The sequence below is a fragment of the Microcaecilia unicolor genome, chromosome 5 (genome assembly GCF_901765095.1).
Source record: "Microcaecilia unicolor chromosome 5, aMicUni1.1, whole genome shotgun sequence".
NCBI classification, from domain to species: Eukaryota; Metazoa; Chordata; class Amphibia; order Gymnophiona; family Siphonopidae; genus Microcaecilia; species Microcaecilia unicolor.
The window spans coordinates 140039578-140111666 of NC_044035.1; positions in this window are offsets into that span (position 1 = coordinate 140039578).

A 72089-nucleotide genomic window follows, 5' to 3' on the forward strand; every position below is an offset into this window, starting at 1 on the left:
TTTCACTTCACTCATTATTTTATATACCTCTATCATATCTCCCCTGAGCCATCTTTACTCCAAGCTGAAGAGCTCTACCTGTATTCCATCCCTTTTACCTAACCTGTTCTCTCCCTTACAATCAGTGCCTGGCTTGGCCGTGTTATAGCCATGTGATGGTGTCACCAACATATTCCAGTAGCACACCTTTGTTGGTAGCAATGCTAAACCAGGTTTATTACCATTTGGATAAGGGGTCCTGGTTTTGCTTTTGACACCTGATTTATCACCCACTTTTGATCCAGTGGAATTGTCTTTACTGCTGTAGAGGTATAAGAATCTGGGGATTATGAGTAGTTTACCTATTTTATTGAGAGTCCATTAGTTAGATCATTATTCCTGGAAATGGGATGTCCCCTAGGGCTTCCTATATTCACCATTGCTTTTTAACATGTATCCTCAATGTTCGGGAAACCTCGTTTGGAAACATAATATTGAGTTATATGCTTCTGCATATGCTATTCGTTAATGTTGCCATATGTTAGTGATAGAAATCAAGCTGGGAAAAGGTTCAATTACTGTTTGGAAGTGGTGATGGGGTAATTGACAAATATTAGTTTAGTGGTTAGTACCTCTAAAAACCACCTGTTTAGAATTTGGGTGATATTGGGAAGGCTGGTTTGTTAATCTTAATGAGGCTGAATCAGAATGTTCTCTGAGAACAGTCAATTAAACCTTTGGGGGTCATTTTGGATCAAGAAGTTTTAGTAAAGAAAGGGGAATTCTGCCATTAAAAATGTGTTTTTATAAATTAAAGATCATTTGCCAAGTGAAACTATTTTTGGATGGAAAAGCCTTACAAACTGGTATATAATATTTGATATTAAAGTATTTGAATTATTACAATGCTTTATATATAGGTTTATTAATTAGCTATATCACTGTTCTCTACCACTGAACATTCACGGATAACAGTGACCACTGCCAATTTCTGTACAGCTGCTGCCACTTTAAGGATATTTGGCTTTGAATATCAAGCCTGTGGTTATTTCAGAAATATTTCTTGTGAATTGTCTTAATTAATGCTTTTATGCTTCTGTTTATATGCAACTTTTACTTTATTTATATATTTTATTTAAAAAGATTTTGTGCTTTTCTTCATACAAAGTATTGCTTGATTTGTATTTTATTCTGCTTTAGGGGCTCTTTTACTGAATAATTATTTTTTGCAGTTATTGCAAATTAACTACAAAAGATAAATAGTGGTACTGCACAGTTTACATTTATGGTTTACTTATTTGATATACGACAAATTACTGGTTTACAATAGACCAATAAAAAATGTACTAGGTGACAAATGGACAGAGTTAGGGAGCATGGAAAAGGGGCAGCAAGTAGAGCGTCAAGCATTAGGCATTAATTTGTAGCATAAAAATTAAAATATTATATACAATAGACTAGGAAGAAAGTGGGCAAGATGGAATAGAATAGTAGACATATCGCATCAACTGACAAGGAGGCAAGTAGAAGAGTAGCATGTAATACAGTGCTGATCCAACCTGCTATGGTGGTGCCCTTACCTCATTCTCTTCCCTGGTCTGATCCTTCTCCCACAGACATGCTCGCCCAGTATGATCCCCTCCCTTCCAAAAAGGCATAAAACCCCTGGTCTGATCCCCTGCCCATGGCATGTTGCTCCCATTATCCATTGTTTCCTGCATCTGCCCTCTGTCAGCCTCTTCTATACGCCACCCTCCTCACAGCTTCTGTGCCCTGCTTTGCCCACCCGATGATACAGAAAGAGTCGGGGGTAGAGGGCAGAAGGACAGATCCTGTTGGTTTTGGTGTTGTCACAGCTCCAACTCAAAGTTTTCAGCTGGCGGGGTCTGGGGATCCCTTCCAGCTATACTATGTCTGGCATGGCACAATCCAGGTGGGGGGGGGGGGGGGGGGGGGGACTTGAGCCAGAACTGTCCTACGGCTATACCCTTGGTAAAAAAAAAAAATCATTACACCTTTATTCTAAATGACTCACATCTATTAAATCTGCAAATTGGCTTTCCACTAAATATTGAGACAAGAGGTGGGAAGACTACACAAATATTTTCTTTTGTTTCTTATTCTTGTGCATTCATGTTGAAATTGTTGAGTATATTGAGTAGATTAGTGAAACAAACTCCTACTTTAATGCATTTTGAACTGTGTTTTTTAGATAGAATGTGAAAAATGTACTATGGTGTGAAGATCTTAAGCAACCATAACTACAGCACTTGAATTATACCTCACCTTACGACTGAGTTTGGAAAGGCAAGTATTTAAATCTAGAAAAATAAGCAGAAAATACTTTACTCAGAATATTATTATTATTATTATTTTATTTAAATTTTTACTTATTTCTGGAAGTCTAGACAATGTCATGTCACCAGTATACCTGTTTCCTGATGGAATGGTTAGTGGTGGAGCGTTTCTTTTTTTTTTTTTTTATTTAAATTTTCAACCTATAAAGTAATTGTGTTGATGATAAAGGAAAATATCAGTCACAATATACCTTTGACATGCTGTTCTCATCTCCACCTTTAGCAAATGTAATTACATTTCCAGGCTGTTAATTTATTTGATGATCTCCTCCATCTACTCTTTTAGTGATACTGAGCAGCAATCAAGTTTGTAACCGCTCTCCTTTCTTAAATTCTTGAAACTTTAGATTGGAATGGGTATAATATGGATATTAACTATATAAGAAACTAATTCATTGTTATCTTTCTTTTTTTAATGTAATATCTATTGTTTTTTTTTCAATTATAGAAAACTATCAAACAAAATGTAGGAGCAAACAGAAGAAATGACTTGTAGCCGAACAATAAAAAAAACAAAACAAACAAACAAAAAAGCACCTAATCCTCGATATGAAATATAAACAGCTATTGTCAATTGATTGGGAATGAAGCTATGCACTATTATATCCAAAAAATAAAGAGAAACAGTAAGGATATAATTTTATAAAGTGGAGCTAACATTTATATGCTGAATATATATGTAAATAATTAGAATAATGGCATATACATATGTCATGTGTGGCCAAAATTCCACCTAAGTATTATTTGTAAATATGTACACATCTTACATAGCACATATTTTACAGGTAACATAACATAGTAATATAGTAGACGACAACAGGTAAAGACCTGTAAGGTCCATCCGGTCTGTCCAACAAGATAAACTCATTACATATGGTACGTGATACTTCATATGTATACCTGATCTTGATTTGTCCTTGGCATTTTCAGAGCATAGACCATAGAAGTCTGCCCAGCACTGTCCTTGTTCTAAAATTTCTGAAGTTAACGTTGAAGCTCCTAAAATGCTCAACTCCAAATCTATCTAGCCACAATTAGGGCACAGACCATAGTAGACTGTCCAACACTGACCTTGTCCTCTAACTTCTGAAGCTGAATTTGTCCAGCCATGATCAGAGCACAGACCATAGACGTTTGCCAGGTACTGGCTTTGCTTCCCAGTTACCAATTTGCTTCCTAGTCTCTGCTAAGCTTCTTTGGATTCATTCCTTCTAAACAGGATTCCTTTGTATTTATTCCATGTGTTTTTGAATTCCATTACCGTTTTTAGCTCCACCACCTCCCATGGGAGGGCTATCCAAATATCTACCACCCTCTCTGTGAAAAAATACTTCCTGACATTATTCCTGGGTCTGCCCCTTTCAATCTCAATTCATGTTCTCTAAGCATACACGTGGAGGGGCATAATCGAATGAAAACATCTATCTCCATGGGCGTTTATCTCCGAGAACGGGTCCGTGAAGGGGCGGACCGAACCGTATTTTCGCAAAAAAATAGACGTCCATGTTTTATTCGACAATTTGTGAGCTGGGCATTTTTGTTTTTCAGCGATAATGGAAAATGAAAGCGCCCAGCTCAAAAACAAATAAATCCAAGGCATTTGTTAGTGGGAGGGGCCAGGATTCGTAGTGCACTGGTCCCCCCTCACATGCCAGGACACCAACCGGGCACCCTAGGGGGCACTTTTACAAAAAAAAAAAAAAAAGGTAAAAGAGCTCCCAGGTGCATAGCACCCTTCCGTTGTGTGTTGAGCCCCCCAAATCCCCCTCAAAACCCACTGCCCACAAGTCTACACCATTACTATAGCCCTAAGGGGTGAAGGGGGGCACCTACATGTGGGTACAGTGGGTTTTGGGGGGTTTTGGAGGGTTTAACATTTACCACCACAATTGTAACAGGTAGGGGGGGATGGGCCTGGGTCCACCTGCCTGAAGTCCACTGCACCCCCTAACAACTGCTCCAGGGACCTGCATACTGCTGCCAGGCAGGTGGGTATGACATTTGAGGGTGAAAATAAAAAGTTGTGAAACATCATTTTTTTGTGGTGGTGGTGGTGGTGGGGGGGGGGGGGTTAGTGACCACTGGGGGAGTCAGGGGAGGTCATCCCCGATTCCCTCTGGGGGTAATCTGGTCATTTAGGGCACTTTTTGGGGCCTTATTCGTGAAAAAACACGGTCCAGGAAAAGTGCCCTAAATTCTAGCTACAAACGCATACTTTTTTTCCATTATCGGCGAAAGGCGCCCATCTCTGTTCGGGTGATAACCATGCCCCAGTCCCGCCTTCACCACGCCTCCGACACGCCTCTGTCAACTTTGTACGCTTCCGCGATGGAATGCAGTTGAAAACGTCCAAGTTCGGCTTTCGATTATACCGCGTTATTCGTTTTTGTGAGATAAACGTCCATCTCCCGATTTAGGTCAGAACTTGGGCGTTTTTCTCGTTCGATTATAAGCAGGATAGGCAGCATCTGAGCAGTGGTCACTCTTACATGTGTAATTTATAAACTACTGTAAATTACACATGTATCTCTGGGAATTAGGTGCATATCTAATCTGTCATGCTAGTGTTCTATAAAGGAAAGTAGGTTCCTACTTTTCTTTATAGAATATATTCTAATCAGGCACCCTCTGTATTTAGGGGGCATTGTTATAGAATTGCCCTTTATGTGCAAAAAGAGGCTACAATTAATAATTAGCATTTATACATGCTAAATCATGTAATTAATCACTGCTCCCTCTGCAGGGATATAGTTCTAAACTTGATAAAATGCTTTCTAGGAAATTTAAAAAAGAAATCTATTCCAAGACCCAATGCTCTAGGTTGAAGTTGAAGAAAATTAATGCTAATTTTCTAAGTTCTAATGGACACAACAAGAAAGATGTATATTTTTATGATCATGAAACAATTAAGATCTAACAGAGAAGAAAAGTTTCAAGCCCCTATCCCACCCATAATCAGTAAACTATTGTTAGTTTCCTTCAAGGAGGTTGCAGGACATGTAATTAAATCCAAAGATTCATAGCCAGGAATTTCTCCATTCCCTCTCAATCTTCTCATAGACCATTAAATAGCTCATACAATTGTGGCCCTGCAACCACAGTAGGCAGATGACTTTTAAAGGCCTCAGAGAGGTAGATAATGTCATTTCCAGTTTACAGAAAAGACATCCTCGGGGAGGGGGGTTTGTCAATGTAAAAAATCCCCAAAAATTGTAGGAGGAAAAACCATTGGCCCAGAGATATGTCCCTCTTTATCCCAAGCTGAGAGAACAATACTCAAAAAAGTGTGTTGAAATCTGTCAGCCACTGACTTTCTTCTTTATATTTTCACTGACTTTCATGTTCATACAGTGTGCAATATCCACAAAACCAATAACTGACTACTACATAGAAAATTCAAACCTTTAGAGTTTTCTTTAATCCCCAGCCCGCTGAGTTACTAATCTTATTCTGTAATTCAGTCACTTATCTTATTCAGTAATTTGTCTCTCTGTGCTCATTTCTCCACACAGTTGGTCCTCCAAAGCCAATCCTATCTGCTGCATTCTGTGCTCATTCCTCCATGCAGCTGGCTCTCCAAAGCTGATCCTATCAGCTGTTCTTGCCGATTCCTCCAAAGCCGTTCAAATCGGTTGTTCTTACCGGCTTATTCACATTCATGTATTTTCTCCCAGTAGTCAAAATGTATTTCTTTTTGAATTCTCGTCCTTCTCTTTGCTTTAAATTCTCCTCCAACGTCTCGTTAATGTTTAATTTCGCCAACTATTCTTGCTGCCTCAGGAAGGAAAATTCACATTCTTAATATCCACGGACGATTGACGGAAGAACCCTGGGTCCTTATATTGATAAAAATAAATAAGGACCAATGATATGACTAGCTCCAGTGAAGTATTGGCGCTCATTTAAACATTGAGCAAAGTGTGGTCTTTTGAAGATCAGTCAAGCTTGGAAGCATTGAGGTCCAATTGGATAAGATTAATCTAAACACAAGCTGGGAGGAAAATACTCATATACCAACTGGTAGATGTAACAAGGAATTAAATTTAAAACCAGAGGTTCCAGAAAACTAGACTGTGTTTGTGTAACAATAGTATACTACATACAATGTTAACACATAGAACATTTTAATAGTGTAGGGTATAAGCAAAGATGGAACATATAGACAGATAAGAGAGTAAGAGGAGTTAGAAAATAAGGAGACTAATTTAAAGAAAGTTGCACATGATGTCAGAGAGATGATTAAATGCTATCTCAGCTAGGCTAGAAGTGGATAAACATGTCTTGCTGCAGTATGCAAATGCAGAAAGAACAAACTTTTACAAATATATATACAGTGGTGGAAATAAGTATTTGATCCCTTGCTGATTTTGTAAGTTTGCCCACTGACAAAGACATGAGCAGCCCATAATTGAAGGGTAGGTTATTGGTAACAGTGAGAGATAGCACATCACAAATTAAATCCGGAAAATCACATTGTGGAAAGTATATGAATTTATTTGCATTCTGCAGAGGGAAATAAGTATTTAATCCCTCTGGCAAACAAGACCTAATACTTGGTGGCAAAACCCTTGTTGGCAAGCACAGCGGTCAGACGTCTTCTGTAGTTGATGATGAGGTTTGCACACATGTCAGGAGGAATTTTGGTCCACTCCTCTTTGCAGATCATCTCTAAATCATTAAGAGTTCTGGGCTGTCGCTTGGCAACTCGCAGCTTCAGCTCCCTCCATAAGTTTTCAATGGGATTAAGGTCTGGTGACTGGCTAGGCCACTCCATGACCCTAATGTGCTTCTTCCTGAGCCACTCCTTTGTTGCCTTGGCTGTATGTTTTGGGTCATTGTCGTGCTGGAAGACCCAGCCACGACCCATTTTTAAGGCCCTGGCGGAGGGAAGGAGGTTGTCACTCAGAATTGTACGGTACATGGCCCCATCCATTCTCCCATTGATGCGGTGAAGTAGTCCTGTGCCCTTAGCAGAGAAACACCCCCAAAACATAACATTTACACCTCCATGCTTGACAGTGGGGACGGTGTTCTTTGGGTCATAGGCAGCATTTCTCTTCCTCCAAACACGGCGAGTTGAGTTCATGCCAAAGAGCTCAATTTTTGTCTCATCTGACCACAGCACCTTCTCCCAATCACTCTCGGCATCATCCAGGTGTTCACTGGCAAACTTCAGACGGGCCGTCACATGTGCCTTCCGGAGCAGGGGGACCTTGCGGGCACTGCAGGATTGCAATCCGTTATGTCGTAATGTGTTACCAATGGTTTTCGTGGTGACAGTGGTCCCAGCTGCCTTGAGATCATTGACAAGTTCCCCCCTTGTAGTTGTAGGCTGATTTCTAACCTTCCTCATGATCAAGGATACCCCACGAGGTGAGATTTTGCGTGGAGCCCCAGATCTTTGTCGATTGACAGTCATTTTGTACTTCTTCCATTTTCTTACTATGGCACCAACAGTTGTCTCCTTCTCACCCAGCGTCTTACTGATGGTTTTGTAGCCCATTCCAGCCTTGTGCAGGTGTATGATCTTGTTCCTGACATCCTTAGACAGCTCCTTGCTCTTAGCCATTTTGTAGAGGTTAGAGTCTGACTGATTCACTGAGTCTGTGGACAGGTGTCTTTCATACAGGTGACCATTGCCGACAGCTGTCTGTCATGCAGGTAACGAGTTGATTTGGAGCATCTACCTGGTCTGTAGGGGCCAGATCTCTTACTGGTTGGTGGGGGATCAAATACTTATTTCCCTCTGCAGAATGCAAATAAATTCATATACTTTCCACAATGTGATTTTCCGGATTTAATTTGTGATGTGCTATCTCTCACTGTTACCAATAACCTACCCTTCAATTATGGGCTGCTCATGTCTTTGTCAGTGGGCAAACTTACAAAATCAGCAAGGGATCAAATACTTATTTCTACCACTGTATAAAACTCTTGGTATTCAGCTGACCGTGGACAGTGATTTTTTGTCCACTGCCAGCACAAAACCCAGAAATATCTGCTTTTTTTAAAGCTGGCCAGTGCATGACTGGTAGAATAAATATTCAGACTTAACTGGCAATTGGTTGGTGGATAAAGATAAGATATTATTTATGCAGTCTTATTCATCCATTAAACCTGGCCGGTTACCTCTGAATATCGGGATGTAACCTGATTCCGCCCCCGGAACAACCCCAACAATTCAGTGTTAACCAGTCATTTTCACTGGCACAAGATGGTTAAGTGCCATTGAAAATGACTGGATAGCTGCGAACAAATAAGTCAACCAATTGGCAACCATTCCCAGCCAGTTCACTTGCCTTGTCCGGATAGAGATTATTATTGCTTGGAGCAATATTCAGCCTATGGCAATCAGTAGTTTTAAAGTCCCTAAGAGCTGCAGGTTGAATTAGAATCAGATGATTAATGCCTGAGACATGATTGTCCAGGTATATCCAATGAATATCCAGGTCATCTGTAGAGCAGAAAATTATGCAGCTACTGGCCAATATTCAGTACCAGTACCTGCATACGTAACTGGGCAAAGGTAGGACTGCTTTTCGTGCAGTGCTATCAGCCTGGGTAAGTGTGTGGGCACCAGCCGTGTCTGTCAGCTCCACCCTGACTCCAACCCTAAACTGCCCCGGCATGAACTGCACAGTGCTGTCCCAGTCAGAGGAGATATTCAGTGGCACTGCCTGCTGAATATCCCCTCTTGGCCCTCTGGAGCAGGAGCAGGGGCAGACTGCCAGTGACCTGGGCCCCCAGACAGTAAAGGTAATTGGGCTGCCCACCACACTGCTATCACTGCTCTCCCCCCTCTGCCACCCCTTCCCACATATACAAAGCAGATTGTTAAAAAACAAAATACATTTTATTGATATAAACCAATGAAAATATGTAAACAATAGCCCGACACAGGCCATATTTCGCCCAACTGGGCTGCTTCAGGGGCTACAAAACAAATAAAATACAAAATTGCATAAATAATAATAGATACAATTATGAAAAAATATGATAAAAACAATTGTTAAATAAAAACATACAAACATCAAAATCCCACAGATTTAAAAACAGAAATAACAATATTAGAAACAGGAATAAACAATAGTTGTTAAGACTGGCTAATACGTTCACAACATATATACATAGATGAATGCACAGATAATGCATCACCGTGTTGCAAATAATTAAAAATAATTAAAACTAATAAAAAACATCTTAATACGTCAATCCTCAATAATACCTAACAGACATAAAAATATAATAAATAATCATAAACTACATGTATAGTGATCAGGTATGAATGATATGTTCACAACATACGTGTATGAATAATTACATAAAAAGAGGAATGTTGTGCAAACATAACTTCAATGGTAACTTAAGCAAGATTAATAGAGACAGTATACCTATATCCTTAATGAAAAAATGGGTCGTATAATGTGTTAAGTAAAATAAAAATACAAAGACACCCACCTACACAATAATCCTTTACTTGTTGAAGTATGATGATGATAAAAATAAGACCCACTGTGACAGACTGAAAAAACAAATCAAGAAACAAAAATCAACTATGGAAAAAACATTGAGAAAAAATATATGTAAAAAAGTAGAAAAAAATATATATATATAAACAAAAATATAGAAAAAATAAAGAACAAAATCAAAAGGTGACAAAATAGAACTCTCATATACAGCCGATCAACTTGATTCTACCTTAAAAAAACAGCTCATCCAGAGATGCCAAAATCAATAGTAATCGACCTGCGTGAAATAAAAGTTGTAGTTTAACAGCCTCCTTACCACTTCAGCTGCCCTCCTCCCACACACTACAGTCCCCCAAACTTCAGTGGGCCCTTCCCAGTCGTACTTTTAAGAGCCCTGGTGGTAAAGTAGCCCTTTCACTTTACCCAATCTTTCCTACTCAATACCACTATTCTGCTCAGCACCGTCGTGTTTTCAAAGGTGCAGACTTCCTGTGATAGTCTCACAGGTCTCAATAGTCTTACAAGACTGCCAGAGGGAGTCATTTAAAAAATAAAGAGGCACTGGGCAGAATAGTGACAGCGGGCAGGAAAGAATGTTGTTCTTCCCTGTCCCTGCAGAAGCCACTAGACCGCCAGGGCTCTTCAGGTGAGACTGGGGAGGGCCCATTGACGTTGGGGGTGCTTTTAGTGTGTGGCAGCGGTGGGTGGGTGGGGAGAGCCTCTGGGCTCTCGAGCACTGCCTGGTTGTGTGAATGGTCAGTCCACACCTGGGCAGGAACCTCTCCTGCCCGCTTAAAATCCTGTGAATATCTTCTCCATATTTTACAATTATTCTAGCATACTATAAATCTAATTTTTTTTTTCAAAACAAAATTCAGTTATTTAAAAAATTACTATATTTTCTATGTATTCTTTTTTACAGAAACTTTCTAAAAATGGAACCTATATTTGCTGTCTATATGTGCTTGAAAATCTACAGCATCTCCATCAAAATGTAAATGGTTGACAACCTCTACAAAGTTTGCATGTTCAGTTTCATTCTGCAGGGATGTGTATAAGATAGTTCTGATCACCATGGTTTAACAGAAGTTTAATAATGTATATTTAATATGTGCCACTAATTCAATAAATACACATTTTCTTTAAAAATAACTGAAATGAATTTTGTATCTGCAGATTATTTAAATAAACCAATGAGAAAATTGATTTGATTTGAATTGATTTATTAACATTTAATTAATAGCCTTTCCTTGAAAAGATAACAAAGTGATGTACAATATACAATACAATAAGTTAAAAGAAAGGAACACCAGATTTGTGGAGAGAAAGAAAAGATATACATTATTATTTTTTTAAGGTATTGCAGGCTAATGGATCCCAGGAGAGCATTACAAGTGATTCTATATGTGGGTGTGTCTTATTAACCACCCCAGTGGTGTGTAACATTGTAACTCAGTAGATGACAGCAGATAAAGACCTGTATGGTCCATCCACTCTGCCCAACAAGGCACCATATGTAATGAGTTTATGATGTGATACTTCATATGTATAACAAAACACACAAGGGTAGAAGTGAACCAAGTCCAAATGACCAGCCCGAGTGGAGTGGTAAGAGCACCAAACCAAAGTTTATAAGGACCCTACACAGTCCATGTTTTGGCTAAATGCCTTCCTCAGGGGTCAAAACATTAAGAATGCTACAACGAACAGGAGCAAATGAGCCTCTAGGAAAGAGGTACAAATGTACTGCAACAGTATAGTACAGGCTCATTTGCTCCTAGTTGTTGTAGCACTCTTAATGTTTTGACCCCTGAGGAAGGCGTTTAACCGAAACACAGACTGTGTAGGGTCCTAATAAACTTTGTTTTGGTGCTCTTACTACTCCGCTTGGGCTGGTCATTTGGACTTGGTTCACTTCCACCCTTGTGTGTTTTGTTTGTCTCTTTGTGGAAGACGTATGTATACCTCATCTTGATTTGTCCATGCCATTTTCAGGGCATAGACTGTAGAACTCTGCTCGGAATTATTTTTGTTCTAAATTTCTTAAGCTGTCGAAGCCCCTGAAAAGCTCCACTCCAGACCATCCAAATCTATTCAGCAGCAATCAGGGCAGAGACCTTAGAAGTTTTGCCCAGCACTGGCTTTGCTTCCCAAGGGGGAGATAAAGAGGTCCTACTGCAACAGTGGGAGTTGAACCCACAACTATCAGTTCAAAGATATGTACTCTAACCACTAGGCCAGGGCTCTAAGTAAGGGACTATTTCCAACAGCATCTGGGTGCCCAGATTCAATTATAGAAGGCTTGCATAACCTGGTATCAATGTATTTGAAATTTAAGAACCCATAGTTTCACCAGCCATAGACCTGGAATAACTGTGGCACATAATTTTGTGTTTTGTAAGTTGTAATCATTAGTGCCCAGCACCACCCATAGCTCTCCCTTGTGAACACCCTTTTTGCATTTACACGCTATGCCACTTCTGCGTGCCTTTACAGAATAGTGCTTAGTTAGGGGTCCTTTTACTAAGCTGCAGTAAAAAGTGGCTTGCAGTAGGGAAGGTGTGGAGTTTGGGCGCACGCAGAAATATTTTTCAGCGCGCGTACCAAAAATGTCTTTCTAAAAATTTTACTGAAAATGGACATGCGGCAAAATCAAAATTGCTGCGCGTCCATTTTGGGTGTCTGACCTTACCGTCAACCATAGACCTTGCGGTAAGAAATCTGTGTGATAACGACCTACATGCGTCAGATGCCACTTGGGCAAATGTCCGCTATGCGCATCCAAAAATAAAAACTATTTTCCATACGTGCATAGCGACATGCGCCAAAAATGAAATTACCAAAAGAGGCACGAGGTAATCATTTTGGCGCTCGTTGGGCATGCGTAGAGCCTTACATGGCTTAGTAAAAGGGGCCCTTAGTTTGCTGCCACTCACATGCGTAGCGATACACTTATTCACGAAAGTGCTCATATTCTATACAAGAGGCATTTATAGAATTGCCCTTTACATGTTATTTTGAATCTTGATTTCCAATTAATTGAATATTTGGCCTGCAAAAAACTCAATCTAAATGTAAAAATTAAAAAAAAACTGAAAAGGTCACTTAAATCTCTTGTGTTTTATTTATGCAAACTAGGCTGTCTAGTTTAATTTGAAAGATCATGTGCAAATAATAACAAACTTACTGGTACATATGCTCTTTAGCACACAAGGACCTCTAGCTCATGTCAGTTTAACTTGACATTTTGTAATTATCTATCAAGCTTAAACAAACAATGTAAGCAAATATGAATGGTTTACCTACTAAACTGATTATGGCAAAAAAAAATACATGATAAAATATGAACACCAGAACAACCAGCCTGGTATCTTGCAAATGCACCTGAGTTATTAATAATACTCAAAAGCACTTAATCCAAAAATTCTATATATGGTGTTAAATATTTATTTATTATTTTAGTAATAGCTGAAGGTGAGTAACAGTCAGGTACACAAGGTATTTTCCCTGCCCTTGGAAGACACACAATCTAAGGGGCCTTTTACTAAAGCTCAGTTAACGCTAATGAAATTAATGCGTGTTAAATGCTAAGAAGCCCATTTTATTACCAATGGGCTTCTTAGCATTTAGCACATACTAATTAAATTAGCATGCTAAGCTTTAGTTAAAGGGCACCTAAGTTTGTTTCCGAGGCAATAGAGGTTTAAGTGACTTGCCCTAGAGCAGAAGGAGCTACAATGGAATCTGAACTAGGCTTCTCTTATTGATAGCCTGGTGCTCTAAACATTAGGATGCTCCACTATCCAGTGATAGACCCTTCTACTGATACATTCTGGCTGTTACACATGTTTCACTTGTCAGCAAATATATAACTCACTTTGAATGTCAGTTCCAATATCTTGAATTGTGTTTCCTTAATGTTCATATTCTGTAAAATAAATATTCTATTTTAATTTTACATTGTGTACAATATTTTATGTTCTTTGGTAGCCTTCAAGTATTCCCTTGTTGGATGCCCTATTTTGGATATATTGTGATTTGGTTCTTGAGAAGCACCCATAATAATCTTGACCAGACTGAGAGTGGTGGAGACTTTGAGATAATTGTGAAGAGTTTCAAAAGAGGACAGTTGTCATCATCAGCCATGAAACAAAATCTAAGATCTTCAACTCTATTTCAAGATCTGGGAAGAGGCATTGCAGTACAAAGCAGAAGTGCAATAAAACTACACAAAAATCTGCTAAACACAATGATTATGTTACTCATTCTGAAGGTGTTCCATTCTGCACCACTACCAAACGTCATTATGTCAATGCCTTATGCTCATATCACTACTAGGCTGCATCACTGTCACTGCCAAGTCCTTCCAGTTCATATCAGCTGTTTTCTTGCAAAAATCAAAGATCTGTCAGAGCCATGATTCTGAACAATTTTCTGCCATTCAAAACGTGAATATTTTGCCACTAAGCATAAGCAACAAAATAGGTTGAGCCACTGGAACCGTGGTCTGACTAATATTTTGCCCAAACAGCATCAACAAGTAGGGAGTTTGGGAATAGGCCTGGAGATTGGTTATTTGTCCCTACAGTTGGTTATTTGGCCATCAATTATAGTTGCATTACTATTGATGTTACCTTAAAATGTGTTGAATGAGTATTAAAAGACTGCTTTACTATGACATTTTTCTATTTTATAGGTAAAGACCTTGAGGGATCATGTTCTTAGTAGAAAATATCAACTGATGGCCTATATGTTAAAAGATTGGAAGAGTAGCCTAATTGTCAGAGCAGTAGGCTAAAATTGAAAGAACTACTACTATTACTGCTACTCCATTTTGGCGTGCGTTGGGCTCGCGTAGACACGTGGCTTAGTAAAAGGGCCCCTTAGTGGGAGACCTGTGAGAAGCCTGGTTCAAATTCCTCTGCAGCTCCTTGAAATGCTGGGCATGTCTATTACTCTCCACTCGATTAGGTACAAATTTAGATTGTAAGCTCTGTTGGAACAGGAAAATACCTACTGAACTTGAATGTAACTCATCTTAAGCTTTTATGGAAAAAAGGCTTACGCTAAAGCAAATTTCTCGTCTCCTTCTTTTCCCTTAAGTGCACATCCTGCTCATACTAAAGGCTAATTTAGGTGAGTTATCTGCAGCGGGGCCTATAGGAATAAAATGGATTCCGTGGAAAATAACTCATGCTAATCTGTAGCAAAAGAATTTCTTACGTAGAGTAACTTCAGCCACCAGAAAATGTATTAAAATTGTTCACTGTATATTATGAAATGTGTTATTGCACCTATGAAATTATCATCAGAATTGCTGCTTTTGATACTGTCATTCATATTTTAGTAGACACTTTCCCCCATATTCTATCTATGGCGCCTTAACTTGTGTGCTCTAATTTGACCGCATGGCCAAATTGCACATACAACTTAATTGATTAACAAGCCAATCAGTGCTGATAATTGGTATTTAACAACCAATTAGCAGCACTAATTGGCTTCAATTAGAATGTGCGCACATATGTGCATGGTGTGCATAAATTCTAAATAGCCAAAGACAGCACTAAAAGCCTTCAAAATTGGGACAAAGTTACTTTCATTGCATAACTTGGATAACAATCTTCCAAAGATGACCCATGGGCCGTGTTTCGGTGCACTGCGCCTGCGTCAGGGGTCGTAGGAGTTGTAATGTCTAGAAATGTAGTAGCAAGACTTGTTCTTTTTTCACAAGTATTAGAGAGAAAAAGTTGTCCCTTAATGCTTTACTCGGTGAGTCACTTTGCTTTATTTGGCTATTTGGACTTTGTTCTGTACTCTGAACCCTCTCTGTGCTGTGCATAAATTCTAATGCATTAAGTTGAAAGGAGGGCATGGCCATGGGTGTAAAATAGGCATGTTGTGGGCATTTCATAAAACTATACGCACTATTATGAAATATACCCAATCTGCACCCAACTTAGGTGCAGGTATTTAGTCCTGGTACGCCTAAATTTTATATGCAAGAAAGGTGCATGAGCATTTTCTATAAACTACGCCTACCTTTAGGCATAGTTTATTGAATCACATTAACTGCTTGGTTTTTCAGTACTGATTTTTAAGGCACCATTTATAGAATTTGTCCCTAGAGTGCATTAGGGTTAGCTGGAAAAGTTTTAATATGTTCCATATTGTTTTTTTAAACTTTAAATATTTTTATTTATTAGCATACACAGCAAACACATATTCAAACAGTGAATATAACCAAAAGCACAATCCGCTCATAACAGCCGACGCAGGGGCCTTTATCCACTCGTCCCTACCTAACCTCTACCCCCCTTCCACCCCACCCCTCCCCCAATAAAACTGCTAGCAATATTACCTCTTAAACATAGTCTTAAATAGTCTGGACCCATCATCATCAGTTTTGTGTGCAAAACTTTGACATGATTTGATATATTGACAATAGTGCCAAAAGATTCAGCGTTAGTGACAATGCTTTTCAATAGTTATATGGCACCAGTTAGTAAATTAACTTTTGAACTTATAGCTGAACTATCAAACATTTGCAAATGACATGCAGTTTTTTCTTCTGATAAAAACTTTTTACTAATGCTACTGATATTTTGTATTAAATCTTGGATGACAGATAAATGTTCAATTAGTGGACAAAGTATTGTTACCTTCCATGTTGATTACTGCAGTAATAGAATTGCCCTCTTAGTGACAAGATGATGTCAACTTGCTTGAATGACTATATAAGGGCTCTGCTTACTAAGGTGCGTTAGTGTTTTTAGCATGCATCCACTTAGCATGCATGCTAACCATGTAGGTGCCTATAGGGATATTGTAGGCACATACATGGTTAACACGCATACATGTTTAACGCATGTTAAAAATGTTAACGTGCCTATAACGCTGCATAGTACACAGGGCCCAAAGTTTGCAGACAAACTTTATAAATATTTTTTTTATATAGCAATATGTGCAAAAACAGCTTTGATGATAACTTCTCCGTACTTCAGTGCTACTATTGCTTCCATTAAAAAGAACCCTATAATCAAATATGTATTGTTGATAGGATGACAATTTTTTATTCACTTTCCAAAGATACTCAGAGTTATTATTGGAATAGATCATTACTGCAGAAGAGAATATTGAGCTGATGTATTGGGCTGTCAAACTTTCCCACTGTCAGAGCTGTAAATTACACTCTAAAAGGCTGAGAAAGAATTTATTAACAAAACGCAAGAGATTTTGTTTCAGAATATTTTTGTTTTTGTTCAGAAAAGATTGAACACAAAGACTGTGCCATAATTAAATCATCCATTTTGCTAATATTTCAGGGATCCTTTTAATAAACTGTGGTGAGAGATGGCCTTATTGTGCCCATACACGCCTCTTTCCCATGTGCATAGGCCCTTTTTTCTGTGAGTAAGTGTAAACTGTGCCCTAAGCAGTTAGCACACAGTAATATAGATGCACTAAATGGTTAACACAGGAAATAATGTAAATGATAAAAAAACAATTCTCCACTGTCATATTCTTGCTGTTTCATGGTATTACTGCTAGAGATCAGCAGCTGACATTTTGAACCCAGAGCCAGACTGGGCAGGAATGAGGGGAACCACTCCTGCTCAGGCCCACTATTGCACCATGAATGGCCCCTGTGTAAATCCTGGAGGTTCTAAGAGGGTCCTGAAGGATGAGGAGCATGGAAAGGCCAGGTAGGGATTGGGTAAGGAAGAGGTCTTGATTTTTTGGGTAGGATCAGATAGTTCTTGATCAGGGAATGGAGATGTTTTCCCCTGTAGGGGGGATGTTGACTAATGGGGGATTGAGTGTGATTTTTCTGTTAGTTGGGGGGGGGGGGTCTGAAGGGTTTCTTCTGTTTGTCAAGGGGATTGGGAGGGTTTCTCATATCAGTCATGGGGGATTGAGATGACTTTTATGTTGGTCAGGGGAATTTGGAAAGGTGCTTCTCTTTGTCAGGAGACAGATTGAGGGGGGGCTGTTAGGAAGGAGTGGAAAGGAGAATTGACGAAAGACAGCACTATGGGGCTGCTGATAACTGTTGCATCTACTACCTCTTCTTCAGGTGGCGTTATTTGCAGCAAACTATGGAGAGTACTGACAGCTAGCACAAGGCCATGGCCCACGTGCTAGCTGTCACCAATGGCAATGGCCATTCCTCTACTCTGCTTTTATCAGGCCTATTCTCCGTCCCTACTAGCAATAAGAAGCTAGCGGGGGATTTTTGCAGCACTAGCCGTTTTAACATCCGGAACTCATTTGTGCAGGCTTGCGCTAAATTTTAATATGTGGTAAACCCAGCACTAGCTGCTTAATGCAGCTTAGTAAGCATACCCCTTAGATCATGACCCCACTAGGAAGAAGGAAAATATGTACCTGAATGTAACTTACCTTGGAACAAGGCATGAGCTAAATGATTTACTGAATGAATAATTAAATATTTCCTCAAACAACATGAATATATTTGCCCTGGCTTAGGGATATTTATTAGATCTAACTGACTACAGATCAAAGCATTTATGTCAAAATTTACTTTTGCACACTAAAGAGAAAGTGAGGTCCAAAACCAGGAAGGAATCCAAAATATCAAAGTCACATCAATTTAATATCAAGAGTAGTGAAAACAGACATAAAATCTGTCAGTATCAGGTGTCACAAGACTCAACACAGCTGTGTTTCAGGATAAAGGCCTGGATCAGGAGTCCATTATAACCAGTAAGTGTAAAAGTCCACACTTCACCAAACTGGTAAGAACCATGTCTCTGATCTGGGTTTTTGTGTAGTGAGACTTTTGTCCATTATATATGAAGGGGCATTTTAGATATACTGTCAAAATCCAATGCTGGATGTTTTGCTGAAAATGTTGAAAAATCAAGTGGCTAAAATAGTGATTTTCAAACCAGAAAACCCTATCTTTTTGTTTTGAAAATGGCCATTTCCTAGATGTTTTGTAAGGAAGATAGAGCATCCTGATAGCAAGGTTGCAATAGAGAGCATAGTATATACCAGGTGTCTTTAAATAAAAAGCAAGCAGATTACACATTATCACTGTCAACAGCTGAGCAAGATGTAAATAGGAGCAACAAATATAGTTTGAAAGGTCTATATGCAAATGTCAGAAGCCTAAGAAATAAAATGAGTGAATTAGAATATATTGTACTAAATGAAAAAATAGATATAATAGGCATTTCTGAGACTTGGTGGAAGAAGGATAACCAGTGGGACACTGTCATACCAGGATACTAATTATTTAGCAATGAAAGGGTTGATTGAATTGGTGGAGGCGTAGCACTGTATGTTAAGGAAGTCCTTGAATCGAATAGACAAAATTCTACAAGACAAGAAATACATCTTGGAATCTCTATGGATTGAAATTCTATGTGTAAAGGGGAAAAGGATAGTGATAGAAGTGTACTACCATCCACCTGGCCAGGATGAAAAGACAAATGTATACATTTTATCAGAAATTACTGAGGCTAACAAACTAGGGAACATGATAATAATGAGTGATTTCAATTACCCTCAATATTAACTGAATTAATGTAACATCAATGCGTGCTAAAGAGGTGAAATTCCTTGATGGCATCAAGAACTGCTTTATGGAGCAGCTGGTTTAGGAGCCAACAAGAGGGGGAACAATTCAAGACCTAACCTAGTCCTTAGTGGCACAAATGATCTGATGCAGGAGGTAATGGTGCCGGGGCCTCTTGATAACAGTCATCATTACATGATCAGATTTGATATAAGCTCTGGAGTAAGTACACACAGGAAATCCAATATGTTAGTATTTAACTTTCAAAAAGGAGACTATGAATATGGTATTCAATGCTGACCATATGCCAGGCCCCCTCCCTGCCCATCTTCAAATCATTGCTCAAAGCCCACCTCTTCAATGTCACCTTTGGCACCTAACCACTACACCTCTACTCAGGAAATCTAGACTGCCCCAACTTGACATTTTGTTCTTTTAGATTGTAAGCTCCTTTGAGCAGGGACCGTCCTTCTTTGTTAACTTGTACAGCGCAGCGTAACCCTAGTAGCGCTCTAGAAATGTTAAGTAGTAGTAGTAGTATGAAAAAATGAGAAGAACAGTGAAAAAATTCTTAGAGGAGCAGCTGTGAAGGTCAAATCTTACATCAGGCATGGATGCTGTTCAAAAATATCATTCTAGAAGCCCAGACCAAATATATTCCATGTATTAAAAAAGGAAGATGGAAGACCAAAGGACAGCTGGCATGGTTAAAAAGTGAGATGAAGGAAGCTATTAGAGCTAAAAGAAAATCCTTCAGAACATGGAAGAAGGATCCAACTGAAAATAATAGGAAACTGCATAGAGAATGGCAAGTCAAATGCAAAGTGCTGATAAGGAAGACAAAGAGAGATTTTGTGTTGGATGCAAAAATGCACAGTAAAAACTTTTTTAGGTATATTAAAAGCAAGAAACCAGCAAAAGAATTGGTTGGATCACTAGATGAATGAGGAGTAAAAGGGGCATTCAGGGAAAACAAGGCCATAGTGGAGTGTATAAATGAATTCTTCACTGAAGAAGATTTGAGAGAGATACTGGTACCAGAAATGGTATTCAATGCTGATGAGTCAGAGAAATAGAATCAAATCTCTGTAAATATGGAAGAGGTAATGGGGCAACTGACAAATTGAAGAGAAGCAAATTGCCAGGACCAGATGGTATATATCCCAGAGTACTGATAGAATTTAAAAAATGAACTTGCAGAACTATTGTTAGTAATATGTAATTTATCTTTAAAATCAAGCATGGTGCCGGAAGATTGGAGGGTGACCCGGGAAATTACAGACCGGTGAACCTGACGTTGGTGCCAGGCAAAATGGTAAAGACTATTATAAAGAACAAAATTACAGAGCATGTTCAGAAGCATGGATAAATGAGACAAAGCCAACATGGATTTAGTGAAGGGAAATTTTGCCTCACCAATCTACTACATTTCTTTGAAGGGGTGAACAAGTATATGGATAAAGGTGAGCTGGTCGGTATTGTGTATCTGAATTTTCAAAAGGCATCTGACAAAGTGCCTCATAAAAGACTCCAGAGGAAATTGGAGAGTCATGGGATAGGAGGTGGTGTTCTATTGTGGATTAAAAACTGGTTAAAGGATAGAAAACAGAGAATAGGGTTAAATGGTCAGTTTTCTCAATGGAGAAGGGTAGATAGGGGGTTCCGCATGGGTCTGTGTAGGGGACCACTGCTTTTTATCATATTTATAAATGATCTAGATATAGGAATAATTAGTGAGGTAATTACATTTGCCAAATTCACAATGTTATTCAAAGTTGTTAAAGTTCAAAAGGATTGTGAAACATTGCAAGATGACCTTACGAAACTGGGAGACTGGGCATCCAAATGGCAGATGATGTTTAATGTGAGCAAGTGCAAAGTGATGCATGTGGGGAAAAAATCTAGGAGTAATCGTTGATGATAATTTGAAACCCTCTGCTTAGTGTGCTGTGGCAGCAAAGACAGCAAATAGAATGTTAGGTATTATTAAGAAAGTAATGGAAAATCAAATCGAGGATGCGTTTGTATCACTCCATGGTACGACTGCACCTTGAATACTATGTACAATTCTGGTCACCACATCACAGAAAAAATAGAGTAGAATTAGAAAAGGTACAGAGAAGGGTGAAAAAATGATAAATGGGATGGGACGATGGGATGACTTCCCTGTGAGGATAGGCTGAAACGGCTAGGGCTCCTTAACTTAGAGAAAAGACAGATGAGGGGAAATGTGATAGAGATATATCAAATAATGAGTGTAGTGCAATGGGTGGATGTGAATCACTTGTTTACTCGTTCCAAAAATACTAGGATTAGTGGGCACACAATGAAGCTATAAAGTAGTAAATTTAAAACGAATCAGAGAAAATATTTCTTCACTCAACATGCAATTAAACTCTGAAATTCATTGCCAGAGAATGTGGTAAAAGCAGTCAGCATATACTGTTTCTTTCACATCTTTGGGTGTGGGAGGGGGTCATTGACCCCCTGGAGGAGTAAGGGGGGGGGTTATCCCTCCAGTGGTCATCTGGTCATTTAGAGCACCTTTTTGTGACTCAGTCTTACACACAAGATAACATAACATAAAATATTGTTTGATATATTTTTGTAGTAAGAATTATCATTTAATGCACAGGAGCTTAGAAAAACAATTTGTAGGAGACAAACAATTCAGATGGGAGAAAGATGCTAAAGAGAAAAATCTTGTTGAAACAAGATCAGCCTGACAATTAAGCTGGCACAACAGATAATTTATTTTGCAAATTATGTCACAAATGACTACAACAACGTTCCTGGAATATGAGTAAATGCATATTAATAGATAAAGAGAATTAGAAGTAATGGTATGTATTTGAATAACAAAAATATAGAGTTCATCAGGGTGGCCAGTACCTCTGTAATAGCTTTCCTTGTAACATGATATCAGAAGGCATTTCCCATCTGCTGCCAAACTGTGGAGTTATTTTACTAAGCCATGGTAGGCGCTACCACATGTCTACCGTGTGGCAAAAAGCACTGCCCTGGCATACGCTGAGACATCCCGCAGTAGTGTGACTATCAGCGCACACTAAACCCTTGCTGAAAAATACTTTTTATTTTTCAGCATGGGAGCTGTGACTTTAGGCTGAGGGTAGGCATGCCCAACGATAATCGGGAAGCGCAGGCACATTGCCATGCACTGCCCGATTATCGCAGGGTTAGCACAGGAACCCTTAATGCCTAGAAAATAGGTGTCAGAGGGGGCGCCCACAGTAATGGCCATATGCTAAATATGAAATTAGCACATGCCCATGAAAGAAAAATATTGAAATGCGTTCATTTTACCACCATGCTAAAATTAGCCGCAGCATACTGGAATCTCAGGTGCTGACAACAACTACAGCCACTTTTAAGTGTGGCTTACTAAAAGCGCCCCTGTGTTTGTAACATTTTAATTTTTGTTTTCGTACATGTCTCACAGATTTCCTCGATATCAGCAGCAGTACATTTTATTTTGCCCTTTTAAAGATGAATGAAAAAGCATTTGATTTTCACAACTGCATACTAGTATATATTATACAGCATAAGCAACCGTATATGCTATACACATGACTATTATCAGAGGTCAAACTGAAAATACAGCCCTGATAAGATATAAATATATATATATATATATATATATATATATATATATATATATATATATATATATATATATATATATATATATATATATATATATATATATATATATATATATATATATATATATATATTGTAAAGTGGATCCTCTTTTCTCAGCGGTTGCAGCTCTCCACAGCCTGAAGAACACCTTCCAGTACTGCTCCTTTTTCCTCAGAACAATGAAGCTTTTTATTGCCTAGGAGGGGCTTCCCTCCTTCCCTCAGTTGTGCCCCCCCCCAAAGCACAAAACACAGCACAGTTATCGTTCTCCTTTCTCAAGCCGGTTAATTTCCCCAGTCCAGGCTTCCACAGCTGCTGCCTCTCCCTCCCTCCTGGGGAAGAGTAGCAGCAATTAATAAAAAAGAAAAAAAAAATACCCTGTTCAGTGTAGCGGGGTTTTCCAAAACACAGTTCACTTTTAGCCAAGCTTTACCCCACTGCTCAGTTTAGCCAGGCTTTCAAAACACAGTTCAGTTCTAGCCAAGCTTTCAAAACACAGCTCAGTTTAGCCAGGCTTTCAAAACACAGTTCAATTCTAGCCAGGCTTTCAAAAACATAGCTCAGTCCAGCTAGGCTTTCAAAACACAGTTCAATTTTAGCCAGGCTTTCAAAACACAGCTCAGTTTAGCCAGGCTTTCAAAACACAGTTCAGTTCTAGCCAAGCTTTCAAAACACTGCTCAGTTTAGCCAGGCTTTCAAAACACAGCTCAGTTTAGCCAGGCTTTCAAAACACACAGTAATGGCTTTGCGCGGGCTCAAAGCCTAGGGTCCCACCCTCTTGGTCAGTCATACTCCTACCTGACCTCCTCCCGCTTGACCCGGCTTGGCCCCGCTACTTCCTGGGCTTTCGCTGAGCCAGAGCTGAAAAATCCATCGGCTCTTCCAGGGTGTTCTCCGGTTCAGTCAACTCCATAGGGCAAGGCTCACTCTCTCCCTCTCTCTCCTCAGGAGCCCAATCCATATTCTCCTCGCCCCGCCCTTCTCCCAGCTGCTCACCCTTTCTTTCATTAAAGCTCTTTGGTGGCTCTTCTTTCTCCACCCACCTGTTCCACCACCTCTTCCACCAGGTTGGAGAATCAGCCTTATTCCTTCCCCTGCAGCCCTCCTCTGGAGACTCCTGGGAATGCACATAGTTTCTCTTATCCCCGGTCTCCCTTGGGGCATGCTGGGAGTTGTAGTTCTTTATTTCTAGTTTTTTCCTGGGGAATGCCTGCCTATACCGGGGGTATTCTGGCCTAACCCAGGGTTCCTTTGGGGCCTTTCCTACATACTCTTTACAATATATATATATATATATATATATATATATATATAAATTAGTCATTTACAGGTAAGCTCCAGGATGCAAGCACTAGATATCTGATTTTGCCCCAACCCATAGTTCTTTGCAGTTTGATGTGCTGGATTTGAATTGAGCTATCAATCAGTATAGGGGCAATTCTATAGTAGGGCACCTTCATTTAGGCAACCCAGTGCACCATAGAGAGCACCTGTTCTATATCGGCACCTTGATTCTATTATTGAATAGTATCATAAACCTGAATTGTCACACCTAAATTTAGGCATAAATATGTACACCAGGTCTATGACTGGTTTGTGCTTATAACCCCTAAATCTATAAAAGTTGACAAAAATTGCATGCACAAATTTGGACATCTGAGCAATTTGCATGTGCAATGAAATTGAATAACAAGCTAATTAGCACCAATAATTGGTATTTTAACAAGCAATTATTGGCACTAATTAGATTTAATTGGAACTTGCTCACAGGATCTGCACCTAAATTTTACGTGATTAAAAAAAGGGGACACAGACATGGGAGGGTCATGGCAGCACTGGAGTGTTCCTAGCATTTATGCACATTGCTATAGAATTAGGGGGGATACATGTCTAATTTAGGTTGCGAACATTGGAACCATATTTCAGTTGGTGCAAATGGTCATGCCTAAAGTTAGGCACAATTTCTGTTCTTAAGCGCTATTCCATAAACTGCCTAACTTTAAGCACAGCTTATAGAATAGCACTTTTTTGGCACCATATATAAAATCCACTCCATAATGTTCTATAAGTTGGAGATATGCTCATGTCCTTCCCACGTGCATGCTCTCTTGCAGTTACATACTATAGCACTTACAGGCTGTCTTATAGAATAGCATGTAGTGCACATCATGGATAAAAAGAAGAAGGGGATAATGCAGTTCCAACACATGTAGTTTATTAACAAAAATCACCTTTGTATAGCAACAAAATTGACTTGACGTAGATCTGCTTTTCTGCATCACATGCAAAGTTGATAAACTGCAGTAGATAGATTCACAAATACCCAATGCTCAATAGATCAGCTTCAAAAATGCAGAAAAAAAGATAGCAACAGTTTCATAGAGTGAAAAATACCAAGCCTCAATAGCAAGTCTCAATGGACAAGCTGTTGTCACGTATTCAAAGCTGGAACTAGGTTTGTGAGCCCTTGGACCACTGCCGAGGAGTGGCAGCGGCAGGCAAAACCACCCTACACCAGAGACAGGGCAGAACTCTGACAAACAGTTATGCTTCACCTGCACATGGCCACCTTTCACCAGGAGTTGAGCCCCTGGCTGCAGGCGGCCAGCAGGACTTATAGGACAGGGCAGGAGCAGGATCACAAGTAGGCTGAACAGGCACTGAGGGTTAGAGGGGAAAGGAATAAACAGGGGCAGCAAGGCAGGGAAAGGAAAAGCTAAAGGACAGGACTGAAAGCTGCAGAACAGCTACTAAAAACACAAACAGACAAGGACTAGACACAAAGCTACAAGCCAGAGACAAGACTAGAGAACAAGCAACAACCTAATCTAAACTACACACAGACTAACTAGAACATACACGAATCTCAACAAGAACCCAACCTAAGCAAAAGTGCAACAAGTACCAATGTACCCGGGCCTAAGGCGATGCAAAGGCAAAGCAGAAAGTTTCCAAATGGCTAATAAGCCCAGCATCAGCTGAGATTCAGATGCAGCAACCACCAGGCAGCTATGGGTGCTGTGCAGGCTCAAACAAGACAAGTAAGACTGGCAGGCCGGAAGATCCGGACTGGACTAGGCTGAAGTCTGGAATGGGAAACAGCAAACAGACAATCCAATGCAGCCAGCACACAGAGACAGAGACAGAATTAACTCAGAAAGTACAGACAGAAGCCAGCTCAGAAGCTGACCGCCGGGAAAAAGAGGAGTCAGAGAGGGGTCATGACCACAGACGTGACAGCTATGAAGCTATTACTATCTATTTTCTGCATCTTTGATGCTGTTCTATTGAACATTTATTGAATATTTGTGGATCTATCTACTGCAATTTATAAATTTTGCATGCGGCGCTGAAACGCAGGCCTGCGTCAAGTCAATTTGCAGCTATACAAAGTTGATTTTGTTAATAACCTACATGTGTTGGAACTGCATTGGTCTACCCCTTTTTATTTTTGTCTGTGTTGCTGTGTTTTGTTGTTAGGGGGACACTTCTGCTATTTTTGTTTAATTTGTGCACATAATGGACCAGATTCAGTAAATGGAACTCAAATTTGGGCACCAACTTTTTTTTTAAAAAAACTTGGCATTAAAAACAATTTTTAGATGTTTTTCTATGAAGTCCATCAGAAGTGCATTCAAATCACACGGGGGTGTGTCAGGGGCATGTTAAAGTTGGGATCTGGGCATTCCTAACACGTGGATGTTTTTCTGTCATAATGGAACAAAACAAAAACATCCAGGGATATAAGTTGAACGTTTATTAAAGAATAAGCCACAGAAAATGCCCTAAATGACCACTGGAGAAATTAAGGCATGATCCCCTGTTACTCCCCCAGTAGTCACTGACCTCCTCCCACCCCCAAAGATGTGAATGGAACAGTACATACCAGCTTCTATGGCACCATCAGATAGAGCAGAAAGCAGGTCCCTGGAATAGCCTAGTGGTTGGTATTGTGTACTGTAGAGAAGGTGCCTCAGGCCCATATCCCACACTAACTGTTACACTTGTGGTGGAAAGTGTGACCCCTCCAAAACTCAACAAAATCCTACTGTACCCACATAGCCAAAAGGGCTATTGTAGTGGTGTACAGTTAGATATAGTTTTTGGTGGGTTATGGAGGGCTCACCACACCATATAAGGGGGTAATGGTGAGATGTGTACCTGGGACCTTTTATGTGAAGTCCACTGCAGTGCTCCTTAGGTTGCCCCACTGCTCTGCTGGGATATCTGTGTGGTCAGTGTACTAAGAATGCCCCTTCCCCCCCCCCCCCCCCCCCCCACACACACACACATACACAGAATCCACATAGATTGTTTTTGTGCATTGGACTTTATTTTTCAAAAATGATCACAAAATAAAAATGCACTGAGCATAAAACATCTACAAAACATGTAGGAAATGACTATTTTCAAAACAAAAAGTCATTTTCCTGGTTTAAAAATTGTTATGTTCACCATCATATTTTTGTACATTTTCAGTAAAACATCCAAAATCAGATTTAGACGTCATATCAAAAATGCCACTCCACATCTTGTATCAAATCAAGTTTTCCAACAATCTGAAATTCTCTAATTTTTTTGGAAAATATGTTAATGAAACCTCACATAAATCATAAGGGATCTGCTCTGAACAGAGTCATAGTAATATACTCAGATAATCTAATTTCTCTCTTTGCCTAGATCAGAATGTGTCTATGTATTTTCTTTTCCTGGATCCTGCACATTACCCCCATGTTTGTTTCTTCTCCTGCAAGACTTTGTAGAATCCCATTAGTCTTCCCACTTGCTATAATCAAACTTCACATACACACTCCCATCCCCACTGAACCACTTGTACCAATTCCTTTTCACGTTCCTTTCACACAAACTGTGCTCCACTGTTCCCATCTTGGCTCCCTGGAACAAACACAGACACACTGGCAAGAAGATGTCTATTTGATCTTATTTTATAAAGACACAAAGGTGCCTTTATAAAATACCAGGTATCAAAAGCCCATTATAAGATACCATGGAGTCCTTTTATCAAGCCCCCCACCGGGTGCAGCACGACACCCCCCACCCCCGGGTGCATTCTTGTCTGCTGGGAGCAGCCGTACGGCTGTCGGTTCCGCTGGTTCCCTGTTCCCTCTGCCCCAGAACAGGAAGTAATTTGTTCCAGGGCAGAGGGAGCAGGGAACCAGCGGAGCCGACAGCCGCGCGGCTGCTTTCTGCACCCCTCCAGCGGCGTGCACCTGGGGCGGACCGCCCCACCACCACCACCACCCTCTGTACACCACTGCATAGTGCTAATGTGGGAACACTTGAGCCTCCCAGAAAGGAGGCAGTAAGCACTCCCATATCGACCTCAGCAGATTAGTGCACATGCTGCATAAAAATATTTTTTAGAAAAGTCTAAAATGTGCTGCATAAAATCTGGGCTTAGCTCTTTGTAATATCCTATCTTACAATGCACTAAACCCAGATTTAAATGCATTTTAGTAAGAGTCCCTACATTGGTTGCAGTGTACATACATTTTTGCAGTAGCTACTGGATTGCATTAATCCATTTAAATATTAATCAGCTCTTTTGTGTAAAATGGTATGTGATGCAGCCTATTAAAGTTTTTTTTCCTGCTGCAATTTTATTGTTCTAATGATAACTCAGAAACACGTATTACTGTTGACACATATGAATGCAGCTATTTAACATATTTCGTTTGAGAATTGGGGTTTCAATTAAATTGCAATTTTCTCTGTTAAAATATTTTCCAGTTATGCTGTAGTTGATCTGTCTATTTTAATTGTGAAAATTGTGCTCGAGGTTCTTTAAATTCTCTTTGCATTTTTGTTTGGTGGTTTTACTGTAGTTTGATTAGTTTTAATTCTGTTTTATAAACCACTCTTATTTACAGTGAAAATTGATACATCATTTAAACTAATATAAAGTACTGATTCCTGCAGAGCTGTATGTGTGCAACATGCTCATGTTTGTGGTTTGGATGCAGAATATATACTGTGCAACATATTTACATAAGAATAAGTACATAGGGCCAGATAGTCTGTGTTGTCTAACTGGCCAGGAATGGCTCCTAGCCAGTTAAATAGCGATTAGCTGGCTAACCAACTAAATATTAGTGCTTAGTGGCTAACAACTTAGCTGGTTAGCACTAACCCCAGGAGTGGAGGAGTGACCTAGTGGTTAGGGTGGTGGACTCTGGTTCTGAGGAACTGAGTTCAATTCCCACTTCAGGCACAGCTCCTTGTGACTCTGGGCAAGTCACTTAACCCTCCATTGCCCCAGGTACAAATAAGTACCTGTATATGTAAGCCACATTGAGCCTGCCATGAGTGGGAAAGCACAGGGTACAAAAATAAATAAATATATAGCGTGCCTAGAGTTCTGTGCCAAAATCCAAGCAGATTCTACAACAAGTATAACTTAATTGGCTTAACAAGCTAATTAACATAGAGACCCTTTTACTAAGCTGCATAGGCACCTATGTGCACGCAATGGATGTCAATTCGGAACTACTGTGTGACCCGGGTGGTAATTTCATTTTTTACATGTGTCCAGTATGCACGCCGGAAAATGTATTTATAACCGGCCAGTAATCGGCATTGTACGTGTGCTGATGATTACCGGCTGGTTAACGCGTGAGACCTTACCGCTAAGTGAATGGGTAGTGGTAAGGTCTCAAGTCCAAAATGGATGCACGAAAATTTTCATTTTGCCAAACGTCCATTTTCGGCCCCAAAAAAGGGTCTTTTTTTTGTAGGCGCGCTGAAAAATGGACCTGCGCAGGTCCAATACATGCATCTACAACAGCACAGGCCATTTTTCAGTGCACCTTAGTAAAAGGTCCCCATTGTTAAGAGCAATAGTGAGCACTAATTGGCAAAAATTAGAACTTACAAGCACAAATATCTAAGTCTATTCTATAACGCACTTCGCCTAAATTCTAATGCATGCAGCAAAAGTTGGCATGATTATAGGCAGGGAAAGGGGTACTTTGTGGGGGTTCCAAAATTTTAACACGTTATTATAGAATATATGGCCTAGTGCACGTAAATCTAAATGCCAGGATTTGCACCACATTTTTGTTGGTGTAAATGGATACTCATAGTGTTAGGTACTGTGAATTCCACCTAGGCATATTCTATATACCATGCCTAAATTTAGACGGTGCTTATAGAATATGCCTAGGCGGAAATATTTACTGCGCAAATCTTTTAGGCACCATATATAGAATCTAGCCCTAACTGACTAAGTTTAGCAGTTAAGATAGTTTGCATAGATCCAAGATGGCGCTAAGCTGCTAGGTCGCGTTGACTCAAGCTCCTAACATGCCGAAACGAAGAGGAAGAATAGCGGGCAGGGCTTCCCCGTTACCACCCTCCTTACCTGGTCCGATGGATCGTTACTTGAGACCGCAAGGAGCCCATAATGGAAGCGGGTTGCAACCAGGTGTAAGCGCCGGCGAAACGGAGACTTTGGCGCTCTCTGGACTTGAAGTTACTCTTAGCCCCGCTGAACGTACACCTCCTCCCCAGCCGATTGGCGCCAGTTCCTTCTTCCTGGATTCGACAGGGTCTACTCCCATTGAGGTTAGGGGCCCAGAAGAAAAACGCCGAATCGAAGCCTCTTTTGCGACCGAGGAGGGACTGGAGATCAGTTTGCCCGTGGAATCGTTGCAAACTGAGGGGAGAAAAGCTGAGGGGCGAAGTGAGGACGCTGATCTGCCTGTGAGGTTTGAATTACCAGTAGAGTTTATGACTAAACCTAAAGATGTTACACTAGAGGCTTTGTGGGACTTGGTTTCCAATCTTGGTCAAGTTTTTCTTAAGCAGATCAATGACCTTCAACCTAAAGTGAAATCTTTGGAAAGTAACTTAGGTGTACAAGATCAACAGATTAAAGACTTAAATGGTAAAATAGTTAACCTGGATCAGAGACTTCTGAAGATTGAAACCTTACAACCTATTATGGTGAAAGACTTGACTAGTCTTAGAGACAAAATGGAAATTTTTGAAAATTACACTAAAAATCATAATCTTAGATTTACTAATTTTCCTCGACTTCAGAATGTAACTCCAATAGATATGTTGAAATGCTATATGCGTGAAAATTTATTAATTCCGGAACAGAATCTGCCTCCAATGTCTATGGTTTATTACATTCCTGGGAAAGGAACCCCGGTACCTGAAGCCCCGATTGATATTTCCTTGTTACTTGAAACTTCTGATACTGAATTGGCGACTGCGGCCACGCTAGTCGCCACAGTGGTATTATTACCAGATAAGAATTTGCTCTTTCGTTTGTTTTTCCGTAATAAAGATAAACCCTTTTTGGGTTTAAAAGTTTTACTTTTTCCTGATGTCTCTAAGGAGACTCGCCGACGAAGGAAACAATTCTTACTTCTTAGGCCTGAGGTGTTGCACTTGGGGGGTACTTTTTTTTTAAGGTACCCCTGCAAGTGCATAATAAGGTTTAAAGAAAGAAAATATGTATTTACACAGCCGTCGCATGTGTCTTCGCTTATAACCTCAGTGAAAATGGAAAAATGTTAATAATATTTGTGCTCTTCTTAGCAGCTTCTATATAATCTTTATTAATTCCTTATACTTTGTCTCCGTAATTTTCCTGAAATCTTGGATCACATTTATGGACTTGAGTATAAATTTTCCTTAGTGAAGGTTTACTTTCATGTTTTTTCTTTTTAATTACTGTATACTATACCTGAACAAGAAATGTCTTGTAATATAATGGAAAAAGTTAATAAATATAAATTAAAAAAAAAAAAAAAAAAAAAAAAAAAAGATAGTTTGCATAAATAGCAGGCCTAGCTTTAAACACTAAGCACTTAACCGGTTAAACTGAATATTGGTTTACCCTGTTAAGTTGCTGCAGTCAACACTGATGGGTACTTTTACTAAGGTGCGCTGAAAAATGGGCTGCGCTAGTGTAGATGTGTGTTTTGGGCACACACATCCAGTTTTCAGCGCAATTTAGGAGCATAAAGTATGCTCCTGAATTAGGAGCATAACCTTTATAGAATAAGGCCCTAAACCTAGATATTCAAAGCCGGGCTGTTTCCTGTGATCAGCATTGAATATCTGGGGGGTTGTTTTGGCTGGTTTAAACTTAACCAGTTATGTAAATATTCAGCGCTGCCTGGTTAAGTTTATAGTGGCCAACGATAGGACTGCTATATAGGTGGTCTGCTTTGGCCTCTAAACTTAGCTGGCAAAGCACTGAATACACTAAAAAATAGTTAGAGGGATAGGATCCACAAATCGCTAGACTATACTTAAATATAAGATCCCTGATAAATGGTGGTAGGGTCTGAGACACTTCCTGCCAGAATTTTTCAAGAGGCCGTTTTCCTCCTGAAAAATTCTGGCAGGAAGTGTCTCAAACCCTACCACCATTTATCAGGGATCTTATATTTAAGTATAGTAAAGCACTGAATATACATGGCTAGCCAGTAATATTTGCACAATATAGCCAGTTAGGTGCTATGCAGTAACAGTGAATATTTAGGAAAGATAACTGGAAATCTCATGCTGAATATTGGCACTTAGCTGGTTAAGTGCTATTTAACCAGTCAGGAGCCGTTCCTGGATGATTAAGTAGCGCTAAATATCAGCCAGTGGGTATTCAATGCCAGTCACCGGATAAAGCCTCACATTGAATATACGGGATCAGTGCCTGCTGCTGGCTGAATATCGAGGGGATAATGTTAATTTGGAAAAGATACATTAAACAAAGTTATAGTATTCTCCTCCCCCACCTTCCAACAGTATCATTTCACTTTAGTTTTCTGACAATGACTTCTCATTCACTCAGCAGCACTTATATCTGTGAGTATGAGGAAGCAACAACTATAATTGTTCAGTCATTTCTTGAAACATCTGAAGACTCCTACAGTGGGACTTTCTGCCTACAACACTCTTAAAATAGATGCCTCTAATCTTTTCCTCAGCCAAACAGGCTTATGAAGAAAGGACTTATGTGGGTTTGAAAGTTCAAGTACTAGAACATCTTTAATTACACTTACTTTAGCCTAATAAAAGAAAATAGCCCAAAAGTTGTCAAGATATTTTAGGGAATCACTTACAGACATTTATCACTATAGGGTCATAATAGAGGGGAAAATAATTTATACTCACAATAGAAAAAAAAATAAAGTGATCTTTTATTTCAAATTCAGAAGTTGGAAATACTTTATTAAAAAAAAATAGACTAAAGCTACAAGATTACCATTTTCATTTTCAGGTCGGACTCATCAACTTTAGTGATATTTTGCAACAACTTTTACATTTTACAGCTGTCATGCCAGCTTTTTCTCCCAGAAAACAGAGCATAATTTATTAGTTCTTAAATTTCATTTTCTTCATTGCCATGAGTCTTTTCTTTTTAGTTAGTACAAAAAATATGATTCCGTGCTGTAAGGGACTATGATAAATGTTGCACTTACTGTGTAGTTATCATAAAAATCACAATGAGATGAGTGCAAAGCCTGTGCAGTAGTTGAATGGGGTGTGTCCTGAATCTGCCCTGCATTTACCACACAGAGAAGTCAGTTAATGCAGCATAGGCTACACATTTCATGCAATGCCAGCTTAGCACGGGTGCTCCCGCACTCTCAGGCATTGCATTCAATGTGAACAAGTCCTCTGTAAATCAATCAATGAATCAATCAATAAATAAATAAATAACAAAGAACCATCACAGTGTCACACTCACCATCACTCCCTATAAACAGTTCCCACCCTCTCTCAAACACCCCTGCTGTTAAAAGTCAACCCTTTGAACACTCCCTGATACCCCCAATGTTATAATCTCACCACCCCAAAAAAACTCCCAACAGCCCTGAAGCTATAACCCAACTCCCCCAAAAGAACCTGAGTCCCAAAACCTTAACACAACTCCCCCAAGAGACCACACATCCACAAGCTATGCCCCTCACATGAAAACTCCTACCCCTGAGCCCTGCCCTTCCCCATCCTCCCCCCCCCCACTCTAAAATCCATCCTGGGATGTACCCAGGGTTATCAGTGGTAGTTCAGGGGGACCCAAGCAGTAGCATTCACCCTCTGCTGCCACCTAGGTTGGCACCATCCATCAATATGGCACCTCTGCCTCCTAGCAGTACTGTCATGGTAGTACTACAGTGCTACCATGATGGTACTGCTAGAGGGCCAATGATGGCAACCCAGATAGCAGTGGTGGGTGACCACCACTGCAGGGGCCCCAGTGAACTAACAATGATGACCTTAGGTAGGTCCTGGGTAGGGTGAGGGTAGGTCGAGAGGGGAGGGTCTGAGTTTTCACATCAGGGGGTAGCTTTCCCCCGGATTCTATATAGCAAGCCTAGATCTAGGCATATGTTATAACTATGCACGTAGATTCATTGTTTTAACAAGCTGTTAAGTATTGTTAACAGCTCTTAACAAGCAATAATGAGCACTAATTGGCAAAAAATTAGAATTTATGCACTTACTTTGCTAATCATATTCTGAATGTACTGCGCCCAAATTCTAACATGCATAGGCAAAAAGGGGCATGTTAGGAGGTGTTGAAATGGACATTTTGTAGGGGTCAAAAATCTACGTGCGTTGTTATAAAATATGGGCCAGTGCACACAAATCTACGTGCAGGGATTTACACCAGCTTTTTGTTGGCATAAATGGACATGCATAAAGTCATTTGTATTAACTATGCCTAAACATATTCTAAATACCATGCGTAAATCTACATGTAGTATTCAGAATATGCTTAGGTCTAATTGCCTAGCACGCATTAATTTTAGGCACCATATATAGAAATTGGGCCCCTTATGACTTAAGGGGTACTGAGGTCTGTTGGAAGAGTTGGATTATGTCTTTTTGGGAGTGTCAGGGAGTGGTTATGATGGGAATGTGACATCAGGGGAGTTGAGGAGTGTTTCGGGGTTTGGATAATGTCATTGAGAGTTTCAGGGAGTTTCCAGGGAATAGGATTGTGACATTGGGGGTGTCCAAGGCCTGATATCTTTCAGGTGAGAGGTTGTGGGGGGGAAACGCAATCCTCCAACATTATAATAATGGGTGATTTTAATTACCCTGTTATTGACTGGATAAATGATAGATCAGGGAGTGCTAGGCAGGTAAAATTCTAAGATGTAATACATGACTGCTTCCTGGAGCAACTGGTCCAAGAACCGAAAAAAGGAGGGTCTATTTTACATCTGATCATTAGTGATCTGGTCTTTAATGGAATGCAGGGCATGGTACGACTAGTAACAGTTTTGGTACGACTAGTAACAGTGTTGGAACTGCTAAGAAACAGTGATCATACCATGATCAAATTTCAGCTGATATCTGGAGTGAAGCCATTAAGGCTAGTGCTGAAGCATTTAATTTACCAAAGGGTGACTATGACAAAATGAGGGAAATAGTTAAAAAGAAGCTAATAGGATCGGCTGCAAAGGTTAGGTTTAAAAGTATGCATGGGCATTGCTTTAAAATATCATCATGGAAGCCCAGAGCAGATATATTCCACGTATTAACAAAGGTGGAAAGGAGCAAAAGACAGATAGCATGGTTTTAAGGTGAAGTGAAAGAGGTTATTAGAGCCAAAAGAACATTCTTCAAGGAATGAAAAAAGGATCTGAATGAAGAAAAGAAGAAGCATTATAAGCACTGTCAAGCTTGATGCAAAGCATTGATAAGGCTAAAAGAGAATACGAAGAAAAAGTTGTTGTGGAGACAAAAGCTCATAGTAACACATTTTTCAGGTACAACAGAACCAGAAATCCTGTGAGGGAATCTGTAGGACTGTTATATCATAAAGGAGCAAATTGGGCACTCAAGCAGGACAAGGCAATATCAGAGAGACTGAATAAATTCTTTGCTTCAGTTTTTATAGAAGAAGATGTAAGAGATCTACCTGTACCAGAAATGGTTTTCAGAGGTGACGATGTGGAGGAACTGAAAGAAATCTCGATGAACCTGGAAGATGTACTGAGCCAAATTGACAAGTTAAAGAGTGATAAATCACCTGGACTGTTGAGTATACACCCAAGGGTACTGAAAGAACTTGAACATGAAATTGGTTAACTGCTGTGAGGGATCTTTAACCTGTCGTTAAAATCGTCCACAGTATCTCAAGATTGGAGGATGGCCAATGTAATGCTAATTTCTAAAAAGGGTTCCAGGAGTGATCAGAGAAATTACAGACTGGTAAGCCTGATGTCAGTGCCAGGTAAAATAGTGGAAACTATTATAAAGAATACAATTACGGAATACATATACTAACATGGTTAAATAGGACAGAGTCAGAATGGGTTCAGCCAAAGGAAGTCTTTCCTCATAAATTTACTTCATTTCTTTGAAGGCATGAATAAACATATGGATAAAAGTGAGCTGGTTGATGTAGTGTGTCTAAACTTTCAGAAAACGTTTGACAAAGTTCCTCATAAGAGACTCCTGAGAAAATTAAAAAGTAATGGGATAGGAGGCAAAATCCTTCTGTGGATTAGGAATTGGTTATTGGACAGAAAACAGAGTCTAGGGTTAAATGGTCATGTTTCTTAATGGAGGAGGGTGAATAGTGGTGGAGTGTTATAGGGATCTGTACTGGGTCTGGTACTATTTAACATATTTATAAATGATCTGGAAATCGGAATGACGAGTGAGGTGATTAAATTTGCAGATAACAAAAAACTATTCAAAGTTGTCAAAACATGTGGATTGTGAAAATTTGCAGGAAGATTTTAGGAAACTGGAAAACTGGGCATCAAAATGGCAGATGTGGACAAATGCAAAGTGATGCACATTGGGAAGAATAGTCTGAATCATAGTTACCCAATGCTAGAGTCCACCTTATGAGTCAGCACTCAAGAAAAAGATCTAGGTCTCATTGACGAGTGAGGTGATTAAATTTGCAGATAACAAAAAACTATTCAAAGTTGTCAAAACATGTGGATTGTGAAAATTTTCAGGAAGACTTTAGGAAACTGGAAAACTGGGCATCCAAATGGCAGATGAAGTTTAATGTGGACAAATGCAAAGTGATGCACATTGGGACGAATAGTCTGAATCATAGTTACCTGATGCTAGAGTCCACCTTATGAGTCAGCACTCAAGAAAAAGATCTAGGTCTCATTGTAGACAATACGCTGTAATCTTCTGCCCAGTGTGCAGTGGTTGCCAGAAAAGCAGACAGGATGCTAGGAATTATTAGGAAAGAGATGCAAAATAAGACCAAGAATATTATAATGCTTCTGTATCACTCCATGGTGCAACCTCACCTTGGGTATTGCTTTCAATTCTGGTCACTGTATCTCAAAAAAAGATAGAGCAGAATTTGAAAAGGTTCAAAAAATAGTGACCAACATGATAAAGGGGATGAAACTCCTCCGATATGAGGAAAGGTTAAAGAGGTTAGAGTGCTTCAGCTCAGAAAAGAAACAGTTGAGGGGGATATGATTGAAGTCTATAAAATCCTGAGTGGTATAGAACGGGTAAAAGTGAATCGATTTTTCACTCTTTCAAAAAGTACAAAGACCAGGGGACACTGAATGAAATTACATGACAGATACCTAGTCAACCTTAGCCTGTAAAATACTTGCTAATTACTCTCTGAACATTCATCTTCATTGTTATTTTAGAATCTAACATGACACCTAGATTTGTAATAGAGTTAACAATTGGGATAGACTCATTGCCAATGACAATCAGGAGGAATGCTATGAAGTGAAGAACCAGAGAGAATTAAGATCTGTGTTTTTGCTATATTCAGTTGAAAATGATTACATCGCAACCACTGATTAACAGCATTCATATAAGGAGTAAGTAACTTAAAAATTGAATGCCATCTGCATATAGATTATAATTAAGCTGAAAACAATCCAGGAGTCTATACAGAGGTAACAGAAAAATGTTAAAGAGCAAAACAGAAAGTGCTGAACTTTGTGATACACCTGAAGAACAATCTAGCTCATTTGAGCATTCTGAATTGACAGAAACAATATATTTTCTGCCTACTAAAAAATATTTAAATCAATTAAGGACCAAGGGGGGTCTTTTACTAAAGATTAGCTCAAGTTATCTGCAGCAGGGCCCATAGGAATAAAATGGGAATTGCTGCAGATAACTCGAGCTAACCAGCCCAATAGATCAAAGCCTGTTGGTCAAGATGGTATGATTAATTGTATTGAAGATACAGAAAATAACACTTAACATTATCAAACCCCTCTCTGACAGAATGAATTCTATAAATGGGGCCTAAAAAAATTGACACCAAAAAAATAGCACTTAGTGCAATTATTAGCAGCTTTTATAGAAATCAGAAGAATTGTGCAAACAAATATGTGGAAGTAAACATAAAAATACATGAAATATAGCAAAAGATTCTTTTAAGATAAAGACTAACCAAACTTTTTTTTGTGCCACACACCTTTATTGTTTTTCTCCCTCCTATGTATGTTTAGGAAACTGATTTCTCTGTAAGCATTTTAAAGTAATGTATTTATTTATTATGAATTATTATTTTTGTTTGTTTTGTTTAAGGCCCATACCTAAGTATTCCATTTAGGGAAAGAGGTGGAAGTAAGGGAAAAGGTAGCATACCCTTAGTCCATACAGCCTGTGTTCTTATAGACTTGGGAGAGAAAGAGCTTAATCTAGAAATTCAAACTGCCATATTAAGGACATAAGTTAGGTTGTAAGTGAGCTGTGGTCTAGGACTCTTGGTTGCACAATCTTCAATGTAAAGAGCTGTTACAGAACAGTAACAGTGCAAAAAGTTCAAATGTGTGCCAAAAAGGAATAATAACCGAAAGATCAATAGTAGCTTCCACATAGCAATAGCTGCTGGAGTCCATGGACGTATTGGCTAGAAATAAATAATAACGCAATTTTGTTTATTTCTAGTTTACCTTTCTTAGAAAGCTTTTTACTTTGTACATTTTTCTGTATTTTATCCATACTCAAGCTATATAATATCCATAATCTGATTGGATTGAGAAAAGAAAAATGTACAGTGCATGCATTCTTCAGATTGCTTCACAGCTTTCTTCCTGAGAAAATAGAAAAGAAGACAAACAAAAGTGTGTATCTGTACCCTGTGGTGTAGATCAGTGAAATAAAATTATGTTCTGCAAGATCACAAGGTCAGGATGCATAGGAAGGAAATGGGAAAATTGCACTAATTTGCAAGTGGAGCAGAAATGTCAAAAAGGATAATGAAAATGCACTGATAGCAGTAATTATACTGATAATGCAGCATTCCCACAAGTCAAAAGAAATCAATTGTGGCCTGACAGTTCACTGGCAAATTTCTACTAAAATCATACATAAATCAATATTGGTTGCTAGTAAAGCAGCTTTCGTTTCTTTTGAAATTTTCTATCCTTTAAATGACTATCACTCATGAACTATAGTAATAAAGTACTAAAAAGAGCCATGCTAGTTGTGGAGTAATTAGAATAATGAGGTCTTGGAACAGACAAGTAGAGTACACAATGCAAATGAAAATTTCTGACATTTAAGATATGTTTGGTAGATATGTACTTCTATTACTTAGACTTAATTTCAGTTTTTTGCCTCTCTAAGGAGCCCTTTTACTAAGTGACAGTAAGCTCAATGTGTTGACTGAATCCTCAGTGCTGTTCTCATTAACATCAGTATATAACAGTATTGCCATTGTCCTCAGTGCTGTTGCTATAAAGTTTGAGAATAGGTTGAGATTGTGTTGGCCCCAAGACCTCTAATCATTTGCCTTACTGGATAATCAGTGGAAAGGCTCTGGCGGCAGCAGAGACCCTCCTCTGACTATATAATGGGCTTTCTGCTCAGTAACATTGCCTTAGGTTGAACGTTGTCTTTGACCCATGCCATCTAGGGAGATGCCTTCCAGCCAACCTGAACAATTATAGAAATTATTATTTTACCTTAGGCAACCACCTAACTACATATATCAACTGGGGGTTACATACAGAAAGGTGGTATATCAAGAATGTCATAAACATAGATATAGATATAGATCAATCTATCTATCTATGGGGAGAATATTCAGCCCACAGTGGTAAGCAGCTTACATGCCATTTCCAGCTGTGGGCTGAGCTTACTCAGAATATTCAATGCTGGGGCATTTGTGGCTCCCAGCACTGAACATCTGGGTATATATGCTGACCTAGAAGTTATCCTGGCATTGATACCCACATAAGTATATAAGTATTGCCATATTGGGACAGACCAAAGGTCCATCAAGCCCTGCATCCTGTTTCCAACAGTGGCCAATCCAGGTCACAAATACCTGGCAAGATCCCCAAAAAGTAAATGCTGCTTATCCCAGAAACAAGCAGTGGGTTTTCCCCAAGTCCATTTTAATAATGTTCTATGGACTTTTCCTTTAGAAAGCAACCCAAACCTTTTTTAAAACCCGCTAAGATAACCACCTTTACCACATTCTCTGGCAACAAATTCCAGAGTTTAATTACACGATGAGTGAAAAAACATTTCTCTGATTCATTTTAAATTTACTACTTTGTAGCTTCATTGAATGCCCCCTAGTCCTAGTATTTTTGGAAAGAGTAAACACACACTTCATGTCTACCCTTTCCACTCCACTCATTATTTTATAGACCTCTATCATATGTCCCCTCAGCTGTCTTTTCTCCAAGCTGAATAGCCCCAAGCACTTTAGCCTTTCCTTATAGAATAAGGGGCACACTGTTAGCTGAATAGGGTTAGGATAGCTGTTTTTGCTTTTATCTATGGCCTGCTCCTGCCTCTCTTGCCTGGTTAAACTCTTTTGAATACTGATCCCCCCCTATCTAAACTAGATTAAAAAAAAGAAAATGAGAACCTTTTTAATGGTTTATGGTTTATTCCACTTGATATACTGCACCTATTGACAAACAAAGCAGAGTGATGTACATAAAGAATATCAAGGGAGAACAGTTAGAAAGGAAGGCCATTAGGAAGGACAGAGAAAGTAATCTAGTAATTCAACTGTGGGAACTTTTGTTACAGAATATGGTCAAGTCTATTAGAATATGTGAATTAAAAAAAAGTTTTGTACAAGTTTCTAGAAGATGGATTCATTAATATGTATTTATTCAATAAACCGGACATCTCTTTCTTACTTTACGGAATAAGAATACTTGAATGGACTTTTGTATTAGGATCTACCAGATTGTGATGAAGTATATAGGCAACTGCTGGTCCCCACTAGGCACACTCCCTCACAAATCCATTGCTATATTCGTACCTTGCCAGAAAAAGGATTACCAGGGACAAAGGATTGATAAGAATATAAGAATAGGTTTGCAGATGTATCCAGAGCCGTAGCGAGGGGAGCTGACACCCGGGGCGGGTCGCCGCTGTGCACCCCCCCCGGGTGCAGCACGGTGCACCCCCCCAGAGCGCATACCCCCCCCCCCGGAGTGCATACCTCCCCCCCCGGAGCGCATACCTGCGGCGAGGGACGGGCGGGAGGGCCGATCCGCCCCGACTGCACGTTGCTGGGGTGTGTCGGCTCCGTGCTGGTTCACTGCTCTCTCTGTCCCGGAACAGGAAGTAACCTGTTCCGGGGCAGAGAGGGCAGTGCACCAGCACAGAGCCAACACCCCCCAGCGGCGTGCACCCGGGGCGGACCCCCCCCCCCTCCTACGCCACTGAATGTATCTACTGCAAGGAAGGGCAAGATGAAGTTTGTACCTTGTCAGAGTTAGATTGTACCTTGTTTAAACCTGTGTAGTCATTTTGGGGGCTAGTAGGAGGCTGATGCCCCCCAGATGACTAGCAATGAGCTGGAGAAGCCCATGAAGAAGATAGGTGTCTTTATGTTAAACTTTTGACTATATTATTAAATCTTTTTGTTTGCCTATGAACTGTTGTGTGGCTACATGTTAAAGGCCCAGGCCTCCAACGCTCACAAACGTTACCACACAAATACTTCTAAGTGACCAAATGTGACCCTGTTGGAGACCATCACTCTGACCTAACATGACACATTTATGTTCTTATGTATGCACTTCTATTTATTGCAAACTCTCCTTATACAATCCAATCCAATCCAATCCATGACTTTCATATAGTATACTGTCAGTTCTAAAATGTTCAGGACAAGGGCCACCAAAATAGACATCATGTTATGAGAATCAGGTACTTAACAATCAGACTTACTATTTATAAGTATACAATTATAAAAAAAACATTAATTAGGTTGAAACCAAGGGACCTTTAACATTTTTTTCCTGTGCCTACATCAAAAGACAAAGATATTGTGTGGGAACTTGCTGCTTTTGTTTTGTGGATTGCAGTAGTATATTATATGCTTAGTTTAGGTTACAGATGGTATGTTGCCTATTGACTACTGTTTCAACTTAAATAATGCACATAATCCTCTCACTAATCTACTATTGAATTACATAAGAGGAAAATACTTCAGATGCTTAACTTTTCATTGTTAATGCTCTGATTAACTTTATAGGGTTAATGCCTTCAATATCCCAAGTAGAACTATTTTACTTGTGCTGTGGATATCAGGCTAGCTCGTCACTAGTCAAAAACCTCCAAATTTAATGCTGCTAATTTTGTGTTTCTATATTGTACTATATTCAAAAAGATTAGCAGCCTTTGATTTGGTGGTTTTTGAGATGGGCGTCCTCGGTTTCCATTATCGCCGAAAACCGGGGATGACCATCTCAAAAACGACCTAAGGATGACCATCTCTAAGGTCGACCTAAATTTCATGATTTGGGCATCCCCGACCGTATTATCGAAACGAAAGATGGACGTCCATCTTGTTTCAATAATATGAGTTGCCACGCCCCTTTATGGGGCATCCTGCGAGGACGCCTTCATGAAAACATGGGTACCACATTTGATTATGCCCCTCTACGTCCACCTCGGACCCCCTCAAAAAATTTCAGGCTGGCTATACACAGAGAGAGAGCCTGTTATTAAAAATTTCCCAACACGCCACTGAATTAGACGGCATTGTATAAAGTCTGGGTGCAAAATCCAGACCATGCAACTGCAAGGGGGAGTGGACCTGGGAGAAGTTTGGATGGCTCAAGGGCATACCTAACACATGTGGGTGTTATAGAATGCTAGCATTTATGTACTTAATTGCCCACACTTAGGCGCAAGCATTTATGCAGCCATTGAGTTAATGAAAGTGTTAATGCCTAAGGTTAGGCTTGTATATGCGGATTTATGCTAGGATTCTATGACAACAATTGTGTGTAAAATTTCCATCATAGAATCCATGCTTAATGTGTATCATCCCAGCACCTAACTTTACATAGAACAAAGAAAAATGTAGGCATATAAAGACCATATGGCTTATCCAGTCTGGTCATCCATGCCATCTATTGTCCCTATCACTCTAGTAGAGATCCTGTATACTTGTCCCAAGTTCTCTTGAATTAAGATACTGTTTTCATCTTCACCACTTCCATCAGGAGGCTGTTCCACAAATTCACCACCCTTTCCTTGAAGAACTATTTCTTCAGGTTACTTCTGAGTCTATCCCCTTTTCACTTTCATTCTCTATCCCCTCGTTCCAGAACTTCCTTTAAATTGAAAGAGACTTGCCTTCTGTGCATTTATGCAACATACATATTTAAATCTCTGTCATATCTCCCCTATCCTGCCTTTCTTCCAAAGTATAGATATTGAAATCTTTAAATCTATTCGCATACACTTTATGATGAAGATTATTGACCATTTTAGTAGCCACCGTCTGGACCAACATCATCCTGTTTATATTTTTTTGAAGGAGCGGTCTCCAGTATTATATGAAGTATTCTAAATGAGGTTTCACCTGAATGTTACACAAGGGTATCATCACCTTTTTCCTACTGGCCATTCCTCTGTCTATGCACCCAAGCATCCTTCTAGCTTTCACCGTCGCCTTTCCGCCTGTTTTGCCACTTTAAGATGATCATATACATTTACAGTGCAAACCATTCAATAGCTGCAGATTTCAGCAGGAAAATCTAATTGATCTTTAAGTAATTGCCAGCGGTCTAGAGGGGGCTGCTTTTATTTTAAAATAAATGGAGTGAAAACAAACCCCTATATATTAGCCAGTCATTGTGAGGATTTGAAGATTTTCCTATGTCTGTGTTGCACCCATGCTTTTAAAGTGATGGTTTGTAACTGATATTTAAATTTCATTTGATATGGTTGGAGGATATTGTGTTTTGTGTGTTTCTTTGTTTGTTTTTGTCTTTTTAAAAATCTGTGTTAAAATATACCTTATTACAGATTCTAGGCTTTTGCATTTGCTAATTTCATAACTAGTATTTCATGACGAAGCCAGCAAGCTGATGCAGAAAGCAAATGTTCCTAAAGGGTTCTTTCAACAGAAAAATATGTTTTTGTTCCTTAACTATAAAGATATAGCCTCTTTTCTTGATCCTGTGGACCTATTCCACAGCAGGTTAGATGGTTCTCTGGCAGAAAAATTGAGTTTCTATCAATTTGGCAGTCAGGAACAGCAGGATAGCATCACTGTTTGGCATTTGTTTCTCTCCCTTACTGTCTCTGTACCTTGAAAGTCAATGTGCCTTGGTGTTATGAACTGGTTTAATTCCCTTCTGCACTTTCAAAGGTAACAATGCGGAGTGCTTTCTGATTCTGCTTCAACGCCAGTTAAATCACATTGGGAGCATTTTGTCAGTTCTCTGAGGAAAGTGGATAATATTTGATAAACACCACAGCTGCCTGTGACATTAAGATGCTATTTGCTGGCCATAATGGAAGTATGTTAAAGTGAGAAATTGGTTCATTAAAGGAGGAGATGCCAAGAACAGAGACACCGTCTACAGTGTTGCAATCCATTTATCCTATTGTTATTCAACAAAAATTGACTTTTTAATTTTAAATCCTCAAATCAAAATTGTATTCATTTAAGGCACAATGTTATCCTAGACTAAGGTAAACCACTAAGACGGCAACTAGCTAAGTCACAGTTATACTTTTCTCATCTGTTTCAAATTGCCGTGTTGTGTAATAGTTCTAGTATTACACTGCTTGGCTCAGATGTAAATTTTGGACAAAGAAGGGCAACAGCAATAACTAAGAAAAAAGCATGAAGTTGGTTTACTGTCCCAGTTTTGAACATGCCCAAGGATTTAATTTTTTTCAGCTATAGCAAAAGGGAAAAAAAGATCAACAGAAAAAGTAATTGCATACACAAAACCTTTGGGAAAAACAGACTGTGGAACTTTGGTGGCAAAGTCCCAAGTTTAACCTGCCATTGTGTGACAGCAAAAGAAGAAAAGCTATTGTAGTAGTGTACAGTGGGGGACAGTGTGTTTTTGGTGGGTTTTGGAGGGCTCAAGGGACAAGATAAGAGAGCGAAGGTGAGATGTGCACCTGGGAGCATTTTCACAAAGTGTACAGAAGTGCACTCTAGGGTGTCCCATTGTTCTCCTGGGATGTTGGGGGCTCCTCCTACATCCTAATGGTATAAATAGCTACTTTTTGCAGTTATTCTTTTTTTTTTTTTTTTTTTTTTCGAAAATGGACAAAAAAAAACAAAACGTCCAAAGCACAATACCTTGTCTGAAATAGTATTTTGGGGGAAAAAAGATAGACATTTTTCTTTTTAAAAAATGACCTTCTTTCCTATTCAGAATTTTGGACGTTTTGCAAAATGTCCAAAGTCGGACTTAGACGTCATATCAAAAATGTCTCTCCACATCTTATGTTAACCTTTCTGGAAAAGTACTGTATAATTTTATATATATAGTGCCAGGGCTTTTATGAAACAAACCTTAAAAAATGGGATCTATATGCCTATATCACACTGAAAATGTGTCATTACTCAAAAAAAGTCAGAATAAAATTATATTGGTGTTTATTTACAGTTGTCAAAGTGAGTGCTAACATTTACCTGCTGATTATGCCTGTAAATGATTAGAATAATGTGTGCACATATCATGAATGTAAAACTTTTACCTAAATGTCAGTGGTGTGCTAGGAAATTTTTAACAACAGGTTCGCTCTGCAGGTGTAGCTAGCCATGCAATTTTTTTTTTTTGGGGGGGGGGCAGCGATGCATTCCTCTTTCTCCCCTTCCCTCCCCATGTGGGCACGCTAGGCATACCTTTGCTCGCAAGGATGCCGAGTCCTACCAGCCAAATAAATGGACTGCCACCACTACCCACTGCTTGTTTCTGACTCTGAGCAGTATGCCAGGAATTCTCACACATACTTGCGTGAGAAGCAGCAGGGAGCAGCGGCAGTCCATTTAATTTGGCTGGCGGGGCTCAGTATCCCTGCCAGCAAAGGTAAAGGAGTTCAGAGACACAAAGGGTGGCCCATCTCAAAGCTGGAGATTTACCACCACTATTCTGGTGATTGAAGACCAATGAGTGAGGTTTTTCTTGTGGGCCTCAGCCATGTCTAAAACCAGTTTTGGTAAATACACAAACACGTAATAGTTGGTAGCTTTTTTTTTTTTTAACTATTAGAAGACGTGTATTCTACTTTTGTGGACTGTAATGTATTCCCCACTAGCCAGGAAGTGACGTACTCCTGCTGATCTGGAAATGATGTCAGGTTTCCTCTAAGCACTCTCCCCTCTATCCCAGATCTCCAGGTGGAAGAACTATTACCAACTCCTTCTCCTTATAACAGGAGGTGCTAGAAAGTTGGGAACCTTTTCCCCAGAAAAAAGGTCTCCAGGGAAAGTCCCTCCCACAGTCAAGCTAGAGAGTCCTTTTTTTCCTTTTGGTTCTCTTTTCTGGTCTGTGATAAAAGGGCTGTTACTTTTCTAGTTCATCCCCTTTTCTTCTTCCCATGAAAAGGAAGGAAGGAAAACACCCATGCCCTTTATTAAAGACTGGGAAAAAACCATATGCAAATTAGTTCAAGTTTCTGTGTTCACTTCCCTCTTCCTCACCAAGGTCAGTCTAACTTTGAACAACGGATTCCTTGCATGTTTTTATACAGAATCATTCAACAGTTTTAAAAAAAGCAAACAAAAAAACCCATGAAATTCTTCTTGGGCTTTTCCCCAACGTATTCAAAATAGTCCAGATATTTCTGTAACAAAACACACACACACACACACACACACACATTAGGGAGCAAGCCTTCTCAGTCTTTTAAATATTAACAAAAATATATAAAAAAAAAAGAGTTTGAGCCCTTTACCCTAGTAAGTCTAGGGCTCAAATGCTGGTGGACCCAAAACCCTTTACTGCCAATCAAGCCGGCTTATGCTGCATTGAGACCCACCCCATTCTGCCAGAAAACCAAAACTTGAAAAGACAAAAATGTAACTTATTTCTTCTTCATAGGTTATGCACTCAGCTCCTTTCCTTGAAGCTGTGCTTAATGCTACCTTTGTAAGTGGTCAACTGAATTGAACCTCCATCTCCTCCTCTGGGGCTTGGCCATCTGGTGCACCTTCATCATAGCTTTGTGCCTCCTCTGCTCTGGGATATTCTTCAACCTCCATTGGCTTGCTCATTCCTCCACCTCCCTTGCTTCAATGTGAGCTTTTATACACCCCCACTCCTCCCCAGGAAGCATCTCCCCCACTGGGCGATATCACCAGGGTTTTCTGGATTATTTTCCCCATTCTGTCATCTACCCTCTCCTTTAATTAAGTGAGTTCCAGTGCCCTCTACTGGGGGACACCTTATTTGCACTAAATTTTCTATGCTTACCTGTCTCCCCTGAAATAAGAGGGAAGGGGATGGCCCTAATGTGTTTCCCTCTTACACAAGTAATGAGATGCAAAACATCAAGTTAAGAAAACAATGTGGCCAATAGAATACTTAGCCTTAAGTGGGATCACACTGTTCCCAAATTCTGTTCTGCACATGTTTACTAGTTGCAAATGGAACTTTCTAGTCACTAGTGGGCCCTTGCAGTTAGGTGTCTGAAAGGTATAAAGCTTACCAAAAAGCAGGGAAATCTTTACAAAGAGAAAAAAGAGACATCTGAAGGTAGAGAGAATAAATTTGTTCTGAAAAGAAATCACAAAAGAGATATGGAATCTAGAAAATGTACCACACATATATAGAATTCCACACACACAAACACACACACACACACACACAACCCCACAAAAGTATCACCCCTTAGAGATCTACAACTGACATCTTAATAAAGATAGGAGGAAAAGACCTCAGAGCCCCAGTCGACCTGATTCAAATTGTCATTTTAAGAATTGTGACTTAGATAAATAAATAACTTTATTAGTCAAAAAACCTCTTCAAAACAACTAAATCTCAGCAAGGCAACTACTACAATGGAAGTATAATAGGAAGCAAAAAGTATACTGGGTGCATGCTGCATTAGCTTATATATTAGGGTTAATGATAGCAATACAGTCATACAGAGCCTTCAGGGAAAGATAGCATCCCTGATGTGGCAATAGACCATGGTGACCTTGTTCATGGACACAGTGCAGCAGAACATAAACCACAGAAATGTAAGAAAAAGAAGGACTAGACCTGTAGTTTAATCTACACACTATCTAATTGGAAATTGCAGATAAATCAACAAAAATAGAGAAGAAAACAGGCAATAAAATCAAAGGAAAAGATGCAAAATTTAAGATCTCTGATTGAAGAAATTAAAATAGTTGAGTGATGATATCTTAAAATGGCCACACTGGGTCAGACCAGCCGTACTGGGTCAGACCAATGATCCATCTAGCCTAGTATCCTGTTTCTGAACAGTGGCCAAGCCAGGTCACAAGTACCTGGCAGAAATGCAATTAGTAGCAACGTTCCATGCTACCAATTCTAGGGCAAGCAGTTGCTTCCCCATGTCTGTCTCAATAGCAGATTATGGACGTTTCCTCCAGAAATTTGTCCAAACCTTTTTTAAACCCAGATATGCTAACCACTGTTACTATATCCTCTGGCAATGAGGTCCAGAGCTTAACTATTCGTTGAGTGAAAAAAATATTTCCTCCTGTTTTAAAAGTATTTCCAAGTAAATTCCTTGAGCATCCTGTAGTCTTTATACTTTTGGAATGAGTAAAAACTCAATTTACTTCTACTCGTTATACACCACTCAGGATTTTGTAGACCTCAATCTCAATCTTCTCTCATCCGTCTCTTTTCCAAGCTGAAGAACCCTAATATCTTTAGCCTTTCCTCATATGAGAGGAGTTCCATCCACTTTACCATTTTGGTCGCTTTTCTTTGAGCCTTTTCTAATTCTGCTATATCTTTTTTGAGAAACGGTGACCAGAACTGAATTCAATACTCAAGGTGCGGTCACACCATGGAGTGATACAAAGGCATTATAATAATTTCGGTCTTATTCACCATTCCTAATAATTCCTAGCATCCTGTTTGCTATTTTGGCTGCCGCTGCACACTGAGCAGAAGATTTCAGCATATTATCTACATTGACACCTAGATCTTTTTCTTGAGCACTGACCCCCAAAGTGGACCATAGCATCAGGTAACTATGATTTGGATTATTCTTTCCAATGTGCATCATCTTTGCATTTGACCACATTAAATTTCATCTGCCATTTATATGCTCAGTCTTCCAATTTCCAAGGACTTCTTGCAATATTTCACAATACGCATGTGTTTCAACAACCTTGAATAGTTCTGTAGCATCTGCAAATTTAATCACCTCACTCATCGTTCTGATTTCCATATCATTTATAAATATGTTAACTAGCACTGGTACCCATACAGATCCCTGTGGCACTCCACTGTTCAACCTTCTCTATTGATAGAAATTACCATTTAACATTACCCTCTGTTTTCTGTCCAATTCCTAATCTACACTAGAACCTTGCCTTGCTGAGGGATGATTATAGAGGAGAACACTAGAAATGGTGATGACGTTCAGATATTTTTAACACTTTTAAAAATGCATTTATTCAGTGCCCGTATCTGGTACTACCACCTATCCAGGAACTGGCACTGAATATATGCATTTTTAAAAGTGTTAAAAAGTATCTGAATATCATCACCATTGAATATTAAACCATGACTTTACTAGGTGATTAAAATGATAAAAACTACACCTGTTGACTTTGCAGACAAAATAAAAGAGACAAAAATATTCAAAAAGGCTTTTACCTCCGAATTCTATATATATCACGCTGAGATTTCTACATGTAAACTGAAGCATATTTCATAACAATGTTCATAACCTAATTGGTTAACAAACTAATCAGTGCTGGTAATTGCCAAATAACAAGCAATTATTGACACATTGGATTAATTAGAGTTTACGCATGGAACTGTCTAAGCATATTCTATCAGCAGGGCTATCCCATAAAAAACAGGAGGATGAGGAATGCAATGAATAAAACCTTTATTGTTCAGGACCCAACACAACACTGTGTTTCGGTGTAAAGCCTACATCAGGGGTCTGTGCTCGAGATCACAGTAGGATAGTGGAGTGTCTGGATAACAGTCTTTATAAAGACAATATCCAAAATAGTAGGGTCAGCGTATAACACAGAGACAGTATGCTGCAAAGCCCTGCTGATTACACTACTGTTGTTGGTTTCTTCTGACGTAGTGATCTACAGTTCTCCGCTTTTGCGGTGTCCCTCCTAAGCATATTCTATAATATGCTGAGCACAAATTCTAGGTCACATTGTTGAAAAAGGGGCAGGTCATGGGTGGGTCTTGGGCGTTTCTAGATTCTATTTTATAAACCACACAGAAATGTAAGCTTGTTCTATAAAGTATGCCTAAATGAAGGTGTACTTTATAGAATGCACTTAGGTGAATTTCATTTGTGGCACCAAATTTTTAGACATGATATATAGAATCTAGTCCTTAATGTCTTTTCTTCTAAATCTTCTACCACGTCTGGGGCCTCTTCTTGACAGGAAATGGGTGAGATAGCTTGATAGATAAGGATGTGAAACTAAAAGAAGAGAGCAATGGAGAACAGGGTAAGGACAACAAAGAGAAAAGTCAGGACAAATCAGAACTTGATGGTTCAGTAATACAGAAGGACAAGAATAAATTAAGACAGGCCATGAAGCAAAGAGAAGAAGAAAGGTAGGAGACTCATTAGGAGGCAGAGGATTTGAAACAGAGGAGGGTAAATTACATGGAGTGGCAGGTACCATCCTAGCCGCTTTCCTGGGCAGGCTAGAAGTGAAATACTGATCTTTATATGTTGACCTTTACTGTGTTATTCTGTTACTGTCTCCTGGCCTATATGGAGATGAATACATATGCTGGGATCCAAGAATGGGAAAGACTACCTAAGTTAAACCTATCATCCAAACAAAAAGATCAAGAAATAAAATAAAAAAGACCAACATCTGTATGAAGAAGTCATCTATTGATAAATCAGATACAATATTGTGCAATAAAATTCATTACTAAGGATCAGGAGAAAAGGAGAAATATAATCACCAGCACCACTCCCCTTTAAATATTTACAGAAGAACAAATAAAATCACTGTGTGCTGAGGTGTCACTGATAGACAAGAACCTCAAAGGATCAATATCACCATGAGAGATATTCAAAAATATTACTTTGGAACATGCTGTATTAAGAGAAGACCTTGAATTTATATTTTCCAATAATGCATTGTAAGTAATGATAAAAGGAGAAAACTGCAGATATAGGAAGAAAACAGGAAAAAAAGGTTTTAAAGTAAAATATGTACAGACAATCCAAAGGTATCTACAGCAAATTGAGGAAGTTAATACACTTAAAATACAACCTACTAAAGGTGAAACAGAGACGCTTCTGGAGAAATTTATACAAGGACCCTGAAGAACACAATTGAGAGACAGAATGGCTCCTAGATTTAACATTCATGGATTCAGCATTAGACAATACGGAACAGATGGTGTGTTTTTGGAATGCAACCTTATCAGATACATTAGAGGAAGTAGCCGCATTGAATTTGTGGAAATGACCTAGAAAGATAAATTCTTTTTGGCATTCAGATGAATTATTAAAGATAATAGAGATCATCAAAAGGGGGGCAGGGTGGGTGATCTGTCAAAGATGAATTGATGTTACATGTGGGTATATAAAAAGGCAAGAATTCAGGTGAAGAGAGAACATTATATTAAACAGAATTTAAATGGGGATAATATAATGAGAATTATTTAAAGACGCTAATAATTTTTTTAATGGTAAATGGATAACTAGAAATAAGATGAAGTTGACTTCTTCTGCTAGTCTCCTAGCTCACTGCTTTGAGGGAAAGGTAACTACATTAAAGCAAAGTTTTGTGGAGATAAGGATAGGATATAAGAGGAGGGATGCTTGATGAGAAGGTTAGGAGAGAAGGCTCTGAATCAGAAGAAGGACGGACCATTTAATGCCCTAATTATCTTAGATTTGAATACTGATAGTGGTATTAGGGTTGATTACTACTGAGAGGAATTTCAGGAAATTACATATTTACATATTTTGAAATTTGAGGTTGATAAAATTTAGTAAGGGAAAACATTAATTATTTCTGTGCCCCCCACACTTTTTTTGTGAGGATAGGGGTTTCAATTTATTAATCTTAATTTAGGATGTGATCCACAAGCACTGAAACAGATCTTGATATGCACAAAAATTAAGAATAACAAAGATTGGGGGAGGAGGTGGATCCTGCACCACTACAAACACTACAAAATGGCTGCCTAGAACTGGAGCTCTCCTTCCCTGTGATTGAAGTAGCTCAATAACACCACTTTCTTTTTGTTTTGAAATGCAAAAACAGCAGTATATTGTGGCAGAGAGGCTCACTAGCAAGCTGAATAAGATTGAAATGGTTTTTGGAGCACAGGGAGGAGGAAAAAGGCTCAAACAAGATCTTCCTACTCCCTTAATGATACTGTCTCCACGTGAACTACAAGAAATGCAGGAGCTGATCATGAGAGTTGAGAGCTAAAAAATCTATGATTCAAGATAACACAAAAAATATAACTACTTTACAACAGGAAATGGCTAACCTGTCATCTCAGCTTCCTGTTTGTTTGGAATTGGAAACTCAGATTGAAGCACAACAAGGCACAGGGATAATGGATGTGAATCATGATAAAATAACTGCAATATAGAAAAATATAAATGAAGTCGATAATGGAAGTCACCGGAATAATATCTGAATTCTTGGGTTGCCAGGAGGTATTGAAGGTGCAAATCCTGTAACTTTTGTGGAGGACTTTTTACTGAAGCTGCTTCAGTACTGGATACCAACATACAGACAGGACAATGTGATCAGTGTAAGTCTCTTTATTTTGAAAGTTCTAAGACATACTGAAGTTATGGATATCTTTGCAAAAGCACAAGTAATCCCAGATCTACAGTGGAATGGAGCCAAGTTTAAGATTCTCCCTATCTTCGATTGTCATATGGTCCAGTGTAGGAAGCAATTTCTCACTATGAGATTACAACTAAAGCAAATGGGAGTGCAATACGGATTATTCTACCCTGCGATGATGAAATTAACATACCACAATCGCACTCAGCATTTTGAAGACTCTATTAGTCTTAAATACTTTATTCGCTCCTGTCAAGCTAATTCTACTTGAGATTCTTGGTGGAAAAGCATTGGAAATGCAGGTAATGTGTATTATGGTTTGGTGGGCAGTGTGATGTATTGACAGTGATGGATGTATTCTGCCATTATACATTTAAGTGGTTCTTATCCTATATAATAAAACTCACCTCCAAGGTTCTAATGCTTGGGACCGTGGCTCCCTCAGCAGGTGGTCTACTAGGCAGCATCGAACTCAATGACGTCAACAAACACAGCTGAACGCAGGAACTGGCTGCTGGCACGTGCAAAAAAAAAGAAAAAAAAAGGCACCAGACCCACAGTAACAAAAAAAAAAAAAAAAACCCAAAAGGGTGAAGAGAGAGCCTCCGGGCAACTCAGCAGGGGCCCTCGACCACACTGCAAGCTACAGGAAGCTGAATCGCCCTCCAGTCCTGCACTAACCAAAAAAAAAAAAAAAAAAAAGTGAACACACAGGCTCCGGGCACCTCAGCAAGCAGCAGGAAGCTGAACAGCCCTCTGGACCCGCACTAACAAAACAAAAACAAAGGTGAAGACACAGCCTCAGCAGGGGTCGTGGACTATAAAGCAAGCTGCATAAAGCTTAGCAGACGACCAACTTTCCTAACAGCAGGTAAGGAAGGGGTCATACACACACACACAACACACAGTCTTTCACTCTTTGTGTGACACACATTCTCAAACACACATACTCTCTGTCTGACACACACACATGTTCTCTCACATGCAGGGAGGGGGGGGAGGAAAAGAGAGGGGCCTGGAACTTCAAGGGGAGACAGACAAAAACACATGGAGAGGGGGGAGAGAACAGAATGAGAGGGAAAGGGGAGAGGACAAATGTTACACATGGATGGATGGAGGGCATGGACAAAAGAGCACAATCGCAGGATTAAAACAAGGAAAAGTTACTGAAAATACAAACACATGGGGGGGAGGGGACGACCCTGCAACATGGACAGAAGGAAGGGGTCATGCACATACACAAATACACACACACAGAGACAGACACACTCTCACACACACACTCACACTCAGACTCACTGCTCGCCCCTGTGGTCCCAGAACTTCAAACACAAAAGGTGGGGGTAACTGCACATCTGACAGAATGAGGGGGTCATGCACACACGCAGACACATACTCTGGCACACTGTAGCTCTGTGTCACACACACACACACACACTCTTTTCCACTCTCTGTGTCTCACTGTAACACACACTCAAACACACACACTTTACTAACAACTCTACAGATACCAAAAAAAAAAAAAACCAAAACCATTGCTAGCGCCCGTTTCCTTACAAACAGAAACGGGCCTTTTTTACTAGTATATAATAAAACGCACCTCCAACATTCTGAAGCTGACTGCATGGCTGAGGCATTCCTGCTCTCTGTATCCATCTTCTGAATTGACATCACGTACTTCTGGGTTCATCACAAGCAGAAGTGACCAACCACACAAGGTTTCTCGGCTTCAGAATGTTGGAGGTGCATTCTATTAAATAGGATTGGTCAGTTCCTTGAAGTACAGCCAGAGCTCAGCGTCCTGCACAGTAACGCTCAGACACTAGAAAGAGGGAGGGAGGGGGGGCCTGACACCAGAGGGGGGGGGGGAGGTATCTCTGTCACACACACACACTCTCTCACAGTCAATGTCTTTCTCTCTCTCACTCTCACACACTGTCTCTCACACACTCTATGTCTCACACTGTATCACATTCACTCTCTGTGTGTCACACAGTCACTCACACACTCTCTTGGTCTCATACACTCAGTCTCACAGAGAGTCTGTGTCTCATACACACTCTCTCTCTCGCACACACTGTATCTGTGTGAAACACACTCTCTCTCACACTGTGTCTCACATACGCACTTGCACACACTCTCATTCTGACACACACACTCTCTCTCTCACAGACACACTCACACCCAGACTCACTCTCTCTCTCACACACACACATTCTCGCACATTCACTCTCTGTCTCACACACAGTCACTCTTACATACACTCTCTCAAACATACACACTCCGAGGAAAACCTTGCTAGCGCCCCGTTTCATTTGTGTCAGAAACGGGCCTTTTTTACTAGTCCTATATAATAAAAAGCGCCTCCAATGTTCTGAAGCTGACTGCGTGGCAGTGAAGCCTTGAAGCATTCGTGCTCTCTGTAAGGCTGTATTCATCTCCTGAATTGACGTCATGTACTTCCGGGTACGTCACACGCAGCAGTGACCAATCACTGGAAGGGAACACTGCAGAGTTCCCAGGCAGCAGAACACGACATCACATGCATGAGGGTGTCGTCGTCCCTTTCTTCCTCCCTCCCTCCCTTCCAGTTCCAGGCCCCCTCCCTCCAAATTTTAAAAGTCATCTTCACTTACCAGGTCGGGTTTACGGCAGATGGCAGCAGCGGTAAAAGGTGTGCAGGCTCGGCCCTTCTCTCTCTCTCAGCTCTGGTCCCGCCCTTGCGGAAACAGGAAATGAGGGCAGACCAGAGCTGAGAGAGAGAGAAGGGCCGAGCCTGCACACCTTTTACTGCTCCTGACTGCTACCGTAACCCCAACTTGGTAAGTGAAGATGACTTCTAAAATTCGGAGGAAGGGAGGGGTAGGACGACCCTGGAGCTCGGAGGAAGGGGACGGACAACCCTGGAACTCGGAGGGAGGGAGGGAGGAGGATGACCCTGGAACTCGGAGGGGGGGGGGCATGGCACACACACTCATTCTCACACACACACTCGCACCCAGTCTCACACACATACACACACACTCGCACAGTCACTCACACACACACTCCGAGGAAAACCTTGCTAGCGCCCGTTTCATTGGTTTCAGAAATGGGCCTTTTTTTTCCTAGTATTTTATAAGTTCTTTGGTGTAAAGTTGTGTATAAAATACGTTATCTGTTAATGTGAGGGAGGGGATTTTCAGGGAAGTCATGCTGTCATAGCAGAGCTGGCTTGGGAAAGTTGAAGTTGGTGGAAGGTGAGTGGAGGTTGTGCTGTTTTTGGAGGAGAGGGTTGGTTTGGGTGGGGAGGGAAGTTTGCTGAGTGTTGCAAGATTATTGTACCTCAATGAAGTGACCGGTTTTCATACATTTCATGTTGGTCTGTACTGCATTTCCATGTACTCGTGTTATGGCAAATTTGTGCTTCAGTTCTGGTGTTCTCACATTAGTTTATGATGGCTAACTAAAAAAAAAATCACTGAATGTTAATGGGCTTAATCACCAGATCAAGCGAAAAAAAGGTTTTAAGCTATCTAAAACGTCAGAATAAAGACATATGTTTTCTGCAGAAAACACACTTAAATGCAGCAGAATCTAACAAATTACAGGGTGGATGGGTTAAATTTGCTATTTTGCTGCAGCAGAAGGGAAAAAAGGTTGGGTGGCAACTCTGATCAATCATACAGCCCATGTCACCATGGAAGAACAACTTGGAGGGGCATAATCGAATGGGGGCGCCCATCTAAAGGCGGCCATCTCCGGGGACGGCCCCGGGAAGGGGAGCAGCCAACCATATTATCGAACAAGATGGGCAGCCATCTTTCATTTCGATAATACGGTCGGGGCTGGCCAAATCAACCTTAGAGATGGTCGACCTAAATGTTGAGATCACTGGACTTAGAGATGGCTGGCCTTGGTTTTCGCCGATAATGGAAACCGAGGCTGGCCATCTCAAAACCGACCAAATCCAAGCCATTTGGTCATGGGAGGAGCCAGCATTTGTAGTGCACTGGTCCTCCTCACATGCCAGGACACCAACCAAGCACCCTAGAGGGCACTGCAGTGGACTTAATTAATTGCTGCCAGGTACATAGCTCCCTTCCCTTGGGTGCTGAGCCCCCCAAATCCCCCCCCAAAACCCACTCCCCACAACTGTACACCACTACCATAGCCCTTATGGGTGAAGGGGGGCACCTACATGTGGGTACAGTGGGTTTCGGGTGGGTTTTGGAGGGCTCACATTTACCACCACAAGTGTAACAGGTGGGGGGATAGGCATGGGTCCACCTACCTGAAGTTTACTGCACCCACTAAAACTGCTCCAGGGACCTGCATACTGCTGTCAGGGAGCTGAGTATGACATTTCAGGCTGGCATAGAGGCTGGGAAAATGTTTAAAATTTATTTTTGTTTAGGGTGGTATGGAGTTGGTGACCACTGGGGGAGTACGGGAAGGTCATCCCCGATTCCCTCCGGTGGTCATCTGGTCAGTTTGGACACCTTTTTGAGGCTTGGTCCTAAAAATAAATGGACCAAGTAAAGTCGGCAAAATGCTTGTCAGGGCCGCCCTTCTTTTTCCATTATCGGCCGAGGGCGCCCATGTATTACCCACGCCTCAGTCCCGCCTTTGCTACGCTCCCGACATGCACCCTTAAACTTTGGCCATTCCTGCAATGGACTGCAGTTGAGGGCAGCCAAAATTGGCTTTCGATTATACCGATTTGGCCGCACCTGAGAGAAGGGCGCCCATCTTCCGATTTGTGTCAGAAGATGGGCACCCTTCTCGTTCGAAAATAAGCAGAATTGTGATATTATAGGGAGATGATTATATTAAATAATCCTATAACTGGCAATAAACTTGCTTTTAGTACCAATCCTTATAACTTGCATTTCAGCAGAAGGATTGTATTTAATAATCAAAATAGGGACTGTGTGTATGGCTATAATCAATATTTATGCTTTCATTCAACTAGATGTAGCTGACTTTTTTCAAAATTTGCATACCATGATTTTCAAACAGGGGGACCTACCCACAATCTTGGTTGGTGATTTGACCAAGTTCTAGATCCGGTGTTGGATAGATCTCCTCATTTAAAATCTCATGGAAGAGTCTTACAACTGATACATCTATTAACAGAAGGGAGACTAATTGATATTTCACCCTTAAGGATTGAAGTACGTACACCTTCTGTTTTCCTGTACACAAATCATTTTCAGTAATAGATTACTAACTAATATCAACAAGGACAGCACTTAAGTCACTGGAATCAAAATTGCAACGTCCAATATGAAACACTAGCCACTTTGGAATAACCCTCAATTTTGTATTGATGGGGAAAATGTGTTCGGTGGGAATTCTAGATAAGTAAAGGTATTTATACTTTGGGAGATATAATGCAAGGAGATGCATTGCTTTCATTTGCATGCCTTCAAAGACAATATGGCTTTCCTTTTCAACACTGCTTTAAATTGCTGTAATTAAGGCATGTGATCAACGCAGATAGCCTTCTTCAATAGGAAGTTTGCAAGATAGTTTTAGCATGGAGGAACTATGTAGTTACAATCAAAGTATTGGACATGAGGCTTCTCACTGGTACAAAATAATTTTGGTACAAAATAATTTCTGATACAACTGTTAGGAAGCCGAATTTGCAATGCATGATGAATGTATGGACTAGGGAATTGCAAGAATATATTACAGACTCCCAAAGGACATTGTTTTTGACTTATGGAATATGATGTTGTGCATTGGCATCCATCAGACAATTGATATATTTTGTTGCCAAAAGGGTGATTTGGACACCTATTTGTCTACTAAAAATAGATTGATCAATATCAGATATCTAGTGGTCATGTGGTATTCTAGACCAAATTTTGTTTTATTACTCCATTGTGAAAATGTTTTGGGCTCAAGTATGGACCTTGATACAAAAAATGCTACACATATGCATACCGCTGACTTATGATAGAATACTATTTAACATATTTGATCTAGAGTGGAATGTGACTGAAGATCAGGTATCTTAATTGCTATACAGACTGCCATTGCAGTTAAATTGATACTACTATTCTCTTTTAGCCAAGAGGCGATGCTAGATAGCACTTTCTCAAGTCAATCTATAGCATTCTCAATAGAATTGCCAAAAAGGAAAAAGAATTGAACATTATTGGCATATAGCAAATAGTGAACACTTAATTTCTCTTCATCTGCAGCATAAGGGTACCACATAGATATTAAAAAGAAGATCCAACTGGGTTTACACTTGTGGAGAACCAGTCCTAACTTCCCAGAGAGAGGAAGCTTTACTACCCCACCAAGAGGCATATTTTCAAAGCACTTTGGGAGGCTAAGTTCCATAGCTTTACTACCCCACAAACGTCCTGTGTTATAGCAGTCAAATAAGACCTAAACCAGTCAAATACAGTGCCTTGAGGATGACTAAAAAAAAAATAAATTCAAATGAGAGAATGTGTGAATCTGTTTCCAGTGGCACCAGCTGTGTGCCCAGAGAGGGATCATGCTCAGCTCCTTGATAATCAACTGGTATATTCTAGAAAGAGTCACTGAGTAGGTGCAATTTTCAGCAGCCAGCTTAGGTAGTCCTGCACCCATGGCCTTGTAGGCAATTTTCAAAGGAATGTAGGTTCACTTTTTTTTTTATGTGCTTATCCTATGACAAAATGGTTATATAGTCATGGTTAATTTAAGAGTTTGTGTTAGTAAAATTTTGAATGTTGTCCTGTACTCTGCCTTCATAAAGATGGAATATAAATAAATAAACAGCATAAATAAACAGTGGTCAGTTATACTGAATGTGGCTCAAGTAAAACCATCACATACTACAGCATTCTTCCCAAGAGTAACATTTTTGTCAACTGTAATTACTCAGTATATGTTAACTTGAATAGCAGTGCAAGCAAGCCAAACCACCACAAGGGTGGAGGTACACAAATTCCTACGAAAAGTAGAATCTGAGGAAAGGGGGAGTAGGAGGAGTAGGCTCTTGAACAACACTAGTAGGCGATGTAGATTAGGAACAATCTCTTTATTTAAATATACACTCGACTCAGCACAGCTGTGTTTCGGCGCTACAGACGCCTTCTTCAGGAGTCTATGAAATAAAACCAAACAATGGTAATATAACAAACATGTAGAACAAAAGTAAAATAAATGTAGAACGTTAAATGTGTGATAAATATAAATTCCATGTAAAATTAAAAAATTAATAAAATCATTTTTTATAAAAAAAATTTTTTGTAAAAAAATGTTTTGTAAAAAAATTATTATTAGTATTGCAGAAATGCTATAATATATATACACATATACATATATATACATACATATATATATATACACACACACATATACATACATATACATACACATACATATAAAATCCATACATGTAAAAATACATATACTCAAACATACATGCATATATAGTTTTCAAATATATAATAAATACTTAAATTATTAAATTATTAAAAAATATTAGATTATATATAACATACGATAAAGGTGTTGTATATTACCAATCAAAGAAGGATGACATCTAAAAATTAGCAGAAAAAACAACTTGAATAGCAGTACCACTACTACTAATAGCATTTATATAGCGCTACCAGACGCACGTAGCGCTGAACACCTGACATAGAGAGACAGTCCCTGCTCAAAGAGCTTACAATCTAGATAAAACAGACAGACAAGACATTACAGGCAAGGGAATTACAGGGTAAAGAGGAACCAATCTTCTTATATAATGACCATTCTTAAATCCTTTACCCACCTTTTATTTCCCCATCTCCCTAGCCTTCCTTCCTGCCCTCTCTCTCCCTTCTCCATATGCTCGCAATCACATTCTCCATCCAGCCCCATCTGATATTTTACCAATGTCCAATCTACTTAATCTCACCTCTCGTAGGGGCCCTTTTACTAAGCCGTGCATCTATGCACGCCCAACGCACACCAAAATGGAGTTCCCACCAGGCTACTGCATGACTCTTGTGGTAAATTCATTTTGACGCGTGGTCGATACACGGAAATTGGCATTTGAGGCACATAGGTCATTACTGCCTGGTTACTGGGTGAGACTTTACCGCTAGGTCAATGGCTGGACGCGCCAATTTTGATTTTGCTACACGTCCAGTTTCGGCAAAAATTTTAAAAAGGCCTTTTTTACAGGCACAGTGAAAAATGGATTGGCGTGCTCCCAAAACCCGTACCTACACTACCGCAAGCCATTTTTCAGCATGCCTTTGTAAAAGGACCCCTTAATCACTACCTTTATTTCAGCTGTGATCCAGTACTGAAATGATGCCATGCTTCAAGATATCTCTTTCTTGATTTATATGCCTAACAATGTGGTGTCTCATGTTGTGCCTCTCTTGTACTTATCGTATTATTCTCTAAATAACTAAATTGGTGGTGTGGAAATACAACAATATCTAAATACTCAAAAATCCACTCATATACAAAATAACAATGTTACTGGGAAAAAGCATCAAAGAGCTTATCATATTATTGCCAGGGTCTGAACTGCAATGATTGTAGATCAGAAGTAACACTTTAGTATAACTGGTATGTTTATGTTTCTGCTTTTAATACCAGGAGTCCTTGCTATTTGTGTAAAATATATTCTGTCTGTTTATGGTGTTCATATTGCCATATCTACCTTGGGTGGTGCACATTAAGAAGCATATACAGCCTTTTACAGACTCATATCGTTCTGCACAGGTGCAAGAAGCAGTAACTTGTGAGCTGTGCAGTTCTGCAATGTAGTACTTAGCACTCAACTGTTCCATTTCTACCCTCACCCATCAGCTAGTTCTGGATCTGTTCATATAAGCACAGATGCTATGATTTGTTCTTGAGAACCTTCATGAACTGAGAGAAGAAGGCAACCAAGTGTGGTCTGCGCCAGAAGATATATGAGAAGAGACTTCAAGCCCCTTCCACCCTCAAAATACATCTTTAAAAATATTGATTGCCAGCTCAGATGTCATACTCAGGTCCATGACAGCGCATGCAGGTCCCTGGAGTAGTTTAGTAGTAGGTGCAGTGCACTTCAGACAGGTGGACCCAGGCCCATACCGCCCCCTTCCCACCTTTTACATTTGTGGAGGGAACAGCGAGCTCTCCAAAACGCACCAGAAACTCTCTGTACCCATATATAGGTGCCCCCCTTCACCCGTAAGGGCTATGGTAGTGGTGCACAGTTGGGGGTAGTGGGTTTTTTTGGGGGGGTCGGGGGGCTCAATACACAAGGTAAGGGAGTTCTGTACATAGGAGCATTTTATGAAGTCCACTGCAGTGCCCCCTAGGGTGCCCGATTGCTGTCCTCGCATGTCAGGGTGACCAGTCTACTAAAACTACTGGCTCCTCCCATGTCCAAATGGCTTGACTTTGGACATTTTAGACTTGGACGTCTTTGTGTTTGAAAATGGCAGAAAATCAAAGACATCCAAATCCAAGGACGTTCAAGGTATTTTCGAACACAAAGATGGACGTCCAAATTCCAACTTAGACATTTCTTTTGAAAATGCCCCTCTCTGTGTCTTTATAAAATACTCTCAAAATAGCTACTGAAAGTGCAGCAAAAATGCAGTTGTACACATTTACACCTGCAGAATATACGTTTTTGTACGCAGTATTATAACATTTGGGAGATCCATATCTAATTTACGTTTGAGGATTTAGACCAGGTTTCAGATGATGTGAATTCTCACATCCAGAGCTGGGTGTGGAAACTGGAACTATGGGCTAGATTCTATATATGGCGCCTGAAAATTCCACATGGAAAAAATATGCCTAGACATATTCTGTTAAGTTTGCCTACATTTTATAGAATAGGCTTAAATTTCTGCGTGGTATATAGAATATGCGTCTCTTCATATGACCAAATTTACTTGGCGTAAATCTCAACACCTAAATTAGGCACAGAGGGAGAGATTCTATATATGATGCCTAAAAAATTAGTGCTGACTAAGAGTATTCTATAATCAGTGCCTAGATATAGGCACTGATTATAGAATACGCTTAGTTGATATTTCAGCACCTAAATCTACGTGCATCCATTTATATCAGTGAAAATGTGGCATAAATCCCAGCGCGTAGATTTAGGTATACGGGGCAGTGGCGTTCCTAGAGGGGCTCGCCCCCTGGGTGCAGCACGACCCCACCCCCGGCGAAAGGACACCCCCCCACCCCAGCGAAAGAACCCCCCCCGGGTGCACGCCGCTGGGGGGGGGGGCGCGTGCTGGTCAGCGTCGTTCGTTTCCATGCTCCCTCTGCCCCGGAACAGGTTACTTCCTGTTCCGGGGCAGAGGGAGCATGGAAACGAATGACACTGACCGGCATGCGGCACCCCCTCAGCGGCGTGCACCCGGGGCGGACCGCCCCCCTTGGTACGCCACTGATACTGGGCCATATTCTATATTCCATATTCTATAAATAGGTGCATAAATTTCATAATGCCCACAAAATGCTCATTTCCCTGCCCATAACCATTCCCATTTTTGCCTGCTTGTGTTAGTTCAGTGCACATTGTTACAGAATACAATTAGTGACTTGTGTGCCTAAATTCTAATCAGTGCCAAGTGGAGGGGCATAATCGAATGGGGGGGCCCAAGTTTTCATGAAGGCGTCCTCGCAGGACGGCACCACGAAAGGGCGGGGAAACCCGTATTATCGAAGCAAGATGGGCCTCCATCTTTCGTTTTGATAATACGGTCAGGAATGCCCAACATGAAATTAAGGTCGACCTTAGAGATGGTCATCCTTAGGTCATTTTTGAGATGGTCATCCCTGGTTTTCGGCAATAATAGAAACCGAGGATGCCCATCTCAAAAACAACCAAAACCAAGCCCTTTGGTCGTGGGAGGAGCAGTATTCGTAGTGCACTGGTTCCCCTAACATGCCAGGACACCAAATGGGCACCCTAGGGGGCACTGCAGTGGACTTCAGAAAAAGGTCCCAGGTGCATAGCTCCTTTACCTTGGGTGCTGAGCCCCCCCAAAACCCACTACCCCCAACTGTACATCACTACCATAGCCCTTACGGGTGATGGAGGGCATCTAGATGTGGGTACAGTGGGTTTCTGGTGGGTTTTGGAGGGCTCACATTTACCACCACAAGTGTAACAGGTGGGAGGGGGATGGGCCTGGGTCTGCCTGCCTGAAGTGCACTGCACCCACTAAAACTGCTCCAGGGACCTGCATACTGCTGCGATGGACCTGAGTATGGCATTTGAGGCTGGCATTTTTTGAGGGTGGGAGGGGGTTAGTGACTACTGGGGGATTAAGGGGAGGTCATCCCTGATTCCCTCCGGTGGTCATCTGGTCAGTCTGGGCATCTTTTTGATGGTTGGTCGTGAAAAAAAGTGGACCAAGTAAAATCGCCCAACTGTTCATCAGGTATGCCCTTCTTTTTTCCATTATCAGCCGAGGAAGCCCATCTCTTAAGCACACCCCAGTCCTGCCTTCGCTACGCCTCCGACACGCCCCGTGAACCTTTTGTCATCCCCGCGATGGACTGCAGTTAATGATGCCCAAAATCGGCTTTCGATTATGCCAATTTGGGTGACCCTGAGAGAAGGACGCCCATCTCCCGATTTGTGTCGGAAGATGGGCGCCCTTCTCTTTCGAAAATGCCCCTGATAGGCATCTACAAGTGCCCAACACGCATCAATTTGGAGTTATCGCCCAGCTACCACGTGGCCCTTGCAGTCATTTCATTTTTGACACGTGTCCTCTACGCTCGCTGGAAAATAAGTTTTCTACGTGCGTAGATGATCACTGCACAGTTAACACGTGAGACCTTACCGCTAAGTCAATGGCTGGAGGTAAGGTCTCAGACCCAAAATGGACCCACGCCAATTTTTATTTTGCCGCACGTCCATTTTTGTCAAAAATTTTAAAAAGACCTTTTTTACAGGCATGCCGAAAAATGGATCTGCGTACGCCCAAAACACACAGCTACAGTAGCACAGCCCATTTTTCGGAGCACCTTAGTAAAAGGGCCCCGGAAACTGTGGAAAATATATTGCTTTAAAAGAAGAGTCTTATTGTTTGGAAAATAGTCCAGGGACTCATGGGGAAGTCAGGACAGGCTGAGAGACTGCCATATAGTATTTCACCTTGAAAAATATTGCAAAACTGAAACCAGTGAAAATAGTACTTGTCCTTGGCTCACAGGCTTCAACTTACTTGGAGAATCTGTTTTCTGTCTAGAAGAACATAATTTATTTGAAGTCATCCCAATCTGGAAATGATACTTATAATGTTGGAAGGCTGACAATTAGATTACCGTGTTAATACCAGGCTATGAAAAATAATGTGCTTCTGCATATTCATGTAGACACACTGGCAGATCTAATCAATGGGAAACATCCACATGTAAGATGAAGCACAAATAGCAGCACAGAACAGATTGCTGGTTGCCAAAGTTTCAGTATCAAGTGTATGCTAAAATGTTTCCTCATTTGTCTCTCCTTGAAAAGTGCATAAATTGGCACTTTTTATACCAATCCCATACCACCCTTTTGGCTCATAGCTTATTTTTCTTTCTTTTTTTCTGTTTTTGCAAAAAAAATATCAAATTTCTGAGCACTGAGACCCAAATATATTTGAAAATAAAATAAAATTATATTATAATTACATAATATGGACAGTAATACAAGAGATGATTTGACTGCAACATTAACAATGGAAAACAAATTAAAATAGGTAAAGAAGGACAATAAAAAAACTGACATTCGGTTATCAGTTGTCATAGGGTACATAGATATTAAGTCCATCATGATTAAATCTATAACAGACTATGGAAAGACAGATACTTCTCCCAAATCTGATTGCATTTTTCCAGCTCATTCTTTAGAAGGAAAGGTATTCAATAACAGATATCTAATGTACTTGCCTTTGCCAATGCTCATTAAACAAGAAGGTTTTCAATATATAGTAATGATGAAGTAAGTGAAAAAATACTGGTTCAGACTAAGCGGGGAAGGTATCAGCATGGGCTTCTGTTGAATTGGGTTATTTTACCACATTACTGAGGGCAAAATGTATAGCGCTGTCTGCAGGTGCAAGGCATTTAATGCTAATCTCTCAATTCTATAAATGGCACCCAAAGTTGTGAGATCCACCCACAAATAGATATTGAGCCAGTGACAATCAATAATTGGATGTTACTATCAATTATTGAGTCAATTGGCACTGATTTGGATTTGCATGTGGATCTGGCTGTTCATGATTCTATAAAGATCCATACCCAAATTTTCTTGCTTGCAACCCAAAAGGGGGCATGACCATGGTAGGGGCATGGGTGGGTCGTGGTACTCAAAAAGTATATGTGCAGTGTTACAGAATTCCAGGGATCTACGCCCAATTTGCATGCCAGGATTTATACCAGGTTTTAGTTGGTATAAGTCCTTGTGCCCAAAGCTTGGCATGAAAATTCCCATATTCACTATTCTATAAAAGGCACTCAGAGTGTCCCTTATAGAATAATACTGAGTGCTGATGCTTCCTGGTGCCTATTTTTCAGTGCCATTTACTGAATCTGGCCTTAAATGCCGTGCACCTAGTGTAGTGCAAAGTGTTTAGTGCAAGACATAGAGTCCCTGTTTGCAGCAGAAAACATCTAGCTCTGTGCTTCTCGTAAGACAGATAGCGTTATATTTTCTGCGACATAGGCTAACACTATACATTTTGCACCCCGGGTTAGTGCTATACATTTTGTGGCTGGAGCTATATGTTTTGTGTTGTTGCTTCAGGTACCGCTAGGCATTTTCCCCTGCAGGCACTGAATGGACACCTGGGCGCCGCAGACACTATGTCGTCCCTTGAGGCAGGGCATGTTGCTGTGTGCTCTGTGGCCCATTTTCAGTTTCCTGCACACCCTTGGTTAATTTCTCCATTTCACATTCACATATTTTGAGACATTGCCAAATTCTTTGACTGGGTGACCAGAGAATTGGATCGAGGATATGCACTATATGTATCTACTTAAATTTCAGCAAAGTCTATGATACTGTTCCTCATAGCAAGCTCTTGAATAAACTTGACAGGCTGAAGTTAGGACCCAAAGTGGTGAAATGGACTAGGAACTGGTTGACAGACAGGTGGTTAATAGAATTTACTCGGAGGAAGGAAAGGTGAGTAGTGGAGTGCTTCAGGGATCAGTGCTTGGGCAGATTCTGTTTATTATATTTGTGAATGACTTTGCTGAAGGGTTAGAAGGTAAGATTTGCCTTTTTGCAGATAATATCAAGATTTGTAACAGAGTGGACACCTCAGAAGGAGTGAGTGGAAAACATGAAAAAGAATCTACAAAAGTTAGAAGAATGGTCTAATGTTTGGCAATTTGAAATTCAGTGCAAAGAAGTGCAGAGTGATGCACTTAGGGAGTAGAAATGCAAGGGAGCATGCGTGTTAGGCGGTGAGAGGTTGATATGCACAGACAGGGAGAGGAACCTTGGGGTGCAAGTATCTGAGGATCCGAAGGTGATGAAACAGTGTAACAAGGCAATGGCCATAGCCAGAAGGATGCTACGCTATATACAGAGAGGCATAACTAGCAGAAGAAAGGAGGTGGTGATGCCCCTGTACAAGTCATTGGTGAAGCCCCACTTGGAGTATTGTATTCAGTTTTGGATGCCGTATCTTACTAAAGATATAAGAAGACTTGAAACTGTCCACAGGAAGGTGACAAAAATGGTATGGTGTTTGCACCAAAAGACGAATGAGAAGAGACTGGAAGACCTGAATATGTAGACTTAGGAGTAATGTCAGAAAATTATTTTTCACAGAGAGGGTGGTTGATGCCTGGAATGTCTTCCCTAGGGAGGTGGTGAAGAAAAAACCTGTGGCAGAATTCAAAAAGTTACGGCATGAACACAGTGGATCTCTAATTTTGAAAATGAATGGTATGTTAAGTGGTGCTTGGATGGCAACTCTGCCTGGCCGGTGTTGGGCTGGCTTGTATGGTTTATGTCCTGCATATAACAATCCAGTTTAGGATGAGCTGGAGAGGGCTTTGACGGAGACTCCAGTAATTTGGAATGTGAGGACAGTGCCGGGCAGACTTTTATGATCTGTGTCGTGCAAATGACTTGACAGATTCGAATAGGCTGGAGTGGGCTTTGATGGCAACTTCAGTAGTTGGAGCGGAATGAGTGGAGTTCACGGGGAGTAATGTAGGGAGAGATGAGAGTGGAGAGGTAATGGGGGGCTGCAGAGTGGATGCATTTAAAGGTCACTGGACAAATCTCTCTTGTCGTCCCCCTTCTCCTCCACTGCTAACTCCAGGCTTCGCTCCTTTTCTTTCGCAGCACCTTATGCCTGGAATAGACTTCCTGGACCTATACGTCTAGCTCCATCTCTACCTGTTTTCAAATCTATGCTGAAAACACACCTTTTCACTGCTGCTTTTTAGCTCCTAGCCACTACTCAATTGCCCTCCCCTTGTCCCTTCCTTCCTTCTCACCCATTGCTTCACTCACCCGTAATTGTCTTGTCTGTCTGTATTATTTAGATTGTAAGCACTTTTGAGCAGGGATTGTCTCTTTGTATCAGGTGTTCAGCACTGTGTGTGTCTGGTAGTGCTATACAAATGCTAATAATAATAATAATAGTTGGAGCATAAGGACAGAGCCAGGTGGACGTCTATTGTCTATGTCCCCAAAACACCAAAGAAACACATATATATCAGATATAGTCTAAGAGAATTTTGTATATCTGATGTGTTACTGCACTTTGATTATTGTAACACCTTGCTGTGTGGATTACTGCATGGAGTGTTGAACGCTTTACAGGTGGCGCAGAATGCTGAAGCCCGATTGCTTACTAAAGTGAGTAAGTTTGAACATATTACTCCCTATTTAAGAAAATTGCATTGGTTGCCCATTGCTTGGCATATACAATTTAAACTTTTGATATAGGTTTTTAAGGCACTGCATGATGAGACTCCCCATGCTGTGGTTCAAAAGTTGCAGAAATATCAGCCCACAAGATCCCTGCAATCGCAGGGTCAAGCACTGCTGACTGTTCCTTTGGTCCGCCGTATTCGATTACAGACTGTGCATGACTTTTTCCATTGTCAGACCTCAATTGCGGAATGCTTTACCACTTTTTATATGGCAATTATCCTCCTTGGCAGTATTTAAAAAACAGATAAAGGCTTTGATGTTTCAGACAACATTTTTTTGAAGGATAGTTGAGGGGCTGGTTTGGACTTCACAATCAGGTTTCTGTCTAAGTCATTGATATTATTGATGGTGTTTTATGTGATTTGATTATGTATGCTTTAGTGTATCTGAGTAGATTATAAATTTTTGCAGATAAATAAATAAAAGAGAACCCCAGAAGGGAGAAACAAGTAGGCTGACAAACCCAGAAAGATCTAGCTTGTTTTATCTGTAATTCGCTTTGATTTGAGAATAACTAATTTGATTTTGGGCTGCTATTAGGAGCAGTAAGGACATGTTCAATATAATTTAAAAGGAAGAAGGGAGTTTGATTGCTTTAATGGAAGCAAAGCCCTCATAAGAAGCCTTCTTGATGTGAAGAGGAAAATGTCACCCTGAGTGTGAGGGATATCCAAAAGAGGAACGTTTTGGCTCTATGCACTGGGGTAGTTGATTTCACCGTTTGGTAAAGTGGAGTTTGTATTTCTGGACAGAGTGGTAATACAGAGAGATTGCCTGTTATTGTGTCTGTTTTGAGTAGAAAAAGAATGAATTATTGAAAGGGTATTATATTTGATTGTTGCCCTCAGAGAAGGCCAAAGTGGGAGGGTTCCTGGAAAAAAAAGGACTGGGTGGGACCTTCCTCTCTTTGTTTCAGTACTGACCCCAGTGGAGCAAAAGGTTAATGAGGAGTGACTGCTATTTAAAAGCTACAAGGACTGGAATTGATTTATATATAATTTACCTCTAGCCCATTGAAGAAACTCATGTGCATATTAACTGACTGCTGGGAAAGTAAGCCAACTTCTTGGTGTAGGTGAAATATACATATAAAAAGACAATTTCTAAGAAGAGTATTGTCCTAAAGTGTTTTAATAAACACTGAATACTTGTATGCCCTTGCCCAAAGACTGGTAAACTGTATCCCGATAGATAAAGGACTAGAGAAGAAGGACTCTACCAGTTGTAACACCTGTTGATCATAGATCCTTTCTAGAATAGAGACAAGAAGGGAAGCCATTAATAAGCTCTTCTTTTTCTTGCTAAGTTTCTAAAGATTGATAGTGCTTTTCTATGCTCCACTGGCACTTATTTGAAATCCATTATGACAATCTATATCTCTTAGCAGTGGTGTAGCTAGGGGGGGTGCATGGGGAGCAGTCTCTCCTCCAAATGGATTTTTCAAAAAAATGGCGCCTATGCAGGCACATTTTTTTTAATTTGTGCTTTCTCCCCTCCCTTTCCTCCCACCCCACCGTTCCACAACACGCCTCCCAGTCCCTCTCCAAGCCTAACACAAACCACTTTCTGTTCTCCCTCTCATCCTCCCCCCACTCACGAGTCCCACCCTCGCACAAACAGGGAGTGTCTGAGCAAGAGGAGAAGAGAGACGTGGTAGAGCGAGTGAAGGATCTGACACCGGCTATGGCAGCATGCTATCGTCGCTGCAGGGGCTGCTAAACGAGGTATGACGGTCCGTGGAGGGAGGAGTGACAAAAGGGGGTGCTGGAAACAGGGGGGGGGGGAGAGAGAGAGAGGAGGGAGGGGCAAAATGGTGCTGGACTCAGGGGAGAGAAAGAGGGGAAAACAAAGTTGTGCTGTACTCATGGGGCGGGGTGGTTGGAGAGAGAGTGGAAACAGCGGTGCTGGACTCGGGGAGGGAAGAGGGAGGAGAGAAACAAAGCAATGCTGGACTGGGGGGGTTGGAGAGAGAGAGAGAGAGGGGAAACAGCGGTGATGAACTGGGGGAGGGGGTTGGAGAGAGAGAGGGGAAACAACTGTGCTGGGGGGGGGGGGGGGATATCTAGACTTAACCCACAACAATAGCAAAAAGATTATTAGAAATAAGGGACTGCCTATGCGTGGTCCATCTGTAAAAAGTCTAAAACTGTTCTAGTTGGATAGGCAATGCCTTAACAGGTGGAGGACTATATATATATATATATATATATATATATATATATATATATATATATATATATATATATATACAGTGTATATATATATATATATATATATATATATATATATATATATATATATATATATATATATTTGTTTTTTACAGCTTTTTAGTTTATTTGAAAGCTTCCCATATGTAGATATAAATATCATGAAATAACAATTGAATATCACTAAAATAGCTTAAAAATTATTGTAGCTGGTAGAAACAACACTAATAAATGCTGTGTTTTGTGCTCATTTTTCTACACTGTTCTATATAATACAGATGGCCAAATTTCAGTGAGGATAGCCTGTTTCCTGATGGGTTCATGTTAACTGTTGTAATCTGCCTTGGGAAGTCTGGTGTTATAAAGATGGAAAGCAGGAAGAGAGGAGGAATATGGTGGAGGAGGGAAAGTGAGTAAGAGAAGAGGAGATATGCTGGGCCCACAGTTGCAGCTACACAAACCGATGGCTTTCTCCTTCCCAGATTGTGTACGCAGTAAACCACACTTAGCAGGCTTTAACTTCTGGTGTGCAGTTTGCTACCTTTATAAACTGAAAGGCTCACGGCATTAGGGATTTGTGTAGCCATGTCTCCTGGCACAATAAGGAGGTAAGGTGGAGACAGGAGACAGAGATTTGCTGGACTATAGGGGTGGAGGGGACAGGGAGAGGGGATAGAAAAATGCTGTACCATAGTGGTGGAGGAGATAGAGGGGCTGGGGGGACATTGAGATGCTGAGTTACAAGGGTGTAA